General features: G+C 34.1%; 1 protein-coding gene and 1 long non-coding RNA gene across 3 annotated transcripts; both read right to left on the bottom strand.

Moving 5' to 3' along the window:
* Positions 1-29,971: 29,971 nt before the first annotated feature.
* LOC141555231 (uncharacterized) lies at positions 29,972-32,170 on the bottom strand. The gene is made up of 3 exons (XR_012486105.1): positions 32,087-32,170; positions 31,885-31,982; positions 29,972-30,282 (listed from the first exon to the last, which is right to left on the bottom strand). It is a non-coding gene; the product is annotated as an uncharacterized LOC141555231 (long non-coding RNA).
* A 15,402-nt stretch (positions 32,171-47,572) lies between these two features.
* LOC141553326 (gallinacin-9-like) lies at positions 47,573-68,112 on the bottom strand. 2 transcript variants are annotated; one of them, XR_012485400.1, is made up of 4 exons: positions 68,033-68,074; positions 63,784-63,879; positions 54,531-54,613; positions 47,573-47,849 (listed from the first exon to the last, which is right to left on the bottom strand). XR_012485400.1 is itself a non-coding variant. In XM_074285053.1 (4 exons), exons 1-4 carry the CDS (start codon positions 68,071-68,073, stop codon positions 47,716-47,718), a joined length of 324 nt encoding a protein of 107 aa, XP_074141154.1. In that variant the 5' UTR covers positions 68,074-68,112; the 3' UTR covers positions 47,573-47,715. The 2 variants fall into 2 exon arrangements, 1 of the variants encoding a protein (XP_074141154.1); XM_074285053.1 differs by having other exon boundaries at positions 68,063-68,112.
* Positions 68,113-72,089: the final 3,977 nt, after the last annotated feature.

Raw genomic sequence — 72,089 nt, 5'->3', positions numbered from 1 at the left:
CAGGGGATAATATGAAGGCAGGAAATACAGAATTAGGAATTTTAACTGTAAATGTAAATGGGATGAACTCTCCCAATAAGCAGAGGCGAATAGCAGACTGGATCAAAAGTCAGAACCCTACAATATGTTGTTTACAGGAAACACACTTAAAACAAGGAGATACATACAGAGTAAAGGTAAAAGGTTGGAGTAGAATCTATTATGCTTCAGGTAAAGCCTAAAAAGCAGGGGTTGCCATCCTTATCTCAGATCAAGCAAAAGCAGAAATTGATCTAATTAAAAGAGATAAAGAAGGAAACTATAATCTGCTAAAAGGTAGCATAGACGATGAAGCCATATCAATACTAAACATATATACACCAAGCGGTATAGCATCTAACTTCCTAAAGGAAAAGTAAAGAGAATTGCAAGAAGAAATAGACAGAAAAACTGTAATAGTGAGAGATCTCAACCTTGCATTCTCAGAATTAGATAAATCAAACCACAAAACAAATAAGAAAGAAATTAAAAAGGTAAATAGAACATTAGAAAAACTAGGTATGATAGACCTTGGAAAAAACTGAATGGTGATAGAAAGAAATATACTTTCTTCTCTGCAGTTCATAGAACCTAAACAAAAATTGACCATATATTAGGACATAAAGATCTCAAAATTAAATTCAGGAAGGCAGAAATAGTAAATGCCTTCTTCTCAGATCACAGTGCAATAAAAACTACATTGAATAAGAAGTGAGGGGTAAATAGACCAAACAGTAATTGGAAATTGAATAATCTCATCTTAATGACTGGGTGAAACAACAAATTATAGAAACAATTAATAATTTCATCCAAGGGAAAGACAATGATGAGTCATCATACCAAAATTTGTGGGATGCAGCTAAAGTGGTAATAAGGGGAAATTTTATATCTTTAGAGGCTTATTTGAACAAAGTAGAGAAAGAGAAGATTAATGAATTGGGCATGCAACTTAAAAAGCTAGAAAAAGACCAAATTAAAACCCCTCAACCAAAAACTAAACTTGAAATTCTAAAATCAAAAAGAGAAATCAATAATATTGAAAGTAAAAAAAAACACATTGAATTAATAATTAAAACCAAGAGTTGGTTTTATGAAAAAGCCAATAAAATAGATAAACCTTTGGTAAATCTGATCAGAAAAAGGAAAGAGGAAAATCAAATTGTTAGTCTTAAAAATGAAAAGGGGGATCTTTCCACCAATGAAGAGGAAATTAGAGAAATAATGAGTTACTTTGTCCAACTTTATGCCAATAAATTTGATAAATTAAGTGAAATGGATGACTATCTCCAAAAATATAGGCTTCCTAGATTAACAGAGGAGGAGATAAATTGCTTAACTACTCTCATTTCAGAAAAAGAAATAGAACAAACTATTAATCAACTTCCCAGGAAAAAATCTCCAGGACCAGATGGATTTACATGTGAATTCTACCAAACATTTAAAGAACAATTAGCCCCAGTGTTATATAAACTATTTGAAAAAATAGGGGATGAAGGAGTCCTACCAAACTCCTTTTATGACACAGACATGGTAATGATACCTAAACCAGGCAAGTTGAAAACAGAAAGAAAACTATAGACCAATTTCCTTAATGAATATTGATGCTAAAATCTTAAATAAGATATTAGCAAAAAGATTTCAGAAAATCATCCCTAGGATAATACACTATGATCAAGTAGGATTTATACCAGGAATGCAGGGCTGGCTCAATATTAGTAAAACTATTAGTATAATTGATCATATTAATAATCAAATTAACAAAACCATATGATCATCTCAATAGATGCAGAAAAAACATTTGATAAAATACAACATCCATTCCTACCAAAAACACTTGAGAGTATAGGAGTAAATGGACTATTCCTTAAAATAGTTAGGAGCATATATTTGAAACTGTCAGTAAGCATCATATGTAATGGAGATAAACTGGAACCTTTCCCAGTAAAATCAGGAGTGAAACAAGGTTGCCCACTAGCACCATTACTATTCAATATTGTATTAGAAATGATGGCCTCAGCAATATGAGTTGAGAAAGAGATTAAAGGAATAAGTTTAGGTAATGAGGAAATCAAACTATCACTCTTTGCAGATGATATGATTGTATATTTGAGAAACCCAGAGATTCTAATAAAAAGTTATTAGAAATCATTCACAACTTTACCAAACTTGCTGGATATAAAATAAATCCACATAAATTCTCAGCATTTTTATATATCACCAACAAAATGCAACAGCAAGAGATACAAAGAGAAATTCCACTCAAAACAACAGTCGCGAGTATAAAATATTTGGGAATCCATCTACCAAAGAAAAGTCAGGAATTATATGAGCAAAATTACAAAACACTTGCCACAAAAATAATTTAAATTTAAATTAGATTTAAATACTTGGAAAGACATTAAGAGTTCTTGGATAGGCCGAGCGAATATAATAATGATGTCCATACTCCCTCAACAAATCTATTTATTTAGTGCTATACCAATCAGACTCCCAAGAAACTATTTTGATGACCTAGAAAAAATAACAACAAAATTTATATGGAAAATCAAAATGTTGAGAATTTCAAGGGAATTAATGAAAAAAAAAATCAGATGAAGGTGGTCTAGCTGTATTTGATCTAAAGCTATATTATATAGCAGCAGTCACCAAAACCATTTGGTATTGGCTAAGAAATAGAACAGTGGATCAGTGGAACAGATTAGGTTCACAGGACAAAATTGGGTACAACTATAGCAATCTAGTGTTTGACAAACCCAAAGATACCAACTTTTGGGGTAAGAATTCATTATATGAAAAAAACTGTTGGGAAAACTGGAAATTAGTATGGCAGAAATTAGATATGGACCCACACTTAACACCATATACCAAGATAAGATCAAGATGGGTCCATGATTTAGGCATAAAGAATGAGATCATAAATAGATTAGCGGAACATAGGATAGTTTACCTCTCAGACTTGTGAAGGAAGAAGGAATTCTTGACCAGAGCAGAACTAGAGATCATTATTGATCACAAAATAGAGTATTTTAAATATATCAAATTAAAAAGCTTTTGTACAAACAAAACTAATGCAAACAAGATTAGAAGGGAAGTAACAAATTGGGTTCTGATAGAGGCCTCATTTCCAAAATTTATAGAGAACTGACTCTAATTTATAAGAAATCAAACCATTCTCCAATTGATAAATGGTCAAAGGTTATGAATAGACAATTCTCAGATGATGAAATTGAAACTATTTCCACTCATATGAAAGAGTGTTCCAAATAACTACTGATAAGAGAAATACAAATTAAGACAACTCTGAGATACCACTACACTCCTTTCAGATTGGCTAAGATGACAGGAACAAATAATGATGAATGTTGGAGGGGATGTGGGAAAACTGAGACACTGATGCATTGTTGGTGGAGTTGTGAAAGAATCCAGCCATTCTGGAGAGCAATTTGGAACTATGCCCCAAAAGTTATCAAACTGTGCATACCCTTTGACCCAGCAGTGCAACTACTGGGCTTATATCCCAAAGAAATGCTAAAGAAAGGAAAGAGACCTGTTTGTGCCAAAATGTTTGTGGCAACTCTTTTTGTAATGGCTAGAAATTGTAAAATGAATGGATGTCCATCAATTGGAGAATGGTTGGGTAAATTATGGTATATGAATGTTATGGAATATTATTGCTCTGTAAGAAATGACCAGCAGCATGAATACAGAGACTTAGATGAACTGATGCTGAGTGAAATGAGCAGAACCAGGAGATCAATATACCTTTCAATGATGCTGAATGAAGATATAGTCTGATTGAAGTGGATATCTTCAACATAAAGAATATCTAATTCAATTCCAGTTGATCAATGATGAAGAGAAACAGCTACACCCAGAGAAGGAACACTGGGGATTGAGTGTAAACTGTTTGCACTATTGTCTTTCTACCCAGATTACTTATATCTCTGGAATCCAATTCTTACCATGCAACAAGAAATATAGTTTTATACATAAATATTGTATCTAGGTTATACTGTAACACATTTAATATGTATGGGATTGCCTGTCATCTAGGGAAGGGAATAGAGGGAGGGAGGGGAAAATTTGGAAAAATTAATATAAGGGATAAGGGTGTAAAAAAAATTACCCATGCATATGTACTGTCAAAAAATTATAATTATAAAATTAATAAAAACAAAACAAAAAACAAAAAAATAGCCTGTCTCCTAATTGTCTTGACAAATGCTAAACTCTAGTTCAGTGAGTTAAGCAACTCTTGTACAAAGTTGCAAAAGTTCTAACTCCAATTTTGAGGAATAGAAAAATAGAAAATAATTGAAACTGTCCTTTCCTTAAAATTCTTTGAAAGATCAGAATCACAAGAAAAATTGAACTCTGTCCTACCACTCTCATTCTTAGCCTAATTCCCAATATTGCAGAGTGCTCAAAACACTTCTAGGAAGGGATTATCTTTTGCCTAAACTTTTATGGAATTCTTTTTTCATGCGTATCTTATTTTTATTATCAGAACACAGCAAAGGTGGAGGAGGAAGTATATCCTAGAGAATAGGAGGGGAGAATGAAATAGGATAGCAACAGAAAACAAAGACTACAGGCCAGAACTTCTCCAACTGGGAAATAATATAACTCATAAAAGCTGACTGTGAGGGAATGTTATCCTCTGGATAAATATGTCACAATTTCTATTTCTATCTCATTATCATAGTTACAAAAAATGAAATGCCTTTGGCTTTATGTCCAGGGCCACCACAGCCATTTGTTTATTCATTATTCTACTGGGAAGAAAAGATTTTGGAAAGAGAACTATTTTTGGATAGGAGGTTGTAAGGCTCAACAAAAAATAGAAGTTTGAGAATCATTGTTTAACCTTACTAAATTATCTAACATTTTCATTACCCAATAGCTATTTTATATTTTATTTTGCAGTTCATACAGTTCAGGGAAGGCTACTTTTCAGAGCTGTAGCACTGTAGGATACTTTATCTTTGTATAGGGGTCTCCCTTGTTACATATTAAGATACTTTCTGTATTGTGGCAGGTAGCATAATTTTCATTTAACAAGTAGATGTTACTACATGAAAAAGCAGGGGGAAGTTAATTTGTTTTTTAAGGAAAAAAATAAAAGTTTTGGAAAAGAGAAAAGGCAGAGGCAAATAGGAAGATGGGATAGTAATGTTTTCCTAGTTTATGATATGCTCCTTTTCAAGTTAAGTGCCTTTCTTGCACAAAAAGAAAATTTCTCATTCTATCAGAAAAATTTTAAGACCAAATTCCAAACCTCATCATCTCTATTTATTATTCCATTTGACTTTTCCTGACTTTGTAAGACTATAAGTAAATGAAATGAATGCCTATATATTTATAAAATAAGTGGAAAATTATTATATTGTAAAGGAGGCATTGTCAGCTATTGTTCAAGAAGCTATATTGGTCATTTTGTAGAGAGAATCTTCTCTTGTATTTCTTATTCTTTCTGTCTAAAATTCAATAAAAGTTTATTCATTTAAAAGTCAAATACTTCCACTGAATTCATCAAAACCAGTAAAGGACAAATAAATATTTAATTAAATTAAATGCGTCATAGGTCATTTGAGTGATTGAATTAAAATGGATCTCATATATGAATTATCTTCTTAAATGTTGAATGAATCAGATCAGCTATCAGATGATAGCTTAATCTACTAGGGAAAGACTTGTGAAAGAAAATTTCCTTTGAGATAGAAGTGTGGTTCTCCAAAGAGAAATTTAAATCCACCCAATCTCCATTCTTGTTTGCCACCTCCTACAAGTGAGAATCTTATAAATTTGAAACCTCAGAAGACCTGGAGTTCCAATCAGTGCTGGTTTTAGTATCCACAAAGGGATAAAAATTCATCTAGTAACCAGATGCTGTTACATTACTCTTTGGCCAAATTTGGTTTGATTGCACTCTACTTAGAAATTTGAGTGTGCAAGAGGAAGAATGTGCTCCTAGTTTTATGCAGTGTGGGGCAAGATAGGGAGCTGTTTTTTGTTTTTGTTTTTGTTTTAACCATTATTCTTGTTATACATTGCTCAGTACATATGCTTTCTAAAAAACTCTGTATCATTTCTTAAATATCCTTTCTCAAAATTCTTGCTGGGAATTGATTAAAAACTGTTCATTATACTGCTGTCAGCCACCTGACCCAGTCTGGGGGAAAAAAAGAATTTTGGAAGTGTTAGTAAGGGTAATGAGGAGGAGATATTATATTTGTAAGAGATTGGAAGTATAGGAATTGAAGTAATTAAGCTGGAATTCTCAAAAACCCAGGCAAAGTGTGCTTCTTAAATTCAGGATCTGCTGTCTTCACAGATACATCTAGTTTTTTCTTTCATTTCAAGTTTTTTTTTTTTTTTTTAAATCAACTCAGAAAAAAACAAACAAAAAAAAAATCATTTAATTCAACTGTAGCATGGATTGCAATGTATTTCCTTCTAATTATATTTCTTGAATTTGGGCCTTCCACAGCTTAAAATATTCAAATTCTATTCCTCCCCTGTTCATTGATCTTTGGTTCGGTGCTTATTGTCCTTCTTGTGATGTAGAGAATCTGTCTCATCCACTTCAATTTACTCCCCAACACTTTAATTCTAAGTTTCCCTCCCTAGGACCATTCCTTTGCTCTGATTTTTGATTGTCAACCATAGAGGTAGTTAGATGGTGTTCCTGCTCTCAGATCTTGAACAAAATATTTTTATATTTTTGTCACAGGCAACACCTTTGGGTTATCACCCATCAGAGATTTTGAGTTTTCATTCTCACACATAAAATCAATCAAATAGCAAGGTACATTCCACTGTCTTCTAGATTCTAGGAATACAAAGACAAAAATGAAACTTAAGATTCTTATCATAATTTAAAGTTTATTCATAATCTTAAAGAATCAATGGATTAGGGGCGGAGCCAAGATGGCGGAGAAGATACACACGACTCTGTGAGCGCCCTTCTTCCCTCACTACCCTCAAAGCAAAGCAGTGCTGATCATCTCTGAGGCACTTCCAGGGAGGGGGTGGGGAACTCTCTCCCAGAGCTCTCTCTTATCTCAGGCGCAGGAGCCGCTGCATCCATCCGGTCTGGGAGGAAGCTGGTAAAGAAATAAATAAATAATTTCCTACCCCAGGGACAGACCCCAAAAGATTTTTTAAGTATGAATAAAAAGCAAAAAAAGAACCATTGATTCCTTCTACACAGAGAAAGAGTGGGTATCCAACCCCAAGGAAGTTAACATCAGAGAGTCAGCAGATAACAGCCTAAAGGGGAACGATACCTGCCCCCCATCACATAACTCTCTCCTAGAAGAGACTATTAAAAAATTAAGAGAGTTTGAAGAAAAATGGGGAAAGGAAAGGGAAGCTATGAAATTGGAGTTGAAAAAAATAAAGAATTCACAGGTGATTCAGGGAAACAAAATTTGTGAATTAGAAAAGGTTAAAAATCACAGGAAAATAGGATTTCTGAATTGGAAAAGACAAAAAAGTCTCAAGAAAATAGGATTTCTGAATTGGAAAAAGAAAATAATTCTCTAAAAAAATTAGGGAAATGGAAAAAAATTCAATAATGCAAAATAATTCATTTAAAAATGAAATTGGGCATTTACAAAAAGAACTAAAAACTGTGAATGAAGAAAATAACTCCTTAAAATTCAGGATGGAACAAATAGAAATGAATGATTCATTGAGAACCCAAGAATCAGTCAAACAAAACAAAAAAAAAAAATGAAAAGCTGGAGAATAACGTCAAATACTTAATGAGAAAATCTATAGACCTGGAAAATAGATCTAGGAGAGATAATCTGCAGATCATTAGACTTCCTGAAAACTATGACCAAAAAAAGAGCCTAGATTCTATTTTACAGGAAATTATCAAAGAGAACTGTCCAGAGATAATAGAAACAGAAAGGAAAGTAGATGTCGAAAGAATTCATCGAACTCCTTCTGAAATAGACCCTAAAAAAAGAACACCATGCAATATTGTGGCTAAGCTGCAGAATTACCACACAAAGGAGAAAATCTTGCAAGCAGCTAGAAAAAAAAACAATTTAAATACCAAGGTGCCACAATAAGGGTCACCCAAGATCTGGCTGCCTCCACATTAAAAGATAGAAGGGCCTGGAACCTGATATTCCGAAAGGCAAAAGATCAAGGGCTGCAACCAAGAATAAACTACCCAGCTAAGTTTAGCATATTTTTCCATGGAAGAAGATGGTCATTCAAAGAAATAGAGGAATTCCATATGTTTCTAAGAAAAAAACCAGACTTAAACAAAAAATTTGATCTACATCCACAAGACTGAAGAGAAACAGAAAAAGGAGATGACCAGCAGAAGGAGTGCAGGGAGGCTTGGAGAGACTTGCGTCAGCTGGTGCTGGGTAAAATGAGTAGAACCAGAAGATCACTGTACAATTCAATTCTGTATGAGGATATATTCTGATGGAGGTGGATATCTTCAACATAAAGAAGATCCAACTCACTTCCAGTTGATCAATGATGGACAGAAATAACTACACCCAGAGAAAGAACACTGGGAAGTGAATGTAAATTTTTAGCACTACTGTCTATCTACCCAGGTTACTTATACCTTTGGAATCTAATACTTAATGTGCAACAAGAAAATGGTATTTACACACATATATTGTATCTAGGTTTTATTGTAACACATGTAAAATGTATGGGATTGCCTGTCATCGGGGAGAGGGAATGAAGAGGGGGATAATTTGGAAAAATGAATACAAGGGATAATATTATAAAAAAATTTAAAAAAAAGAATCAATGGATTTACAGTTAAAAGAAGCCTTTATTTTACAGGTGAGAAAAACAAAATCCAGAGCTGATAAAATATTGTCTGAAGCCACACAGTAAACAACAGAAGCAGAATTCAAACATGTGTTGATTCAAATCCAAATCTTTTGCCCTAAATCACTAAATAAGTACTTATAAACTATGAAGAACAGTGTCATCTGTCATAAAAATTATGAAATTTTGGATGGCTGGGTGATTTAAAAAAAAAAGTCTAAGCCCACACATTCTTTTGAGACAACAAGGAAAAACGGCCATTGTCCAACGTATTTTGGGGGTTCCAGTCCCCCACAAGCCATCATTTTGTACCAAAACTGCATCAATGGGATTTATTGGTAATAAGATAATTAAAAGCATCAAAATTAAGAAATAGATACTATGAGAGAGATACTGATGGAGTAGGCCCATTATTTCTTTCTTTTTTTTTTTTTTTTGTCTTCAGAAGTGCATTGTATATGGAGAGGAGACATTTAGAAACCATTTGCCAGAAGAAATCTGGGTGATTTTTGCTAAACATGCCTTTTTACTTCTTTTATTTTCTTTCTTTTTCCTTGTCTTAACAACTGACTTTTTCCTAGAAGGGCAAAGAGAAGAATATATTTGTTAGTAAAAGTGATTATAAAGAAATGATATTAATGAAACATTTTAAGTTTTAAAAGTATAAAAAACTGACCAAGAGAGAGAGAGAGAGATTGAGATGCAAAAATATCAACAGAAAAAAAAAGAAGAAGAGAGAAATCAATTAAGAAAAATAAGTGAACATAATATGATGAGAAGATAGAACAATGAGCTATGGACAAAGATGAGAAGATCCAGAGACAAAGAAAGACATAAAGACAGACTAAGAACAATACAGAAAGAAAAACAAGAGAAAAAAATCCAAAAGCAGAGAAGTCGAAGAAATATGATTCAAAATGGAGTTATAAAGAACAGAAATATAGGAATGCCAGAGAAAGAGGAAATGTGACTTTTAGGATAATTATGAAAATGAATATGCAAAAAAAATTGCGTGTGGATTCAAAGTGTGAGACAAATGAAGTGTGCAAAAAGATTACTAAGATGTGAGAGACTCAGAGACAGAGAAATAGAGGGAGACAGATACAGAAAGACAGTGATACACAGAATGAGAGACAGAGAGAAAGAAACACACAGATATAGAGACAGAATGAAAGACACAGAGAGAGACAGACAGAAATAAAATTACAGAGAGACTGAGAGAGGGAGACAGAGACAGCATCAGAGAAACAGCAGAGACACAGAGACAGAGACACATAAAGCTAGAGAGACCCAGAGAAAGAGATACAGAGAAACAGAGCAAGAGACAGAGACAGACAGAGATAGATAGAGATAATTAGAGAGACAGACAGAGAGAGAATTTTTTGGAGATACTGGTGGTTTTAATTATCATATTAAAAACCCCTGGTGAAGAAACTTCCTCTGCAAATGCAGTCTAGTACCTTCTCTCCACTAAACTTCTTAGATAGTTATTTAAGACACTGAGTAATCAAATGATTGGAATGGAGTCACTCAGCTACTTTCTATGAAAGACAATGCTTGAACCTAGAGCTTCCTAACCAAAAGATTAGCTCACTATCCCTCTCACCACAGCTGCAAATGTGACAAAATGTGAAAGGAAAAAATGCCAGGTGAAAGGAAATAGTATGAGACACAGAATATTTAAAACCAATAACTTTTCATTCTTTGCCAGTTCCAAAAAAATGTTCCAGATGGATCAGAGGAACTGCCATAAGCAAAATGCCCATTTCTGAGCGCCATTAGCTATACACAAACAGCATAATGTTAATATTTCCAAAAGGGGAGTCTTGGCATAGAAATCTGTGGGTGAAAAGCTATGGACATCTCCAGATAGGAAGGTTTTAAGGATTTTTCATCTGAGCCAAGCATGATAAGTAATTTTGACATTGAGGGAATTATAGGGACTGATAAATGCAGAAATGGAAAAAAAGTAAGATAATATATGAGTTCAAGCTTAATAAAACTGATCATCACAATGAAGGAGGCATTACAAGAAGTCACAGGCTTATCAGAGTCTAACTCAAGCTCAATTTTCTTAGTTAGCCATTTTCCCAGTTCCATTTTCCATAAATCATAAGTACTGTCATTACAGATAATAATCTAAACAAAGATTTTGTGATTATACCTGATAATTAAAGCTCCAGGAATGAATGCAGTGACTTTGTGAAGACAATGGGAATTAGTAGGAAGATCTCCCTCCATGTACTGGAAACAGGGTATTAATGCTCTTGTTAAAAGCCCAGAGCTTTTTGCATACCTCTTCTGCTGCCATGCCCTTTATTAGAATCTCAGCCTAAGCAAGAAAGTTGACTAGAAGTACTGTGTGATGAAAGATGTATATTGCATTTGGATAGACATAAGTACATCATTAGAAATCATCTGGGTACCTTGGTGAATTCTCATGGCATGACTATTACTGCCAGCTCTACCACTTATTTTCTCTTTAAATAAAAAGTTCACACTAACTTGTTTAGTGACATTAAATAATTCAGTGAAAATATGGTAGAGAAATGTGAATTATTGTTTTTTTATATATATATATTTTATAATATTATCCCTTGTATTCATTTTTCCAAATTACCCCCCTCCCTCTATTCCCTCCCCCCGATGACAGGCAATACCATACATTTTACATGTGTTACAATATAGTCTAGGTACAATACATGTGTGCGAATATCATTTTCTTGTTGCACAATAAACATTAGAATCCGAAGGTACATGCAACCTGGGCAGACAGATATTAGTGCTAACAATTTTCATTCTCCTCCCAGTGTTTCTTCTCTGGGTGTAGCTACCTCTGTCCATCATTGATCAACTGGAAGTGAGTTGGATCTTCTTTATGTTGAAGATTTCCACTTCCATCAGAATACATCCTCATACAGTATTGTTGTTGAAGTGTACAGTGATCTTCTGGTTCTGCTCATTTCACTCAGCATCAGTTGATTTAAGTCTCTCCAACCCTCTCTATATTCCTCCTGCTGGTCATTTCTTACCGAGCAATAATATTCCATAACCTTCATATACCACAATTTACCCAACCATTCTCCAACTGATGGACATCCATTCAGCTTCCAGTTTCTAGCTACAACAAAAAGAGCTGCCACAAACATTTTGGCACATATATGTTTCTTTCCGCTCTTTAGTATTTCTTTGGGATATAATCCCAGTAGTAGCGCTGCTGGGTCAAAGGGTATGCACAGTTTGATAACTTTTTGGGCATAATTCCAGATTGCTCTCCAGAATGGCTGGATTCTTTCACAACTCCACCAGCAATGTATTAGTGTCCCAATTTCCCCACATCCCCTCCAACATTTGTCATTATTTGTTCCTGTCATCTTAGCCAATCTGACAGGTGTGTAGTGGTATCTCAGAGTGGTCTTAATTTGCATTTCTCTGATCAGTAGTGATTTGGAACACTCTTTCATGTGAGTGGATATAGTTTCAATTTCTTCCTCTGAGAATTGTCTGTTCATATCCTTTGACCATTTATCAATTGGAGAATGGTTCGGTTTCTTATAAATTATGGTCAGTTCTCTATATATTTTGGAAATGAGACCTTTGTCAGAACCTTTGTTTTTAAAAATATTTTCCCAATTTGTTACTTCCCTTCTAATCTTGTTTGCATTAGTATTATTTGTACAGAAACTTTTTAGTTTGATGTAATCAAAATCTTCTATTTTGTGATCAATAATGATCTCTAGTTCTCCTCTGGTCATAAATTCCTTCCTCCTCCACAAGTCTGAGAGGTAGATTATCCTCTGTTCCTCTAATCTATTTATTATCTCCCTCTTTATGCCTAAATCATGGACCCATTTTGATCTTATCTTGGTATATGGTGTTAAGTGTGGATCCATATCTAATTTCTGCCATACTAATTTCCAGTTTTCCCAACAGTTTTTTCCGAATAATGAATTTTTATCCCTAATGTTGGAATCTTTGGGTTTGTCAAAGATTAGATTGCTATAGATGTACCCTTTTTTGTCCTTTGTATCTAATCTGTTCCACTGATCTACCGGTCTATTTCTTAGCCAATACCAAATGGTTTTGGTGACTGCTGCTATATAATATAGCTTTAGATCAGGTACACTTAGACCACCTTCCTCTGAGTTTTTTTTCATTAGTTCCCTTGCAATTCTTGACCTTTTATTCTTCCATATGAATTTTGTTGTTATTTTTTCTAGGTCATTAAAATAGTTTCTTGGGAGTCTGATTGGTATAGCACTAAATAAATAGATTAGTTTGGGGAGTATTGTCATCTTTATTATATTCGCTCGGCCTATCCAAGAGCACTGAATGTCTTTCCAATTATTTAAATCTGATTTTATTTTTGTGGCAAGTGTTTTGTAATTTTTCTCATATAATTCCTGACTTTTCTTTGGTAGATGGATTCCCAAATATTTTATACTCTCAACATTTGTTTGGAATGGAATTTCTCTTTGTATCTCTTGCTGTTGCATTTTGTTAGTGATATATAAAAATGCCGAGGATTTATGTGGATTTATTTTGTATCCTGCCACTTTGCTGAAATTTTGAATTATTTCTAGTAGCTTTTTAGCAGAGTCTTTGGGGTTCTCTAAGTATACCATCATGTCATCTGCAAAAAGTGATAGTTTAATTTCCTCATTTCCTACTCTAATTCCTTGAATCTCTTTCTCGGCTCTTATTGCCGAGGCTAGCGTTTCTAGTACTATATTGAATAGTAATGGTGATAGTGGGCAACCTTGTTTCACTCCTGATCTTACTGGGAAAGGTTGCAGTTTATTTCTATTGCATATTATGCTTACTGACAGTCTTAAATATATACTCCTGATTATTCTAAGGAATAATCCATTTATTCCTATACTCTCAAGAGTTTTTAGTAGGAATGGATGTTGGATTTTGTCAAATGCTTTTTCTGCATCTATTGAGATGATCATATGGTTCTTATTAATTTGATTATTAATATGGTCAATTATATTAATAGTTTTCCTAATATTAAACCAGCCCTGCATTCCTGGAATAAATCCTACTTGATCATAGTGTATTATCTTGGAGATGATTTTCTGAAGTCTTTTTGCTAATATCTTATTTAAGATTTTAGCATCAATATTCATTAAGGAGATTGGTCTATAATTTTCTTTCTCAGTTTTCGATCTACCAGGTTTAGGTATCAGTACCATGTCTGTGTCATAAAAGGAATTTGGTAGGACTCCTTCATCCCCTATTTTTTCAAATAATTTATATAACATTGGGGCTAATTGTTCTTTAAATGTTTGGTAGAATTCACATGTGAATCCATCTGGCCCTGGGGATTTTTTCCTGGGGAGTTGATTAATAGCTTGTTCTATTTCTTTTTCTGAAATGGGACTATTTAAGCAATTTATCTCCTCCTCTGTTAATCTAGGGAGCCTATATTTTTGGAGGAAGTCATCCATTTCACTTAAGTTATCAAATTTATTGGCATAAAGTTGGGCAAAGTAACTCCTTATTATTTCTCGAATTTCCTCTTCATTGGTGGAAAGATCCCCCTTTTCATTTGTAAGACTATCAATTTGATTTTCCTCTTGCCTTTTTTTGATCAAATTTACCAAAGGTTTATCTATTTTATTGGCTTTTTCATAAAACCAACTCTTGGTTTTATTTATTAATTCAATAGTTTTTTTACTTTCCATTTTATTGATTTCTCCTTTTAATTTTTGTATTTCGAGTTTAATTTTTGGTTGGGGGTTTATAATTTGGTCTTTTTCTAGCCTTTTAAGTTGTAACCCCAATTCGTTAATCTTCTCTTTCTCAATTTTCTTCAAATAAGCCTCTAAATCTATAAAATTTCCCCTTATTACCGCTTTAGCTGCATCCCAAAGATTTTGATATGATGTCTCATCATTATCATTATCTTGGGTGAAATTGTTAATTGTTTCTATAATTTGCTCTTTCACCCAGTCATTCTTTAAGATGAGATTATTCAGTTTCCAATTACTTTTTGGTCTATTTACCCCTAACTTTTTACTGAATGTAGCTTTTATTGCATTGTGATCTGAGAAGAAGGCATTTATTATTTCTGCCTTCCTACATTTAATTTTGAGATCTTTATGTCCTAGTATATGGTCAATTTTTGTATAGGATCCATGAACTGCTGAGAAGAAAGTATATTCCTTCCTATTGCCATTCAGTTTTCTCCAAAGGTCTATCATACCTAGTTTTTCTAATGTTCTATTTACTTTTTTAATTTCTTTCTTGTTTGTTTTGTGGTTTGATTTGTCTAAATCTGAGAGTGCAAGGTTGAGATCTCCCACTATTATAGTTTTACTGTCTATTTCTTCTTGCAGTTCTCTTAACTTTTCCTTTAGAAAGTTAGATGCTATACCACTTGGTGCATATATGTTTAGTATTGATATGGCTTCATTATTTATGCTACCTTTCAGCAGGATATAGTTTCCTTCCTTATCTTTTTTAACGAGATCTACTTCTGCTTTTGCTTGATCTGAGATAAGGATAGCTACCCCTGCTTTTTTGGCTTTACCTGAAGCATAATAGGCTCTGTTCCAACCTTTTACCTTTACTCTGTATGTATCTCCCTGCTTTAAGTGTGTTTCCTGTAGGCAACATATTGTAGGGTTCTGCTTTTTGATCCAATCTACTATCCGTCTCCGTTTGATGGGATCGTTCATCCCATTTACATTTACAGTTAAAATTACTAATTCTGTATTTCCTGCCATCGTATTATCCCCAGATTATGCTTTTTTCCCTTGACCCCCCTGATCCCCCTCCCCGATATTTAATTTACAGACCCCCCTTGTGATGCGCAACCCTCCCTCTTTTTTTTTTTTTTTTTAGGATCCCTCCCCCCTCCCTCCAAGTCCCTTCACTTATTCTCCTTTTCCTTTTCCCTTTTCCTCTCCCCCCTTTTAATGAGGTGAGAGAAAATTCTCTGAAAAACAAATATGTTAATTATTTACTCTTTGAGCCTCTTCTGATGAGAGTAAGATTCACACAATGATTCTCCCCCTCACTAAGTTCCCTCAGATATGGTGTATTTTCTATGTCTCTTCCTGGGATGTAGTTTCCCTCTTTTTATCACTCCTTCCCCTTTTTCTGAACCGACCTCCTTCCCTTTACTACACCCCGCTTTTTTTCTTTTATATCAGTAAAATCAAATTATCCTTGAGTATTTTTTATATACCCACAACAGAGTTACAGTTCTCAAGGGTTCTGTGTACCTTTTTCTGTTTCTCTTCAGTCTTGTGGATGTAGATCAAATTTTTTGTTTAAGTCTGGTTTTTTTCTTAGAAACATATAGAATTCCTCTGTTTCATTGAATGACCATCTTCTTCCATGGAAAAAGATGCTAAACTTAGCTGGGTAGTTCATTCTTGGTTGCAGTCCTTGATCTTTTGCCTTACGGAATATCAGGTTCCAGGCCCTTCTATCTTTTAATGTGGAGGCAGCCAGATCTTGGGTGACCCTTATTGTGGCACCTTGGTATTTAAATTGTTTTTTTCTAGCTGCTTGCAGGATTTTCTCCTTTGTGTGGTAATTCTGCAGCTTAGCCACAATATTCCGTGGTGTTCTTTTTTTAGGGTCTATTTCAGAAGGAGTTCGATGAATTCTTTCCACATCTACTTTCCCTTCTGTTTCTATTATCTCTGGACAGTTCTCTTTGATAATTTCCTGTAAAATAGAATCTAGGCTCTTTTTTTGGTCATAGTTTTCTGGAAGTCCAATAATCTGCAGATTATCTCTCCTAGATCTATTTTCCAGGTCTATAGATTTTCCCAGTAAGTATTTGACGTTGTTCTCCAGCTTCTCATTTTTTTTTGTTTTGTTTGACTGATTCTTGGGTTCTCTGTGAATCATTCATTTCTATTTGTTCCATCCTGACTTTTAAGGAGTTATTTTCTTCTTTCACAGTTTTTAGTTCTTTTTGTAAATGCCCAATTTCATTTTTAAATGAATTATTTTGCTCTATTGAATTTTTTTCCATTTCCCTAATTTTTTTTTTTTTTGAGAATTATTTTCTTTTTCCAATTCAGAAATTCTATTTTCTTGAGACTTTTTTATCTTTTCCAATTCAGAAATCCTACTTTCCTGTGTTTTTTTAACCTTTTCTAATTCACTAATTTTGTTTCCCTGCATCTCCTGTGAATTCTTTATTTTTTCCAACTCCAATTTCAGGACGTTGTTATTCTCTATCATAACTTCCCTTTCTTTTCCCCATTTTTCTTCGATCTCCCTCAATTTTTTAAGAGCTTCTTCTAGGAGAGAGTTATGTGATGGGGGGCAGGAATCGTTCCCCTTTAGGTTGTTATCTTCTGAATCTTTGCTGTTAACTTCCTCGGGGTTGGATACCCGCTCTTTCTCTGTATAGAAGGAATCTATAGTTTTTCTAGCTTTTTTGCTCATACTTAAAAAATCTTTTGGGGTCTGTCCCTGGGGTAGGAAATTATTTACTTCTTTACCAGCTTCCTCCCAGACTGGATGGATGCAGCGGCCCCTGCGCCGGAGCTAAGATAGAGCTCTGGGAGAGAGTTCCCCACCCCCTCCCTGGAAGTGCCTCAGAGGTGATTAGCACTACTGTGCTTCGAGGGCGTTGAATAGTGAAGACTGCAGGAAGCCCAGCCTATGTGTCCGGGTGGGGAGTGGATGTCTGCAGCAGGTGACGTGAGAAGCCCCTGCGCTCAAACTGGAAGTGTCTGCCAGAAACCGCGGTCCCTAGTTCAAAGGTTCCGCTTCTCTGGGACTTCCTGGAGCTGAGTTCCACTCCCTCCAGCTAAGCTAGGCAGTGTGTGTTGCCTTGGGCCGTATCCACCCACTTGTCAGTCTCTTAACTATTCTCAGGAGGTAGCTGAGGCCACACCCCCTGGTGCCGAGTCTCTGCTGAGTCACCCCCCAGGATCTGGGAAAATCTAATCTGAGTTTTAAAATATTTTGGCTTTCTCTTCTGAACTGCTAAATAATTAGCAGAGAAGAGCTAACAGCCTGTGCCAGATTCCTTTACCTCAGTGGCTTCTCTGATCCCAGAGCCCCTCCCAGCACAATGGGCGCAGTGTGCCCCTACCCCACCGTCTGTGCTGGTCTTTCTTATTCCTCCCCTGGGAACTGACCTCTCCTGTTGAAACTCCAGATTCTCTTCAGCTGGTAAGTCGTGCTTCCAGTCCTTGTGGTATCTATCAGTCCTGAGCTAATTTTGAGACTTAATTTATCTAATTGGTTGTGAGGGAGTGAGGACGTTCACTGAGTCGTGTGTTTCTTCTCCGCCATCTTGGCTCCGCCCCCTATGCCAATAAATTTGATAACTTAAGTGAAATGGATGACTTTCTCTAAAAATATAGGCTCCCTAGATTAACAGAGGAGGAGATAAATTGCTTAAATAGTCCCATTTCAGAAAAAGAAATAGAACAAGCTATTAATCAACTCCCCAGGAAAAAATCCCCAGGGCCAGACGGATTCACATGTGAATTCTACCAAACATTTAAAGAACAATTAGCCCCAATGTTATATAAATTATTTGAAAAAATAGGGGATGAAGAAGTCCTACCAAACTCCTTTTATGACACAGACATGGTACTGATACCTAAACCAGGTAGATCGAAAACTGAGAAAGAAAATTATAGACCAATCTCCTTAATGAATATTGATGCTAAAATCTTAAATAAGATATTAGCAAAAAGACTTCAGAAAATCATCTCCAAGATAATACACTATGATCAAGTAGGATTTATTCCAGGAATGCAGGGCTGGTTTAATATTAGGAAAACTATTAATATAATTGACCATATTAATAATCAAATTAATAAGAACCATATGATCATCTCAATAGATGCAGAAAAAGCATTTGACAAAATCCAACATCCATTCCTACTAAAAACTCTTGAGAGTATAGGAATAAATGGATTATTCCTTAGAATAATCAGGAGTATATATTTAAGACTGTCAGTAAGCATAATATGCAATAGAAATAAACTGCAACCTTTCCCAGTAAGATCAGGAGTGAAACAAGGTTGCCCACTATCACCATTACTATTCAATATAGTACTAGAAACGCTAGCCTCGGCAATAAGAGCCGAGAAAGAGATTCAAGGAATTAGAGTAGGAAATGAGGAAATTAAACTATCACTTTTTGCAGATGACATGATGGTATACTTAGAGAACCCCAAAGACTCTGCTAAAAAGCTACTAGAAATAATTCAAAATTTCAGCAAAGTGGCAGGATACAAAATAAATCCACATAAATCCTCGGCATTTTTATATATCACTAACAAAATGCAACAGCAAGAGATACAAAGAGAAATTCCATTCCAAACAAATGTTGAGAGTATAAAATATTTGGGAATCCATCTACCAAAGAAAAGTCAGGAATTATATGAGAAAAATTACAAAACACTTGCCACAAAAATAAAATCAGATTTAAATAATTGGAAAGACATTCAGTGCTCTTGGATAGGCCGAGCGAATATAATAAAGATGACAATACTCCCCAAACTAATCTATTTATTTAGTGCTATACCAATCAGACTCCCAAGAAACTATTTTAATGACCTAGAAAAAATAACAACAAAATTCATATGGAAGAATAAAAGGTCAAGAATTGCAAGGGAACTAATGAAAAAAAACTCAGAGGAAGGTGGTCTAAGTGTACCTGATCTAAAGCTATATTATATAGCAGCAGTCACCAAAACCATTTGGTATTGGCTAAGAAATAGACCGGTAGATCAGTGGAACAGATTAGATACAAAGGACAAAAAAGGGTACATCTATAGCAATCTAATCTTTGACAAACCCAAAGATTCCAACATTAGGGATAAAAATTCATTATTCGGAAAAAACTGTTGGGAAAACTGGAAATTAGTATGGCAGAAATTAGATATGGATCCACACTTAACACCATATACCAAGATAAGATCAAAATGGGTCCATGATTTAGGCATAAAGAGGGAGATAATAAATAGATTAGAGGAACAGAGGATAATCTACCTCTCAGACTTGTGGAGGAGGAAGGAATTTATGACCAGAGGAGAACTAGAGATCATTATTGATCACAAAATAGAAGATTTTGATTACATCAAACTAAAAAGTTTCTGTACAAATAATACTAATGCAAACAAGATTAGAAGGGAAGTAACAAATTGGGAAAATATTTTTAAAAACAAAGGTTCTGACAAAGGTCTCATTTCCAAAATATATAGAGAACTGACCATAATTTATAAGAAACCGAACCATTCTCCAATTGATAAATGGTCAAAGGATATGAACAGACAATTCTCAGAGGAAGAAATTGAAACTATATCCACTCACATGAAAGAGTGTTCCAAATCACTACTGATCAGAGAAATGCAAATTAAGACCACTCTGAGATACCACTACACACCTGTCAGATTGGCTAAGATGACAGGAACAAATAATGACAAATGTTGGAGGGGATGTGGGGAAATTGGGACACTAATACATTGCTGGTGGAGTTGTGAAAGAATCCAGCCATTCTGGAGAGCAATCTGGAATTATGCCCAAAAAGTTATCAAACTGTGCATACCCTTTGACCCAGCAGCGCTACTACTGGGATTATATCCCAAAGAAATACTAAAGAGCGGAAAGAAACATATATGTGCCAAAATGTTTGTGGCAGCTCTTTTTGTTGTAGCTAGAAACTGGAAGCTGAATGGATGTCCATCAGTTGGAGAATGGTTGGGTAAATTGTGGTATATGAAGGTTATGGAATATTATTGCTCGGTAAGAAATGACCAGCAGGAGGAATATAGAGAGGGTTGGAGAGACTTAAATCAACTGATGCTGAGTGAAATGAGCAGAACCAGAAGATCACTGTACACTTCAACAACAATACTGTATGAGGATGTATTCTGATGGAAGTGGAAATCTTCAACATAAAGAAGATCCAACTCACTTCCAGTTGATCAATGATGGACAGATGTAGCTACACCCAGAGAAGAAACACTGGGAGGGGAATGTAAATTGTTAGCACTAATATCTGTCTGCCCAGGTTGCATGTACCTTCGGATTCTAATGTTTATTGTGCAACAAGAAAATGATATTCACACACATGTATTGTACTTAGATTATATTGTAACACATGTAAAATGTATGGTATTGCCTGTCGTCGGGGGGAGGGAATAGAGGGAGGGGGGGTAATTTGGAAAAATGAATACAAGGGATAATATTATAAAATATATATATATATATAATTTAAAAAAAAAGAAAAAAAATTTATTGGCATAAAGTTGGGCAAAGTAACTCCTTATTATTTCTCTAATTTCCTCTTCATTGGTGGAAAGATCCCCCTTTTCATTTGTAAGACTATCAATTTGATTTTCCTCTTTCTTTTTTTTGATCAAATTTACCAAAGGTTTATCTATTTTATTGGCTTTTTCATAAAACCAACTCTTGGTTTTATTTATTAATTCAATAGTTTTTTTACTTTCAATTTTATTGATTTCTCCTTTTAATTTTTGTATTTCGAGTTTAATTTTTGGTTGGGGGTTTATAATTTGGTCTTTTTCTAGCCTTTTAAGTTGTAACCCCAATTCGTTAATCTTCTCTTTCTCAATTTTCTTCAAATAAGCCTCTAAAGATATAAAATTTCCCCTTATTACTGCTTTAGCTGCATCCCAAAGATTTGGATATGATGTCTCATCATTATCATTATCTTGGGTGAAATTGTTAATTGTTTCTATAATTTGCTCTTTCACCCAGTCATTCTTTAAGATGAGATTATTCAGTTTCCAATTACTTTTTGGTCTATTTACCCCTAACTTTTTACTGAATGTAGCTTTTATTGCATTGTGATCTGAGAAGAAGGCATTTATTATTTCTGCCTTCCTACATTTAATTTTGAGATCTTTATGTCCTAGTATATGGTCAATTTTTGTATAGGATCCATGAACTGCTGAGAAGAAAGTATATTCCTTCCTATTGCCATTCAGTTTTCTCCAAAGGTCTATCATACCTAGTTTTTCTAATGTTCTATTTACTTTTTTAATTTCTTTCTTGTTTGTTTTGTGGTTTGATTTGTCTAAATCTGAGAGTGCAAGGTTGAGATCTCCCACTATTATAGTTTTACTGTCTATTTCTTCTTGCAGTTCTCTTAACTTTTCCTTTAGAAAGTTAGATGCTATACCACTTGGTGCATATATGTTTAGTATTGATATGGCTTCATTATTTATGCTACCTTTCAGCAGGATATAGTTTCCTTCCTTATCTTTTTTAACGAGATCTACTTCTGCTTTTGCTTGATCTGAGATAAGGATAGCTACCCCTGCTTTTTTGGCTTTACCTGAAGCATAATAGGCTCTGTTCCAACCTTTTACCTTTACTCTGTATGTATCTCCCTGCTTTAAGTGTGTTTCCTGTAGGCAACATATTGTAGGGTTCTGCTTTTTGATCCAATCTACTATCCGTCTCCGTTTGATGGGATCGTTCATCCCATTTACATTTACAGTTAAAATTACTAATTCTGTATTTCCTGCCATCGTATTATCCCCAGATTATGCTTTTTTCCCTTGACCCCCCTGATCCCCCTCCCCGATATTTAATTTACAGACCCCCCTTGTGACGCGCAACCCTCCCTCTTTTTTTTTTTTTTTTAGGATCCCTCCCCCCTCCCTCCTAGTCCCTTCACTTATTCTCCTTTTCCTTTTCCCTTTTCCTCTCCCCCCTTTTAATGAGGTGAGAGAAAATTCTCTGAAAAACAAATATGTTAATTATTTACTCTTTGAGCCTCTTCTGATGAGAGTAAGATTCACACAATGATTCTCCCCCTCACTAAGTTCCCTCAGATATGGTGTATTTTCTATGTCTCTTCCTGGGATGTAGTTTCCCTCTTTTTATCACTCCTTCCCCTTTTTCTGAACCGACCTCCTTCCCTTTACTACACCCCGCTTTTTTTCTTTTATATCAGTAAAATCAAATTATCCTTGAGTATTTTTTATATACCCACAACAGAGTTACAGTTCTCAAGGGTTCTGTGTACCTTTTTCTGTTTCTCTTCAGTCTTGTGGATGTAGATCAAATTTTTTGTTTAAGTCTGGTTTTTTTCTTAGAAACATATAGAATTCCTCTGTTTCATTGAATGACCATCTTCTTCCATGGAAAAAGATGCTAAACTTAGCTGGGTAGTTCATTCTTGGTTGCAGTCCTTGATCTTTTGCCTTACGGAATATCAGGTTCCAGGCCCTTCTATCTTTTAATGTGGAGGCAGCCAGATCTTGGGTGACCCTTATTGTGGCACCTTGGTATTTAAATTGTTTTTTTCTAGCTGCTTGCAGGATTTTCTCCTTTGTGTGGTAATTCTGCAGCTTAGCCACAATATTCCGTGGTGTTCTTTTTTTAGGGTCTATTTCAGAAGGAGTTCGATGAATTCTTTCCACATCTACTTTCCCTTCTGTTTCTATTATCTCTGGACAGTTCTCTTTGATAATTTCCTGTAAAATAGAATCTAGGCTCTTTTTTTGGTCATAGTTTTCTGGAAGTCCAATAATCTGCAGATTATCTCTCCTAGATCTATTTTCCAGGTCTATAGATTTTCCCAGTAAGTATTTGACGTTGTTCTCCAGCTTCTCATTTTTTTTTGTTTTGTTTGACTGATTCTTGGGTTCTCTGTGAATCATTCATTTCTATTTGTTCCATCCTGACTTTTAAGGAGTTATTTTCTTCTTTCACAGTTTTTAGTTCTTTTTGTAAATGCCCAATTTCATTTTTAAATGAATTATTTTGCTCTATTGAATTTTTTTCCATTTCCCTAATTTTTTTTTTGAGAATTATTTTCTTTTTCCAATTCAGAAATTCTATTTTCTTGAGACTTTTTTATCTTTTCCAATTCAGAAATCCTACTTTCCTGTGTTTTTTTAACCTTTTCTAATTCACTAATTTTGTTTCCCTGCATCTCCTGTGAATTCTTTATTTTTTCCAACTCCAATTTCAGGACGTTGTTATTCTCTATCATAACTTCCCTTTCCTTTCCCCATTTTTCTTCGATCTCCCTCAATTTTTTAAGAGCTTCTTCTAGGAGAGAGTTATGTGATGGGGGGCAGGAATCGTTCCCCTTTAGGTTGTTGTCTGCTGATTCTCTGCTGTCAACTTCCTCGGGGTTGGATACCCGCTCTTTCTCTGTATAGAAGGAATCTATGGTTTTTCTAGCTTTTTTGCTCATACTTAAAAAAATCTTTTGGGGTCTGTCCCTGGGGTAGGAAATTATTTACTTCTTTACCAGCTTCCTCCCAGACTGGATGGATGCAGCGGCCCCTGTGCCTGAGCTAAGAGAGAGCTCTGGGAGAGAGTTCCCCACCCCCTCCCTGGAAGTGCCTCAGAGGTGATTAGCACTACTGTGCTTCGAGGGCGTTGAATAGTGAAGACAGCAGGAAGCCCAGCCTATGTGTCCGGGTGGGGAGTGGATGTCTGCAGCAGGTGACGTGAGAAGCCCCTGTGCTCAAACTGGAAGTGTCTGCCAGAAACCGCGGTCCCTAGTTCAAAGGTTCCGCTTCTCTGGGACTTCCTGGAGCTGAGTTCCACTCCCTCCAGCTAAGCTAGGCAGTGTGTGTTGCCTTGGGCCGTATCCACCCACTTGTCAATCTCTTAACTATTCTCAGGAGGTAGCTGAGGCCACACCCCCTGGTGCCAAGAGTTCTGCTGAGTCACTCCCAAGATCGGGGAAAATCTAATTTGAGTTTTAAAATATTTTGGCTTTCTCTTCTGAACTGCTAAATAATTAGCAGAGAAGAGCTAACAGCCTGTGCCAGATTCCTTTACCTCAGTGGCTTCTCTGATCCCAGAGCCCTTCCCAGCGCAATGGGCGCAGTGTGCCCCTACCCCACCGTCTGTGCTGGTCTCTCTTATTCCTCCCCTGAGAACTGACCTTTCCTGTTGAAACTCCAGATTCTCTTCAGCTGGTAAGTCATGCTTCCAGTCCTTGTGGTATCTATCAGTCCTGAGCTAATTTTGAGACTTAATTTATCTAATTGGTTGTGAGGGAGTGAGGACGTTCACTGAGTCGTGTGTTTCTTCTCCGCCATCTTCTAGAGCAGGGTCGAAATGTGAATTATTGTTATAGGACAATAATGATTGCCAAATTATTAAATTAAATAATGTTATACACAGGGCTACATTTTTTGAATTATGATGCAGAATACAAAATAGTACTTCTTTTAATATGTCTAAAACCAAAGATTTTTTAATATTGATTTCCTTCTTTTCATTGGTCTCAGTGAAGTAACTGATTCTTTCACATGAGATATAAGGCTTGATGCCCATTCTTTGGCACCATGCATCTGCTGTAACAAAGCCAAGTGGTAATTATACAGATAGGAAGCTAAAAATATACATAGCAAATCATGATGCATCAAAGCTCTGGGGAATGAAAGAGTAAAAGAGTAGAAATGGGAGGAGTTGAAATCCATGGAATATTTATTATGCTTATTTTAGTAAATAAAACCTCATTTAAAAAGTATTCATTCTGAGGCAGAAATAATTCCCAGGTCTTTGTCCATTAGAAGAAATGAAATGTCTATGTCATAAACTGCAATTAAGAATTTACATTCTCTCATTATGGAGGATAGATAGTGTGGCATATTGGATTTAAGTTTCACACTGAGATCACAGAAGACCATGGGTCAATTTCTATTTCTGTTACATATGCTCTGTTAAATCCTGGATAACCCCAACCTTTCTAGACAATAATTTAAGACTTAAAGTTATAGATAAAGTACAAATATGCAATGGTAGAGGGAGTCTTATCACCTGTATTTCTGTATATTGATGAAATCCCAAGTCTGATCCCTATCTGTGTTCATCCAGACCCAGAGTTTCATTGTTGTAAATATTTCCTCTACTGATAGATTACAGGATCTACTTAACTTGGTTCACATTCTTTAAAAGCTGCTCTGATCAAAACAATTTATTTCCTGTAGATTGCTCCTATACCAAGGAACCTCTGAATCTGAAATTCAGCTGATCCAAAGAGGGTCTTTGGGCCCTATCCATCACTGGGCCTATACTCAAAGCCTCAATGTCTTAATAGGAAATTCCAATGATTTGACTCTGTTTACAAAGCTTTCACCATGCAAAGTATTACAATGAGTTATTTTTAAGTCCAAACCAGCTCCCTGGAGGCCTCAGGATCAGCGAGAGCCAGGATAGGTAAAAGACCTTGGTCTTTAGAGGGGAGAAACAGGCAAACTGCCAGGAGTTTTGCTAAAGATCTCTCTTCGATTCTGAAGTCCAGAATCTCCATCTTACTCCTCCTTGTCCTGCCACCAAGTGGGTCTCTGGCCTTTGTCACCCCACCCTCTAATCCTTGCCTACTATTATCTTAACCCCAAACATTGAGCCTGCACCAATGGTGAGAAGAGCCATTTTCCAAGCACATGCTAATAGAGTCATTGTTGAATAGGTAATTAGCCTTAAGTGCTTGGTTGTCTGATTCCAGTGCACCTATTCAGAGTTTCAGCCCTTTATATCTCCTGCTTTCTTTTGTTTTAGAACACAGGTGCTCACACCCTCCCTGACTTCTCAGGAAAGTAGGTGAAAAACACCAAAAGGAAGTGGGGATTGTTAGTGGGTTTCTGGGCTGAAGGGTCTTATTAGAGACAGGCATGCACGAAGCCATCAGCATGGGAAGTATTACACAAACACAGCGCATTTAGGATTAGAGTTAGCAATAACGCACAGGCTATTAGTGATGACTCTCCACACAGTCAGTACAGGCTCAATATGGTATAACAAACATGAATTGTACATGCAAGTAGTGATATAACAAACAATATGGATCAACATAGTCTTATAAAATATTTCCAGAAGTCCTAGAAGGAGGGTATGTAAACATCAGTCACACATAAACCTTCAGCAGCCAAGAGATAGTCCAAAACCAATCTATTGTCCATTGCTTCATGTGTCAGGGAATCTAATGATCCCCACAAGTTTTTGAAGTCCTGTTCACAGTTTTTTTTATATGTCAGGGAATCCAATGATTCCTGCAGACTTTGAAGTCTCATTTCTCAGAAAATCCAATGATTCCTGAAGGTTTTGAAGTCCAACAATTTTTGATGTCCATGAGTCAAACGCCATAACTGCCATGCTCTTTCATTGGTGGGCACAGTCACTGATGGAACAACCTGATGTTTCTTGGGTTTTCTCCTTCGTTTCAAGAGTCTGCTCTGTCTCGTCTCCCCCAAGCAGTTAACCTATCTGGTCCCTTCCATTCACCACTTTCTGGGTCTCTCCACATCACCTGGCAATTATCTAAAGATAGTGGAACTGCTTGTACTGGACATTGCCCTTTCAGTGGGTTATAAAATCTGTCTCCTGGAGCCAGTGCATCTTTGTCAAAGATCAAGAAGTTAATAGTATAAAGAGCTAAATTTAGAAGTTCTCTAGGGTTACCTGTGGCTCCCCCTTTCTTTTGTTTTTGGAGGAACATCTTAATGTCTCTGTTTCTCCTCTCTACTATTGCCTGTCCTCGAGGATTAAAGGATATGCCAGTATTGTGTAAAATCTTATACTGTGCACAAAAGTGTACAAAATGTTTAGAAGTATATGCAAGTCCATTGTCTGTTTTTATTGCTTGTGGCACACCCATAATTGCAAATGCTTGTATAAGGAATTCAGTGTCCACTTGGCTGTCTCTTTTGCTGCTGGTTGTACAAAAGTGAATCCTGAAAAGGTGTCTATTACAACAGACGACCAAAAGATTTATAATATGTCACATCCATTTGCTAAATTTCATTGGATTTCAAACCACAAGGGTTCTTCCCTGAAGGGAGTGTAGGAACATGGAAAGGAAGGCAAGCAGTACAGGCTTTTATGTTCCTAGCTTCTTCTCTTGTTATCCCAAATTCCAAATGTAAAGCTCAAGCAGCCTGATGATATTTAGAATGAGATTCTTGGGCCACTTGAAATAAAGGAGTATTGGCCAAAATGGTTAGAAGGCTATCTGCCTTTGAATTACCATCAAAAATAGGACCTGGAAGTGCACTATGAGAGTGGACATGCATGAAATAAATCTTACCTGGATGCTTTCTTATTTGCTCTTGAAGTTCCTTAAAGAGCTGATATATATACATACATACATACATATATATATATATATATATATATATATATATATATATATATATATATATACCTTTTCTTCAAGAATCTATTGCCAATTATGTAATAGTTTGGTTATCTTTAATGGAGACCTGTGTGTAAAATTTGGAGCTATGGCCAATAAAATTTGCCACTCTGGGATGGTTTCATAGCATACATTAATTTGTGCATTAGTATAAAAGGAGTATATTTTGTCAGGTCTTATCCCAGATAATTATGCTGCTCGCTTAATGGTCTTTAATAAAATTGGGTAAGGAGTAAGGCTTTGATCTGTTAAGTTTGGGCTAGCTCCCTGGAGGTCTCAGGATCAGCCAGAATTAGGATAAATATAAGTCCTTGCTCTTTAGGGGGAGAAGCAGGCAAACTGCCAGAAATTTTGCCAAAGATCTCTTCTTGATTCTAGAGTCCAGAATCTCCACTTTTATCCTCCTCATCCTGATGCCAAATGAGTCTCTGGACTCTGTCACCCCACTGAAAGGACAGCATACAAGTTTATGTAGAAATTTTAAATGATCTTCATAGGTCAAAACCCATATATTTTTTATGCAATTTGTAATTAATTTGATGGATTTCTCTAACATATTCTGGGTTTTTATTAGTTTTCTCTTAAAATGCCAATAATTTCTGTTGACTTATATCCCAATATTTCAATGAACTTATATATCAGTTTAATTTACTTCTTTAAGTTTTTACAAGTTAACAACTATGTCATCTGCCAAAATATAACTCTGTATGTCCTTTGCTTATTTTTATATATCTTAATCATCTTTTTAATCTTACTGTTCAACCTACCACTTCCAGAGCTATATCTCTCAATAATGAGGAGAGAGAAGACATCTTATCTCACCTTACAAATACATGTGCCCTAGGTTCTTAGAGAAAAATCTTCAAGTATTTTCCTATTCCAGAAGAAACCATCTTTTTTTTTGTAGATGTATACTTTTCTCCCCCATATTAAAGTTCTTTCCAAGCTTATGCTTTTAAACATAAATGTAAAATTTTTCACAAAGATCTTTTCTGTGTTTGTTTATAAGACATGTTTTTGTTTTATGATCACATAAATATTGAAATACTCAAAACATGCTCACTTTTTTCTTAATATTTACACATCCTTGAAGTTCCAAGTTAATATAATTTGATTAAAGTGAATTTATTTTTTAATGTTGTAGTCCTTTTGCCAAATTTTATTGAAAATCTTTACTTTGAAATTCGTAAATGAGATTAGTTTGCAGTTCTGGTTATTCATTTTTTCCTACCTGGATTCAATATCAAGCTCTACCTCCTTTTTTGGTCTGATAACTCATTATGATATAAAGGTAACACTGGACGTTGGAGGCTTTTGAGCATAGTGCAAGTTCTGGAATATCACACCACATCACTAATTGTTTGACTTCATCTAGTGATGGACTATGTGATTCCTCTTTTACATTACCCATGTTTAAGATAAAAAATGTACACTGCTATAGGACTAGCTTGCAAGAGGTGGTTTTTGAGTTAGAATATTCTTAAAGACAATAAACATAATTGGGAAGGGAATATAATTGATCAGTGGAAGAAGCATTCTGGAAAATCTGAATCTGATTGAAATGTTGAATAAAATACAGAGAGGGAATTAGCCTGGGATTTCATCAGTATAGGCAACTTCCAGGTGAGGAAATGCTTTCTGCTAACAAGTTGGCAGTTATCTGTGACTTAAAGTCATAGAGTGTTGTCTTTAGCATGGAAAAAGTAATCATTTCTCTGGTATTTCACTTCTACTATGTATCAGAGATGGGGCTTCAGATGTTTCATCGCTTCATTGTGAATCCTCTATCCACACTCTCCATAAAAGGAATATATATATATATATATATATATATATATATATATATATATATATATATATATATATATATATATATATACTATATATATATATATATATACTATATATATATATATATAGTATATATATATATATATATATATATTATATATATATATATATATATATATATATATATATATATATATATATTTTATTATGGCTTTTTTGTAGATATTTTATTTCATCAAATGAACAAAAATCCAGGAATCATTTTTCTTTTAAATATGATTTTAAAATGGGATTCTCTTTGATAAAATAATTATACTCTATATTCCATGAATTTCATCCAGTCTTCTAACTTTTTACATTTTCATTCCCCAAAACCTTCACACACCAAGGTTTTTCTCTTTACTTGCAGCATAAGTGTTTCCAATTAGCACAAGTACCAATGGTTAATCGAGAATCTTTACAAGGTCCAACAACACAGACACCTTTTTGAATAATACAGTTGTAAGTGTCAGCACTTCGCTTCACCCCTGTGGGGGAAGAAACATTATTTCAGAATTATTGTTTAGAAATAGTGTAACACAATGTAGAGAACTGAGCAATTGATAATAGAACTGGTTTCAAATTGTCTCCCATTTTTTCAAGAGGGAAGGGGAGAGGGGGGAAATTTGGAACTCAAATCTAGTAAAAATAAATAGTAAAACATTTCTTGATACAATTGGAGAAAAAATAAATATTATTTAAAAACATTTGTTTATGGAATGAAAAGATTATCTTTAATATTGACACTTACTTTTATATCATGACATTTAAGAAGCATCAGGAAATATTTCTTTATGTTCCTCCTATTCATTTCTTCAAAACAAAAAATAAAATGCCTTCCATGTCTATGGCAATGATTCTACTGTTTTCATTTCTTCTAAATGTAATCCACATCAACTAGACTTCTTTTTTAAAACAGAGTGCTTTTTGACTAGTAAGGTCCTCAGAGAATGTTTCTACCAGCTCAAGGACCAATGCTACCCCCTTCTCTCCTCTATAAGAGTAATCTAGGCTTAGGGGGAAAATATATAAAATAGAACCCTAATCCCATAGTGCCAAGTGAGTTTGGATAGAAGACCCAGAATGGGAAGAAAGAATGGAACAAATGGCATAAATACTGAAATTTCAGCCTAGAAAAGTTTAATTTGAACATGAATCTTACTACTCATTATCTTACTTACCATGGACAAGAAAATAACAGATGCCATGGACTGTGAGTTCTGCCATCACAATAGTTAGGTTACAAGGTTAGTTGAGTCTAAATCTTATATAAAATTTTTTTAATCCTTTGTCTAGGGACAAGCATATTCATCATAACTATAACTCATGGTCAATTTTCCTTGCAGGTTACAAGATATTAGCATTAATAACTTCATTTTTACAAGTAACAAGGCTGAAATTCACAGTATTTAAATAATTAAGTGGAACAATAAGCCAAGTGTTCTCAAGGTTCAGGGTTTTCCTTTACAAAAATAGGCCTTCCTTTATGCTTTTCCTAGATTCTAAACCACACCTTATAATTTTTTCTCTTTGCTTTAGACAAGTCTTCTTTTTAACTTCATAATGCTCTTTGGAATTGATCAGTGCATTAAGAAATCGAAGTCCAGGGAGGTTCATTGACTTACTTAGGATCATCCAACTAGTTGGTGTGACTTTTTCATTCAGAGTGTTAGTAGGTACTAGAGCTAACTTTCCAATTCTGGACTTTTGACTTCTAAATCAAAGTCATCTTATTAGAGTTGACACTAATGAAACACTCATTTTATGATATTGGAACCACATTAGAGATATCTCATTCTTCATTGACTTCTCTTCCCATGCTGTTTTAAAATTTTTTAAAAAGTGTAATTACAATCATCCCTATACTCCATATCCTTCCACCTGATGGATACAAAGGCAGCATTTGGTTATCTGAGTGAATACTGTTTTACTAAACAACCCCTTAGAATATTGGAAGATGACTTTATTCTTAACCTAATTAAGGTTAAGGAAGACCCAGGACTGGTCAAAGTTCTAGTTTAAAAAAAAATAAAATTGAGAGCTCAACAAGACCCATCTTCCACTTATCATTTTGTCAATCTTCTACTTACCTGTTTCAGCAGGAAAGAAAATAACAAAAAGCACCATAAACATAAGGTAGAGATTTCTCATCATGAATTGACTCATCAAGAATTGACTCATGGTGAACCTGGGAATTATAGCAAACATGATGAAAGGACAGTTCAGCAGAAGATAGAAGAAGGTAAGACAATTAAGACTAGTCTAGAATAGACCAAACAATATGAAAGTTACCTGAATTCAGTAAAAATTAGCTTCGAATTACCCCAAATTCATTGAAAGAACCTTCTCAGGAGCCTGGAATATCCTTTTATTTATTGGCCATAGATATTGACCAACAGAGTATTAAAATTTGATAAGCAAGTGTTGCAATCCACAATAAGATTCTAAATCAAGCCAAATTAAATAACTAATGTTATTTAAGCTGAGGAGTGTCCAAATCATGCAGCTTTATCTCTGGTTGTAAATCAAGTGCTCTGGGGAGGACCAAGGTGAATGTTTTGATAAAGCAATTCCTTCTTGCAAAGATGGCTCAAGGCCAGAATTTCTCCTCCCAGAATTGTCTCAGTCAGGGTTTCTGGAGAGCCCATAAAGAATCTCATCCATCCACAAACTGATAGTCAAATATATTATAAGTCTGATTTAAAAAAACAATAGGTTGGTTCTCAACCAGTTTAGGTAATCACAAAGTGGACAGTAATACCAAATAAGAGCATAAAATGACTTCAAATGGACCTTGTTTTCCAATATTCAGCTTACATTCAATTAGTAACCAGCAATAATCAATATCAGCATTCTGTGCTGAATTAGAGTAGATAACTACTGAAAAAGACAGGAAAGCCCATTAAAGAAAGAGGAGGAAAAGGCTTCTAGAGGAACATTTGGCTTGTAGGTGCCAGTATCTGTCATCAGAATGAGAAAACCCTTCCTTTTCAAAGCTAGCAAAGAAAAGGAGGTAAAGGAATATTTTTAGAATTGCTAAAGAAGTCTCTTTGATCAAAGATAGAGAGATTGAGGTAATCAGTTATAGAGTGTGGCAAGTGTCTTTTTTTATCAATTCATAATAAAAATCTTTAGAGCAGTGGAAAAGATCATCATCTTTTCTATGTGCTTGGAATGTTTTTTTATGTTTATTTCTCTACTTTTTATAGTAATTTTATCTCCTTCCATTTTCAATATGTGTAAGAATTCAATGAGCTACATTTCATGTTTTCCTCTGTAAGAGGGCTAGAGATCATCACATATTATCTTCCTATATTTCTTCCATTCTCTCCTGGATGAATCAAATCTTGACTTACTTTATTAAGAAACTAAGTTTCAATAAAACTTTATGAAATTCTAAATCATAACTATTAAATTGTAATTTTCACCTCCAAAAGTCCTTCTTCTAAAGCAATTTTTCCCTCTACAATCATTGTCAATTTGGGAATCCTTTTCTCTTTGCTTCCTTTCTTGCCAGCCTTTCTGTTTTGCCTGGTTGCCAAACTGTTTCCAAAGTACAGTAATAATAGGGAGACAGATAGAAAGAACACTCTCTGGATCCAAGGGTTCCAATTTTCCCTTCCAACTATTTGCCTGATATTTGCACATCCCTTCGCCCCTTTGGCCTTTTCTATTCTCTACTATAAAATGAAAATTTAGAGCTAAAGAATTATTCATTCAACAATCTGTAGATAAATATTTAATTTTTCATATACCAGGTAAATTATGTTTGGAATTATTTTTTATTGTTTTATTTTTTCTCATTATATATGTCCATTAACTTTTAAATACATATTTTTATGAGTAATGTTGGGAGAAGAAAATCAGAACAAGAGGAGAAAAAAGTAAACATAGCATGTGTTGATTTATATTCAATCTCCATTCGATCTCTTAGATCTTCTTTTTCTGGAAACAGATGACCTTTTTTATGCAAAGTTTAACGGGATTGCCTTAGATCACAACCACTTAGAAGAAACAAATCTTTCATGGTTAATCATTGAATAATCTTGCTGTTATTGTGTACAATGTCTTCCTTGTTCTGCTTATTTTGCTCAGCATCAGTTTATGTAAATCTTTTCAGACTTTCTAAAATCAGATTGTTCATCATTTTTTGTAGAACTACAATATTCCATTATATTCATATAACATAACATATTCAACCATTTCCCAATTGATAGATTTCTACTCAGTTTCCAATTTTTGGTTACCACAAAATAGCTGCTACTAACATTTTTCCACATGTGGGTCCTTTTATATTTTCCTTCGGATATAGACATAGTAAGGGTATTTTGGGGTCAAAGGGTATGTAAGATTATATAGTCTTTTGGGCATAGATCTATATTGCTCTCCAGAATGGTTAGATCATTTCACAAATCCATTAACAACGCATTAATGTCCTAGTTTTCCCATACCTCCTCCAACACATATCATTAACTTTTCTTGTCATTTAACCAATCTAAGAAGTATGAAGTGGTATCTCAGAGTTGTTTTAATTTGGATTTCTCTAATCAATAGTGATTTGGTACATTTTTTTTCATATGAATATAGATGGCTTTAATTTCATCACCTGAATATTTTCTGTTCATATCCTTTAACCATTTGTCATTTGGGATGATTTGTCCTTTTACAAATTTGACACAACTCTTTATGAATTTTAGAAATGAGGTCTTTCTATTTCCAATGGTCATATGATAACAAGAGCTATCTATACCCAGGGAGGACTGGGGAAACTGAGTGTGGATCACTAGATAATATTTTCACTTTTTTCTGATGTTCGCTTATATTTTGTTTTCCCCCCCTTTTTTTTTCCTTTTTGATTTGAGTTTTCTTGTGCAACATGATAATTGTGGAAAGTAGAAAAATAGCAAATTTTTTTTGAGGGCTGGGGTTAAGTGACTTCCTCAGGGTCATACAGCTAGGAAGTTTTAAGTGTCTGAGACCAGATTTGAACTCCAATCCTCCTGAATTCAGGGCTGGTGCTCTATCCACTGTGCCACCTAGCTGCCCCTAGATTTGCAAATTTTCAACATACATTGGATTATTTGCTCTCTAGGAGAGAGGGTGGTGAGAACAGAAGAAGAAAAAGATTTGGAACAGAAGGTTTTTTTAAGGGAAAAATGGTAAAAATTATCAATGAATATGTTTTGAAAATAAAGAGTTTTATGATGCTAAAATCCTAAATAAAATATTAGCAGAAAGGCTACAGAAAATCATCCCCAGGATAATACAACATGACTAAGTAGGATTTATACCAGGAATGCAGGGCTGGTCCAATATTAGGAAAACTATTAGTATAATCAACCATATTAATGAGCAAAGTTACAAAAATCATATGATCATCTCAACAGATGCAGAAAAAAGCATTTGAAAAGATTCAACATCAATTCCTATTAAAAACACTTGTGAGTATACGAATAAATGGACTTTTCCTTAAAAAAATCAATGGTATCTATTTAAAACCATTAGTAAGCATCATATGCAACGGGGATAAACTGGAACCATTCCCAATAAGATCAGGGTTGAAACAAGGTTGCCCCCTATCACCATTAGTATTCAATATTGTATTAGAAATTGCAGATTCAGAAATTCAGAAAGAGTTCAGAAAATATTAAAGGAATTTGAGTAGGTAATGAGGAAACCAAATTATCACTTTTTGCTGATGATATGATGATATATTTAGAGAACCTCAAAGATTCTACTAAAAAGCCATTAAAAATAATCCACACTGTGAGCCAAGTTGCTAGATACAAAATTAACCCACATAAATCATCAGCAATCTTATATGCCACTAACAAAATCCAAGAGTAAGATTTACAAAGAGAAATTCCAATTAAAGTAACTACTGATAGCATAAAATATTTGGGAATCTATCTGCCAAGGCAAAATCAAGAACAACTACAAAACACTTTCTTTTTTTTTATTAATTTTATAATTACTAAATTTTTTGACAGTACATATGCATGAGTAATTTTTATAACATTATCCCTTGTATCCATTTTTCCAAATTTTCCTCTGCCTCCCTTTATTCCCTCCCCTAGATGACAGCAAATCCTATACATATTAAATGTGTTACAGTATAACCTAGATACAATATAAGTGTGTAAATCCACTTTTCTTGTTGCATGCTAAGAATTGGATTCCGAAGGTATAAGTAACCTGGGTAGAAAGACAGTAGTGCTAACAGTTTACATTCAATTCCCAGTGTTCCTTCTCTGGGGATAGATGTTTCTTTCCATCATTGATCAACTGGAAGTGAGTTGAATCTTCTTTATGTTGAAGATATCCCCTTCCATCAGAATATATCTTCATACAGTATTGTTGTTGAAGTGTATAGTGATCTTCTGGTTCTGCTCATTTCACTCAGCATCAGTTCATGTAAATCTCTCCAAACTTCTCTGTATTCATCCTGCTGGTCATTTCTTACAGAGCAATAATATTCCATAACATTCATATACTATAATTTACCCAACCATTCTCCAATTGATGGACATCCATTCATTTTCCAGTTTCTAGCCACTACAAAAAGAGCTGCCACAAACATGTTGGCACATACAGATCCCTTTCTCATCTTTAGTATTTCTTTGGGATATAAGCCCAGTAGTTGCACTGCTGGGTCAAAGGGTATGCACAGTTTGATAACTTTTGGGGCATAACTCCAGATTGCTCTCCAGAATGGCTCGATTCTTTCACAACTCCATCAACAATGTATTAGTGTCCCAGTTTTCCCCTCCAACATTCATCATTATTTGTTCCTGTCATCTTAGCCAATCTGACAGGTGTGTAGTGGTATCTCAGAGTTGTCTTAATTTGCATTTCTCTGATCAATAGTGATTTGGAACACTCTTTCATATGAGTGGATATAGTTTCAATTTCATCATCTGAAAATCGTCTGTTCATATCCTTTGACCATTTATCAGTTGGAGAATGGTTTGATTTCTTGTAAATTAGGGTGAGTTCTCTATAGATTTTGGAAATGAGGCCTTTATCAGAACCTTTAACTGTAAAAATATTTTCCCAATTTGTTACTTCCCTTCTAATCTTGTTTGCATTAGTTTTGTTTGTACAAAAGCTTTTTAATATGATGTAATCAAAATCTTTTATTTTGTGATCAATAATGATCTCTAGTTCTCCTCTAGTCATAAATTCCTTCCTCCTCCACAGGTCTGAGAGGTAGACTATCCTCTGTTCCTCTAATCTATTTCTGATCTCATTCTTTATGCCTAAATCATGGACCCATTTTGATCTTATCTTGGGATATGGTGTTAAGTGTGGGTCCATATCTAATTTTTGCCATAATAATTTCCAGTTTTAACCAAAAGTTTTTTTTTCCAAATAATGAATTCTTATCCCAAACGTTGGTATCTTTGGGTTTGTCAAACATTAGATAGCTATAGTTGTACCCTATTTTGTCCTGCGTACCTAATCTGTTCCACAGATCGACTAGTCTATTTCTTAGCCAATACCAAATGGTTTTGGTGACTGCTGCTTTATAATATAGCTTTAGATCAGGTACAGCTATACCACCTTCATCTGATTTTTTTTTTCATTAATTCCCTTGAAATTCTCTACCTTTTATTCTTTCATATGAATTTTGTTGTTATTTTTTCTAGATCATCAAAATAATTTCTTGGGAGTCTGATTGGTATAGCACTAAATAATAGATTAGTTTGAGGAGTATTGTCATCTTTATTATATTTGCTCAGCATATCCAGGAGCACTGAATGTCTTTCCAATTATTTAAATCTGACTTTATTTTTGTGGCAAGTGTTTTGTAATTTTGCTCATATAATTCCTGACTTTTCTTTGGTAGATTGATTCCCAGATATTTTATACTCTCCACATTTCTTTAGAATGGAATTTCTGTTTGTATCTCTTGCTGTTGCATTTTGTTGGTGATGTATAAAAATGCTGAGGATTTATGTGGATTTATTTTGTATCCAGCAACATTGCTAAAGTTGTGAATTATTTCTAATAAATTATTATTAGAATCTCTGGGGTTCTCTAAGTATACCATCATATCATCTGCAAAGAGTGACAGTTTGATTTCCTCATTACCTACTCTTATGCCTTTAATCTCTTTCTCGACTCTTATTGCCAAGGCTAGCATTTCTAATACAATATTGAATTGTAATGGTGATAATGGCCAACCTTGTTTCACTCTTGATCTTACTGGGAAAGGTTCCAGTTTGTTTCCATCACATATTATGCTTACTGATGGTCTTAAATATATGCTCCTGACTATTTTGAGGAATAGTCCATTTACTCCTATACTCTCAAGTGTTTTTGGTAGGAATGGATGTTGTATTTTATCAAATGTTTTTTCTGCATCTATTGAGATGATCATATGGTTTTTATTAATTTGATTATTAATATGGTCAATTATACTAATAGTTTTCCTAATATTAAACCAGCCCTGCATTCCTGGTATAAATCCTACTTGATCATAGTGTATAAATCCTACTTAGATCATAGTGGTATTATCCTGGGGGATGATTTTCTGAAGTATTTTAAATGTTTGGTAGAATTCATTTGTAAATCCATCTGGTCCTAAGGATTTTTTTCCTGGGGAGTTGATTAATAGCTTGTTCTTTTTCTTTTTCTGAAATGGGACTATTTAAGCAGTTTACCTCCTCCTCTGTTAATCTAGGAAGCCTGTCTTTTTGGAGGTAGTCATCCATTTCACTTAAGTTATCAAATTTATTGGCATAAAGTTGGGCAAAGTAACTCCTTATTATTGCTCTAATTTCCTCTTCATTGGTGGAAATATCCCCTTTTTCATTTTTAAGACTAACAATTTCATTTTCCTCTTTCCTTTTTCTGATCAGATTTACCCAAGGTTTATCTATTTTATTGGCTTTTTCATAAAATGAACTCTTAGTTTCATTTATTAATTGAATAGTTTTTTTTTTACTTTCAATTTTATTGATTTCTCCTTTTAATTATAGAATTTCAAGTTTAATTTTAGGTTGGGAGGTTTAATTTGGTCTTTTTCTAGCTTTTTAAGTTGCACATTAATCTTCTCTTTCTCTATTTTATTCAAGTAAGCCTCTAAAGATATAAAATTTCCCCTTATTACCACTCTAGCTGCATCCCACAAATTTTGGTATGTTGTCTCATCCTTGTCATTATCTTGGGTGAAATTATTAATTGTTTTTATAATTTGCTGTTCCACCCAGTCATTCTTTACAATGAGATTATCTAGTTACCAATTACTTTTTGGTCTATTTACCCTTCACTTCTTATTGAATGTAGTTCTTATTGCATTGTGGTCTGAGAAGAAGGCATTTACTATTTCTGCCTTCTTGCATTTAATCTTGAGATCTTTATGTCCCAATATATGGTCAATTTTTGTATAGGTTCTATGAACTGCTGAGAAAAAAGTATACTCCTTTCTATTACCATTCAGTTTTCTCCAAAGATCTATCATACCTAGTTTTTCTAATGTTCTATTTACCTCTTTAATTTCTTTCTTATTTGTTTTGTGGTTTGATTTATCTAATTCTGAGAGTGCAAGGTTGAGATCTCCCACTATTATAGTTTTTCTATTTCTTCTTGCAACTCTCTTAACTTTTCCTTTAGGAAGTTAGATGCTATACCGCTTGATGCATATATGTTTAGTATTGATATGGCTCCATTGTCTATGCTTCCCTTTAGCAGGATATAGTTTCCTTCCTTATCTCTTTTAATTTACAAAACACTTTCCACACAAATAAAGTCAGATGTAACCAATTGGAAAAATACTAAATGCTCTTGGATAGGGCGAGCAAATATAAAAAAGATGACAATACTACCTAAATAATCTGTTTGTTTAGAGCTATAACAATCAGACTCCCAAAAGATTATTTTAATGACCTAGAAAAAATAACAACAAAGTTCAAATGGAAAAATAAAAGGTCAAGAAATTCAAGGGAACTAATGAAAAAAAATCAAATGAAGGTGGCCTAGCTGTACCAGATCTAAAATTATAATATAAAATTGGGGTTACTAAAACCATTTGGTATTGGCTAAGAAATATATCAGTTCAAAAGTTCTGATAAAGGCCTCATTTCCAAAATACATATAGAATTGACTCTAATTTATAAGAAATCAAGCCATTCTCCAAATGATAAATGTTCAAAAGATATGAACAGACAATTCTTAGATGAAAAAATTGAAAGTATTTGTAGCCATATGAAAAGATTCTCCAAGTCATTATTAATCAGAGAAATGCAAATTAGGACACCTCTGAGATACCACTACACACATGTCAGATTGGCTAGAATGACAGGGAAAGATAATGCAGAATGTTGGAGGGGATGTGAGAAAACTGGGATACTGATACATTGTTGGTGGAATTGTGAATACATCCAGCCATTCTGGAGAACAATTTGGAACTATGCTCAAAAAGTTATCAAACTGTGCATACCTTTTGACCTAGCAGTGTTACTACTGGGTTTATATTCCAAAGAGATATTAAAGAAGGGTGCAAGAATGTTTGTGGCAGCCCTCTTTGTAGTGGCCAGAAACTAGAAACTAAGTTGGTGCCCATCAATACAAGAATGACTGAATAAATTGTGGTATATGAATATTATAAAATATTATTGTTCTGTAACAAATGGCAAGCAGGATGATTTCAGAAAGGCCTGGAGACACTTACATGAACTGATGCTGAGTGAAATGATCAGGACCAAAAGATCATTATATACTCCAACAACAATACTATATGATGACCAATTCTGATCGATGTGGCCCTCTTTAACAATGAGATGAACCAAATCAGTTCAAATAGAGCAGCTACATCCAGCAAAAGAACTCTGGGAAATGAGTATCAACCACTACATAGAATTCCCAATCCCTCTATTTTTGTTTGCTTGCATTTTTCATTTCCTTCAGAGGTTAATTGTATACTATTTCAAAGTCCAATTCTTATTGTACAGCAAAATAACTGTATGGGCATGTATACATATATTTTATTTAACATATACTTTAACATATTTAACATGTATTGGTCAACCTGCCATCTGGGGGAGTGTGTGGGGGGGAAGGAGGGGAAAATTCAAACAAAAGGTTTTGCAATTCTCAATGCTGAAAAAATTTTTTTAAAAAAGACAATAAAGAGCTTTAATAAATAAAAATCTAAAAATTCAAATAAAAATAGACCTTTATTAGAAATACTGGCTGTAAATATTACCCCCCAGCTTAGTTCTTCCCTTTTAATCTTGTTTATATTGGTTTTGTTTGTGCAAAACCTTTTAAAATTTGATGTTGTAAAGTTGTCTATTTTGCTGTTCATAATGTTCTTTAGTTTTTCTTTGATCATAAATTCCTCCCATTTTCAAAGATCAGATTGATATAGTATAGTATCTCTTGGTCTCTTAATTTGCTTATAGTATGACTGTTTATGCCCAAACCAAGGACCCATTTTGATCTTGTTTTTGTATGGGATATGAGATATAGACTATGCAAAGTTTCTGACATTATTTTGTAGTTTCCCCATCAATTTCTGTGAAATAATGAATTCTTACACCAGAAGCTGGAGTTTGGACGTTTATCAAAAACTAGACTACTATTGTAATTTATTATTGAGTCACCTATATCCACCCTATTTCATTGATCCAGTACTCTTTCTCAACCAGCATCAAACAGTTTTGATAACTGCTTGTGTATAATAGTGTTTTAGGTCTGATACTGCTAAGCCACCATCCTTTGTAATTTTTTTCATCAATTCCCTTGATATTTTTGTCCTTTTGTTCTTCTACGTGAGTTTTGTTATAATTTTTTTCTAGGTCCATAAAATATTTTTTGACAGTTTGATTGGTATGACACTGAACAAGTAGATCAAGAATTGCCATTTTTATGATATAAACATGGGCTATCCATGAGCAACTGACATATTTCCACTTGTTTAGATCTTACTTTATTTATGTTAGCAGTGTTTTGTAATGTTCATATAGTTACTAGTTTGGGTTTAGCAGGTAGGCACTTAAATATTTTATTTTATCTATTGTTTTTTTAAGTGGGTTTTCTCTTTCAACCTCTTACTGCTTGGCTTTTTCCATAACATATAGAAATGCTAGTGATTTGTGTGGGTTTATTTTATATCATACAACTTTGTGAAAGATGTAATTGTTTCAAGTAGATATTCTCTAAATATATCATCATAATATATCATGATAGTTTATCTCCTCATTGAGTATATTCATTCTGTTAATTTCATTTTCTTTTCTTATTGATAAAGCCAACAATTCTAGTACAATATGGAATATTAATGGTGATAATGGGTATCTTTAATTTACATAGTATTGGAATTAATTGTTCTTTAAATGTTTGGTAGAATACAGTTGTAAATGCATTGGGCCTGAAGATTTTTTTCTTACAGTTTATTATTGGCTTGTTCAATTTCTTTTTCTAAAATGGGACTATTTGTATAATTTATTTCCTCTTCTGTTAATCTGGACAATTTATATTTTTGTAAATATACATCCATTTTGATTAGATTATCAGACTTTCTGGCATACAGTTGGGCAAAATAGCTCCTAATTATTGCTGTAATTTCTTTTTCATTCATATAAGTTCACCTTTTTCATTTTTTATTTTGGTCAGTTGCTTTATTTTTCTTTCCTTTTTCAAAATTAACCAAAGGTTTATCTATTTTTTGGTTTTGTTTTTATTTTTTTCATAAAACCAACTCTTGATTTTATTAATTAGTTCAATAGTTTTCTTAGATTCAATTTACTTTTCAGGATTTCAAATTTGGTATTTAATTGGGGTTTAATTTGACCACTTAAGAGAAAACCCTTAGATAAATGTGTGACATATTAGAAAGGAGTTCCAGGACAAAAACACTGAATTAGGACTATAATGCTGACTATATTATATCACTGTCCATCAGCTCACACACAAACACACACACACACATATATATATATATATATATATATATATATATATATATATATATATATGTTTTCAGGCTTTCACTTGTTTCTGATAGTTGGAAAAATATAATTCCAAGAAGGAATTGGGAACTTGGGAAAATCACACACTGATTATGTTAAACCTGATAGTGCTAGATATTCACAGATATTTAATGTGACAGAATTAGGTAGATTTAACAAGACTTACTTTAACCTTATTTGACAGTTTAGTAGTTACACAGAGAACTTGATACAAAACATTTGAAGCTAAGTTAAAAGCATATGGAAAAAAAATGAGAAAACATCTTCCATCTGAAGACAGTGACAAAGAGAGGGGGCATTAAAAATAGCCCAGCAGATATTCTTCTAAAAAAGAAGAGCAGGTGCTCAGGACTGAAACAAGCTACATTCTGGACCAGTGCCAGTTCTGAAGCTACTTTAAGAGAAGAGTTCTGGGATTGCTGAGAACTCCTTGAGAAAGCAGATTCCTTTTCATGGAAGAGTTTGAGAAGTTCTTATTACTCTCCAGTACCATCTAAGTGACAAAACTAAGTACAGACAAGCCTCCTCATCTATGTAGATGCTGTTTTAATTGGATGAGAGTTATACAACTTCTAGTTAGTTACTAGACAAAGTAGAATTCTACTTTCTCTTGTGATAAGAATTGTCAGGACTTTGTTGCATTGCCTGGAGAACAGATCTGTTGAGTTCTGCAATTCTTAAGCTTAAGCTTAATTCAAAATCTTAATTCAAATCTTAAGCTTGATTGATAATCAATATCAAGAATGATATTGAAACAACTCTGATTCAAGGTTAAATCAAGGCAACAGGCATGAGAAGCTGCCCACTTCAACCTTTGGGTTCATTTTTCATTAGTGAAAGTAATTCTCCTTTTTTACGTAAAAAAAAAAAAAAACTGCTTTTATAGCCCATTTGTAATATAGAAAGTTCTTGCTCTGTAGGAAACTGGAAAATATTAGAGAGGGTACAGGAGATAGGAGAGAATGGTTCCTACAAGAGACCCTTGACATGTGGGCAGTTTAGTCACAAGTTCTTCTAGAAACCTGGGTTTCTATTCTCGTGAGCCTTATAACAAGTTATCTGTGTTTGCTCACTTCCCCTATCCCCACAAAATGTGTTTGTATTAATGGGGATATATGTTCTTGTTCAGTCTTTTTGACTCCTATCTGACTGTTAGTGAAGGTATTTAGGGTTTTCCTGGCAAATTTTTTAAGTATTTTCAATTTATTTCCCTTTAATCTCATTGTGCTGATGAGGAATTTGAAGTAAACAGGGAGAAGTTATTTGCCCAGTGTCATGAGGATAGTCTGAGATCAGATTTGAACACAAGAAGAGCAGTCTTTCTGATTCTAGATATGGCACTTTATTCCCTGTGGCAACTACCTACTGAAGAGAAGTTTGATCCATTGGTATAGGTGGGCTGTTACATGATGGTGTTTTTTTTATTAATTCTAGTGGCTTTTTATTTCAATTGAGTCAATATTGGGTTGATTTTGAAATAATCATTTTATCATCAGGACTTGATACTGTCAGTGAGACCTTTGCATAAATGAGAAGTATATCAAAGAGAAATTAAGAGCTAGTCTGGTGAATAATAGAGAATAATCCTTCTCATTGTCCTAACACTTTACATACACCAGAGTGTAAAACCAAAGTGCTCTTGCCATATTGTCCTTCGGAAATTTTGGGAATGTGTATCTGTTCTCAATTGATGGTGTCCTTGGCTACCTATCTCTCTGCTCAGCAAAATCATCTTAGCAAGAATGTTTATGTAGCTATTTCAAGGTTTAAGAATATTTCCTTTGGTGCTCTCAATAATCCTATTTGATAGGTATTCTTGTGAATCCCCATTTTACAAATCTAGAAATGAGTCTCAGAGAAGACAAATAAAGTTTTTAATGACATACAAGTGTAAGTTCAGCAGATGGATAGCCCAGCAGATAGAACACCCAACATGGGATCAAGAAGACCTGGCCTTAGATACTTCCTTTTATTGTAACTTTGCACAGCTCATTTAATTTTTTTCTGTATTAGTTCCCTCTATTGTAAAACAGAGAAATTGAGAGTATGTATCTTCCAGGATTGCTCTAAGGCTAAAGTGAAATAATATATATTATAAAATGTTTTACAAAATTCAGAGGTCTCCCTATAATTATCTCTTATGTTTCCTATCTAAGGTAAGCTTTGATCCCATGTTTTTCCTAAGTCAAAAACACTTTACCATAGAGTGGTCAGAATAGGGCTTTAATATTGTAAAGTATATGAGGTATGTCTTTCAAAGTCTATTATTCTTAAATATTCTCCATATTTCTGTTCTTGCTTCTAGAACAGTACCCGTCCATTCTGAATGGCTTTCTTCATTTTGTACACACATGACATTTTGTCTCTGAACTCCATGTTTTTCCTCTGATTTTTCCTCAAACATGGAATCCTCATGTACATCTCCGTGAAAATCCCTCAAAACTGAACTCGTATTCCTCCTTCACTTTGCATGTATTGTATCTGAATTTTCCTGTGTGAGGACCTTATATTCACCCTACACTGATCTTGTGAGTAAATTGTTATTTGCCTATTTTCTTCCGCCCCCATTAGAATGAGAGGTCATAGAGGACAGGGACTACTTTTTGTCTTTACATCTCTGATGTATAACTAAAGACCAAAGACATAGTAAAACCTTAACTATTGCCTGTCTTGTGTCAGTAGATTTAATACCTTTTTATATACTCAACTTCATAGCATCTTTTTTTCATAGCATATTTTTAAAGAAGCCATTACCTTTGCAAACTCAAAATTAATTTAGGAACAAAATCACATGCACTCTCTTCTCTTATTCTTTCTTTCTTTATATGCAGTTACCTTCTTTTACTGTTAATGTGAATATCTTTCATTTTGTGTGTATTTTTATCAAATCAAGAAACATGATTCAAGTGTTATACCCTCTAAAATATTTGTGGCATCCCTTTTCATAGGGGCTACAAACTGGAAATTGAATGGACGCCCATCAATTGGAGAATGGCTGAGTAAATTGTGGTATGTGAATGCTATGGAATGTAAGTATTCTGTAAGAAAGGACCAGCAGGATGAATACAGAGAAGCTTGGGGAGACTTACATAAAATGATCCTAAGTGAAATGAGCAGAATATTTTTGGCAGCTGTGAGAAGGATCCGTACTGGAGTGTAGTAAGACATACTTGTAGGTTATTTCCAGTATATAAATATGAGATATTGAGAACATGCATCTAGCAGTTCTTGACTCTTTGGTTGGTATAGCACTTAACCTTGAAGTTTATTTAAGTAATACTTTCATTTTCACCACACTCAAAGGAGGCATCTCTTGTCCTTTATTATAGAATTCACTGTATAATAGCTTATTTTGTAAGTGATTCATTCTGAAAGGATATCATACAAGTTTATGTAGAAATCTTGAATGATCCCTCCTAGGTCAAAACCCAGATATTTTTATGCATTTTGTAATTAATTTGATGGATTTCTCTCACTTATTCTGGTTTTTTTTTTTTACCAGATTTATATTGAAATGCCAACGATTTTTGTTGATTTATTTTATCTCCCAATATTTCAGTGAACTTATATATCAGTTTAATTTACTTTTTAAGTTTTCCAAATTAACAACTGTTTCCTTCCAAAATATAACTTTGTATGTCCTTTGCTTATTTTTATATATCTTAATCATCTTTTTAATCTTAGTGTTTTACTTACCACTTCCAGAGCTATAACACTCAATAATGAGGAGAGAGAAGACATCTTCCACTATCTTAGAATATATGTGCCCTAAATTCTTAGAGGAAAATCTTTAAGTGTTTTATTATTCCAGAAGAAACCATCTTTTGTTGTAGATGTATACTTTCCCCCTGATATTAAAAGCCTTTCCAAGATTATGCTTTTAAACAAAAATATAAAATTTTCATAAAGATCTTTTCTGTGTTTATTTGTAAGACATGTTTTAATTGTTTTATGATCACTTAAATATTGAAATACTCAAAACATGCTTACTTTTTTCTTGATATTGAAATATCTTTGAAGTCCTAAGTTAATACAATTTGATTAGTGAATATTTTTTTTAAATGTTGTAGTCATTTTGCCAACTTTTGTTGAAAATTTTTACTTTGAAACTCATAAATGAGATTAGTTTACATTTCTGTTTCTTCATTTTTTCCTACCTAGATTCAATATCAAGCTCTACCTCCTTTTTTGCTATGATAACTCATTATGATATAAAGGTGACACTGAACTTTGGAGGGTTTTGAGTAGAGTGCAAGTCGTGTAACATCACACCACATCACTAATTCTTTAAATACATCTAGTGATGGACTATGTAATTCCCCTTTTGCATTACCCATGTTTAAGATAAAGATGTATGCTGCTATAGGACTAGCTTGCAAAAGTTGATTTTTTGGTTAGAATATTATTAAAGACAATATACATAATTTGGAAGGAAATATAACTTATCAGTGGAAGAAGAATTCTGGAAAATCTGAATCTGATTGAAATGTTGAGTAAAATATAAAGAGGGAATTAGCCTGGGATTTCTTCAGTATAGGCAGCTTCCAAGTGAGGAAATGCATTCTGCTAATGAGTTGCCAGTTATCTGTAATGTAAAGTCATAGATGTTGTCTTTAACATGGATAAAGTTATCATTCTGTGGGATTTTACTTCTATGTGTCAGAGATGGGAATTCACATTTTCTTGGCTTCATTGTAGATTTGCTATCCATACTCTTCCTCTATACTAAGGAATATACATTTTATTATGTCTTTTTTAATAGACATTTTATCTCATCAAATGAACAAAAATCAAGGAATCATTTTTGTTTCAAGTATGATTTTAAAATGGAATTCTCTTTGATAAAATAAGAATACTCAATATTCCATGAATTTCATCCAGTCTTCTACGTTTTTATATTTCCATTCTCCAAATCCTCCACTCACCAGGTTTTTCTCTTTATATTCAATACTTGCAGCATAAGCGTCTCCCACCAAAGCAGGTACCAAGTGTTGTTTTATCAGTATTACAAGGATAAGGACTGCAGGTACCCCCTCTATTAGTCACACAAGATACGGTGTCTCGATGTGACCACATATCTGTGAAAAACAGAATTGCTATTTTAGAATTATTGTTTAGCAATAGTGTAATACAATGGAGAGAACTGAGCAATTGATAATAGAACTGGTTTCCAATTCCAACATTAAGACTTCTTAGCTTTCTTAGCTCATGAAAATTATCTCAAATCTTTGAGTCAATTTCCTTTTTCAAAAAACTATAATCATCCTACCTGAATTTAAAACAACCCAAGATTGTTGTGAGAATCACATTGGGATAGTGACTGGACTTATTTCTTCATTGGCACAGTATATGCATTATCATGTCTCTCTCCTAGTCAGAAAACTTCCCTGGCTTCAAAGATCAAAACCAGATTCTTCTCTTTGATCTTTAAATTCTCCACTACCTCTTATGAAGATATCTTTCCCCCTTAAGTACATAATTCATTTTTTATTTATTTTTTAGTAATTTCTTCACCTTGATCTCTCAGAAATGCTAATTTTATTTCAGGATTCACAAAATTCAAGATTCAAGTACCATCTATGTGCAACCTATACTAATTCCTCAACATTCTAGTTCCCTTTTCAACTGCCATTACCTTTGGATTTATTTTGTCATACATATATACATACACACACATACATACATACATACATATACAGATATATGTAATGCATGCCCACATTGCCATCCCCAATAGAATGTCATATTTCACAATTTCCTTTGTATTCAATATCACTGGAAAGGAGAAGACAGATAAATATACCTCAGCATGAATTGAGGATTAAGGAACTATTTGCTTGATTGTAGGGACCTATGCATGAAAAAATAAGCCTTATTCTTTCTAGAGAAAGATGTTGCGGCGGAGCCAAGATGGCGGAGAAGAAACACACGACTCAGTGAACGTCCTCACTCCCTCACAACCAATTAGATAAATTAAGTCTCAGAATTAGCTCAGGACTGATAGATACCACAAGGACTGGAAGCACGACTTACCAGCTGAAGAGAATCTGGAGTTTCAACAGGAAAGGTCAGTTCTCAGGGGAGGAATAAGAAAGACCAGCACAGACGGTGGGGTAGGGGCACACTGCGCCCATTGCGCTGGGAAGGGCTCTGGGATCAGAGAAGCCACTGAGGTAAAGGAATCTGGCACAGGCTGTTAGCTCTTCTCTGCTAATTATTTAGCAGTTCAGAGGAGAAAGCCAAAATATTTTAAAACTCAAATTGGATTTTCCCCGATCCTGGGGGTGACTCGGCAGACTCGGCACCAGGGGGTGTGGCCTCAGCTACCACCTGAGAATAGTTAAGAGATTGACAAGTGGGTGGATAGGGCCCAAGGCAACACACACTGCCTAGCTTAGCTGGAGGGAGTGGAACTCAGCTCCAGGAAGTCCCAGAGAAGCGGAACCTTTGAACTAGGGATCGCGGTTTCTGGCAGACACTTCCAGTTTGAGCGCAGGGGCTTCTCACGTCACCTGCTGCAGACATCCACTCCCCACCCGGACACATAGGCTGGGCTTCGTGCTGTCTTTACTATTCTATGCCCTCGAAGCACAGTAGTGCTAATCACCTCTGAGGCACCTCCAGGGAGGGGGTGGGGAACTCTCTCCCAGAGCTCTCTCTTAGCTCAGGCGCAGGGGCCGCTGCATCCATCCAGTCTGGGAGGAAGCTGGTAAAGAAGTAAATAATTTCCTACCCCAGGGACAGACCCCAAAACATTTTTTTTAAATATGAGCAAAAAAGCTAGAAAAACTATAGATTCCTTCTATACAGAGAAAGAGCGGGTATTCAACCCCGAGGAAGTTGACAGCAGAGAATCAACAGATAACAACCTAAAGGGGAATGATTCCTGCCCCCCATCACATAACTCTCTCCTAGAAGAAGCTCTTAAAAAATTGAGGGAGATCGAAGAAAAATGGGGAAAGGAAAGGGAAGTTATGATAGAGAATAACAATGTTCTGAAATTGGAGTTGGAAAAAATAAAGAATTCACAGGAGATGCAGGGAAACAAAATTAGTGAATTAGAAAAGGTTAAAAAAACACAGGAAAGTAGGATTTCTGAATTGGAAAAGATAAAAAAGTCTCAAGAAAATAGAATTTCTGAATTGGAAAAAGAAAATAATTCTCAAAAAAAAAAATTAGGGAAATGGAAAAAAATTCAATAGAGCAAAATAATTCATTTAAAAACGAAATTGGGCATTTACAAAAAGAACTAAAAACTGTGAAAGAAGAAAATAACTCCTTAAAAGTCAGGATGGAACAAATAGAAATGAATGATTCACAGAGAACCCAAGAATCAGTCAAACAAAACAAAAAAAATGAGAAGCTGGAGAACAACGTCAAATACTTACTGGGAAAATCTATAGACCTGGAAAATAGATCTAGGAGAGATAATCTGCGGATTATTGGACTTCCAGAAAACTATGACCAAAAAAAGAGCCTAGATTCTATTTTACAGGAAATTATCAAAGAGAACTGTCCAGAGATAATAGAAACAGAAGGGAAAGTAGATGTGGAAAGAATTCATCGAACTCCTTCTGAAATAGACCCTAAAAAAAGAACACCACGGAATATTGTGGCTAAGCTGCAGAATTGCCACACAAAGGAGAAAATCCTGCAAGCAGCTAGAAAAAAACAATTTAAATACCAAGGTGCCACAATAAGGGTCACCCAAGATCTGGCTGCCTCCACATTAAAAGATAGAAGGGCCTGGAACCTGATATTCCGTAAGGCAAAAGATCAAGGACTGCAACCAAGAATGAACTACCCAGCTAAGTTTAGCATCTTTTTCCATGGAAGAAGATGGTCATTCAATGAAACAGAGGAATTCTATATGTTTCTAAGAAAAAAACCAGACTTAAACAAAAAATTTGATCTACATCCACAAGACTGAAGAGAAACAGAAAAAGGTACACAGAACCCTTGAGAACTGTAACTCTGTTGTGGGTATATAAAAAATACTCAAGGATAATTTGATTTTACTGATATAAAAGAAAAAAAGGGGGGTGTAGTAAAGGGAAGGAGGTCGGTTCAGAAAAAGGGGAAGGAATGATAAAAAGAGGGAAACTACATCCCAGGAAGAGACATAGAAAATACACCATATCTGAGGGAACTTAGTGAGGGGGAGAATCATTGTGTGAATCTTACTCTCATCAGAAGAGGCTCAAAGAGTAAATAATTAACATATTTGTTTTTCAGAGAATTTTCTCTCACCTCATTAAAAGGGGGGAGAGGAAAAGGGAAAAGGAAAAGGAGAATAAGTGAAGGGACTAGGAGGGAGGGGGGAGGGATCCTAAAAAAAAAAAAAAAAGAGGGAGGGTTGCGCGTCACAAGGGGGGTCTGTAAATTAAATATCGGGGAGGGGGATCAGGGGGGTCAAGGGAAAAAAGCATAATCTGGGGATAATACGATGGCAGGAAATACAGAATTAGTAATTTTAACTGTAAATGTAAATGGGATGAACGATCCCATCAAACGGAGACGGATAGCAGATTGGATCAAAAAGCAGAACCCTACAATATGTTGCCTACAGGAAACACACTTAAAGCAGGGAGATACATACAGAGTAAAGATAAAAGGTTGGAACAGAGCCTATTATGCTTCAGGTAAAGCCAAAAAAGCAGGGGTAGCTATCCTTATCTCAGATCAAGCAAAAGCAGAAGTAGATCTTGTTAAAAAAGATAAGGAAGGAAACTATATCCTGCTGAAAGGTAGCATAAATAATGAAGCCATATCAATATTAAACATATATGCACCAAGTGGTATAGCATCTAACTTTCTAAAGGAAAAGTTAAGAGAACTGCAAGAAGAAATAGACAGTAAAACTATAATAGTGGGAGATCTCAACCTTGCACTCTCAGATTTAGACAAATTAAACCACAAAACAAACAAGAAAGAAATTAAAAAAGTAAATAGAACATTAGAAAAACTAGGTATGATAGACCTTTGGAGAAAACTGAATGGCAATAGGAAGGAATACACTTTCTTCTCAGCAGTTCATGGATCCTATACAAAAATTGACCATATATTAGGACATAAAGATCTCAAAATTAAATGTAGGAAGGCAGAAATAATAAATGCCTTCTTCTCAGATCACAATGCAATAAAAGCTACATTCAGTAAAAAGTTAGGGGTAAATAGACCAAAAAGTAATTGGAAATTGAATAATCTCATCTTAAAGAATGACTGGGTGAAAGAGCAAATTATAGAAACAATTAACAATTTCACCCAAGATAATGATAATGATGAGACATCATATCAAAATCTTTGGGATGCAGCTAAAGCAGTAATAAGGGGAAATTTTATATCTTTAGAGGCTTATTTGAAGAAAATTGAGAAAGAGAAGATTAACGAATTGGGCTTACAACTTAAAAGGCTAGAAAAAGTCCAAATTATAAACCCCCAAACAAAAATTAAACTCGAAATACAAAAATTAAAAGGAGAAATCAATAAAATTGAAAGTAAAAAAACTATTGAATTAATAAATAAAACCAAGAGTTGGTTTTATGAAAAAGCCAATAAAATAGAGAAAGATGTTGCAATTTGGTGAGGAAAATAAGACATAAAGACAAATGATTGGAAACAAACAAAAAAAAACATGTCTAAAAAAATAGAATCCCAAAAATTCATTATATAAAAAAATCACTTCTGACTTGATCAGGAAAGTTCCTGGAAAAAAGTCTTCTTAGAGAAGGTACAGGGAAGGTAAATATGTGACCTGATATTTGATTTAGTAACATGAAGAGATACAGGGAACTACAAAGTGGAATAGTGGAAAGAATTTTATCCTAGAATCTCAGTGGCCTGGATTCCAAATCTACTTACAAAGGAAAAAATTTCTTCTTTTCAAAATTAATTTTGCATCTGCATGGCAATTGGAATTCAGTGACTTTCCCAGGATCGTACAGCTACTGTTAAGTGTCTGAGGACAGATTAGAAGTCAGGCATTCCTGACTCCCGTACCAGTGTTTTCTTTACTACTGCCCAAGGAAAATACTGTCTTTATCCTGATAAAGATGCAATGGACTCTGAATTCTGATTGAAGCACTTTTTTCCACTTATTTTATTCTCTATTTTTTCCCCATTTGATCTGTTTCTTCTTTCACAACTGTGAGTTACCTGGAAACATGTTCTATGTGATATCACGTGTATAAATTAAGTCAAATTATCTACCACATTTGCAAGAGGGAAGGGGAGAGAGGGAGGAAGATTTAGAAATCAAAATCTTGTAAAAATAAATGGCAAAAAAAATTCTTGATACAATTGGGGAAAGATAAAATACTGTTTAAAAACATTTGTTTATTGAATGAAAAGTCTATCTTTGATATTGACACTGACTTCTATACCATGAGATTTAAGAAGCATTAGGAAATGGTTCTTCACCTTCCTCCTACTCATTTATTCAAAACCAAAAAAAAAGCCTTCCATGTCTGAGGCAATGATACTATTGTTTTTATTTCTCCTAAATGCAACTATCATCTACTAGAGTTCTTTTAAAATAGAATGCTTTTGGACTAATAAGCTTCTTAGAGAAGATTTCTACCAGCTCAAGGACCAATGCTGCTCCGTTCTCTCCAACTATAAGAATCTAGGCTTAGGGGGGAAAATAACATAAAATAGTGCCCTAATTCCATAGTATCAAATGAGTTTAGCTAAAAGACCCAGAATGGGACAATGAATGGAATAAATGGCCCAGATTCTGAAATTTGGGACTAGAAAATTTTAATTTGTACCTGAATCTTACTACTTGTTGTCTGATTTACCTTAGATAAGAAAATAACAGGTGCCAAGGAATGTGAGATCTATCATCACAGTAGCTGGGTTACAAAACTAGTTGAGTCTAAATCTTATGAATAAAAAAATCTTTTTCTTCATATCTTGGTCTATAGACAAGCATATTGATTATAACTATAACGCATAGTCAATTGTCATTCCAGGTAACAAGACATTAGTATTATTAACTTCATTTTAACAGGTAACAAGGCTGAAACTCATAGTATTTAAATAATTGGTCAAGTGGAAGAGCCAGTAAATACTAGAGAAAGACAATACACCAAGTGTTCTCAACATTCAAGGTTTTTCTTTACAAAAAACAGGCCTTCCTTCGTGTTCTTCCTAGATTCTAAACCAAATCTTATAGTTTTTTTTTTTTTTATTTTTCCTTTAGACAAGTCCTCTTTTGATCTTCATAATGCTCTTTGTAATTGATCAGTGAAATAAGAAATCGAAGGCCAGGGAGGTTCATTGACTTACCTAGGCTTATCCAACTAGTTGGTGTGACCTTTTCTTTCAGTGTTAATAGGTGTTAGAGCTGACTTTCCAATTCTGGACTTTTGACTTCAAAGTCAATGCTTGAGTCATCTTATCAGAGTTGACACTAATGAAACAATCTTTGTATGATATTGGAACCAGATTAAAGATATCTCATTCTTCCTTGACTTCTCTTCCCATGCTGTTTTAAAATTCCTTTAAATATGTAATTGCAATCTCCCCTATACTTCCTATCCTTCTACCTGCTGGATACAAAGGCATCATTTGGTTATCTGGATAAATACTGCTTTACTAAACAGCCCCTAGAATATTGGAAGGAAGGTGACTTTATTCTTAATCTAATTTAAGGTTAAGGAAGACCCAGGACTAGTCCAAGTCATAGTTATTAAAAAAAAATGGAGGGCCCAGCAGGACCCATCTTCCACTTATCTTTTTGTCAATCTTCTCCTTACCTGTTTCAGCAGAAGGGAAAATATCAAAAAGCACCATAAACACAAGGTAGAGATTTCTCATCATGAATTGACTCATTGTGAACCTGGGAATTATAGGATACATGATGAAAGATCAGTTCAGCAGAAGATAGGATAAGATAAGACAAGTAAGACCAGTCCAGGAAAAAAAAACAAAAACAAAAAACAAAAACAAAAAACAGATGATATACCTAAATCATTGAGAGAATCTTCCCAGGAGCCAGGAGTATTCTTTTATTTATTGTCCATAGATATTGACAAACAGAGTATTAAAATTTAATATCCAACTGTTGCAATTCACAGTAAGATTCTTAAACAAGACAAATCAAATAACTAATGTTATTTGAACTGAGGAGTGTCCAAGTCATTTAGCTCTATCTGTCTGTAATCTAGTGCTATGGGGAGCCAAGGTGAACATTTTGATAAAACAATTCCTTCTCGCAAAGAGGCTCTAGTCCAGATTGGCTAGACCATAATGAATCTCATCCATCCACAAACTGATAGTCAAATATTTTAAAAGTCTGATTTAAAAAATAGTAGGTTGATTCTCAACCAGTTTAGGAAATCACAATCTGGACAGTAATCCTCAATAAGAGCATAAAATAACTTCAAATGGACCTTGTCTCCTAATATTCAGCTTCCATTCAATTAAGCAGCAATAATCAATAAGCAGCATTCTGTGACGAATTAGAATAGATAAGTAACATCATTTATTGAAAATGACAGGAAAGCCCAATAGAGGAAGAGGAGGAAAAGGCTTCTAGAGGAACGTTTGTCTTGTAGGTGCTAGGATTTGTCATCAGAATGAGAAAACACTTCCTTTTCAAAAGTAGCAAAGCAAAGGAGGTATAGGATTATTTCTAGAATTGCTGAAGAACTCTCTTTGATCAGAGAAAAGGGTTGAGGTAATCATTAATAGTGTGGCAAATGTCTTTTTCATAAATTCATAAATAAAAGTACACAGCAGTTGAAAAGGCCATCAGATTTATTTTGTGCTCGGAATGTTTTTTTATGTTTATTTCTCCATAAAAATAATTTTATCTCCTCCAATTTTCAATATCTGTAAGAAGTCAATGATCTCCATTTCATGTTTTCCTCTGTAAGAGGGCTAGAGATCATCACATATGATCTTCCTATATCTCCTCCATTCCCTCCTGCATGAATCAAATCTTGACTTACTTTATTAAGAAGCACTAGTTAGTTTCAATAAAATATTATGCAATTCTAAGTTAGAACTATTAAGTTATAATTTTCACCTCCAAAAGTCCTTCTTCTAGACCAATTCTTCTTCTAAAATCATTCTCAATTTGGGAATCCTCTTCTCTTTGCTTCCTCTCTTGCCAGCCTTTCTGTTTTACCTGGTTGCCAAACTGTTTCCAAAGTACAGTAATACTAAGGAAGACAGATGGAAAGACCATGCTCTGGGTCTAGGGCTGCAAGTTTTCCCCTCCAACTATTTGCATGGTATTTGCACATTCATTCTCCTCTTTGGCCTTTTCTATTCTCTACTATAAAGTGAAAATTTAGAGCTAAAGAATGATTTATTCAAGAATCTATAGATAAATACTTAATTATTCACATAGCATTATATATGGTATTAGTTTTTTATTGTTTTATTTTTCTGTTATACATGTACAATGACTTTTTAATACACATTTCTTTATGAATAAGGTTGGAACACAAAAATCAGAACAAAAGAAAAAAATCAATGAGAGCAAAAAAAAAAAAAAAAAAAAGTGAACATAGCAAGTGTTCATTTGTATTGAATCTCCGTAGTTCTGTTTCTGGAAGCAGGTGACTTTTTTTTATACAAAGTTTATTGGCATTGCCTTAGATCACTGAACCACTTAGAAGAACCAATCTTTCATGGTTAATCATTGAACAATCTTGCTGTTATTATGTACAATGTATTCCTCGCTCTGTTTATTTTTCTCAGCATCAGTTTATGTGAATCTTTCCAGACCTTTCTAAAATCAGCTTGTTCATTGTTTTTTATAGAATTATAATATTCCATTACATTCATGTACCCTAATTTATTCAAATATTTCCCAATTGATAGGTATCTATTCATTTTCAAAATTTTAGTTACCACCAAAAGAGCTGCTACAAACATTTTTGCATATGTGGGTCCTTTTACCTTTTCTTTGGAATACAGACATAGCAAGGTTCTTTCTGGGTCAAAGGTATGAAAGGTTATATAGTCTTTTGGGCATAATTCTATAGTGCTCTCCAGAATGGTTAGATCATTACCCAAATTCACTAACAATCCAGTTTTCCCACACCTCCTCCAATACATATCATTACCTTTTCTTGCTATTTAACCAATTTGAGAGATATGAAGTGGTATCTCAGAATTGTTTTAATTTGCATTTCTCTAATCAATAGTGATTTACAACATTTTTTCATATGACTATAGATGGCTTTAATTTTGTCATCTGAAAATTGTCTGTTCATATCCTTTAACCATTTGTCAACTGGGGAATGACTTGTCCTTTTATAATTTTGACATGATTCTTTATGAATTTTAGGAATGAGGTCTTTCCAGTTCCAATGGTCATATGATGACAAGAGCTATCTATACCCAGAGAGAAGACTTGGGGGACTGAGTGTGGATCACAAGCTAATATTTTTACTGTTTGCTGTAGTTTGCTTATATTTTATTTTCTTTCTCATTTTTTTCCTTTTTGATTTGAGTTTTCTTGTGCAGCATGATAATTATGGAAATATGAATAGCAGAATTGCATATTTTTAAAATACATTGGATTACTTGCTCTGTAGGGGAGAGGATGGTGAGAACAGAAGGAGAAAAAGATTTGGAACACAAGGTTTTGCAAGGGGAAAAGGTGAAAATTATCAATGAATATGCTTGGAAAATAAAGAGCTTTAATAAATAAAAATTTAAAAATTCAAATAAAAATAGACTTTTATTAGAAATACCAGCTGTAAAAATTATCCCTCAGCTTTTGTCTCTTTTAATCTTGTTTATGTTGATTTTGTTTGTGCCAAACCTTTTAAAATGTAATGTCGTAAAGTTGTCTATTTTGCTCTTCATAATGTTTTTTAGTTTTTCTTTGATCATAAATTCCTCCCTTTTCTAAAGGTCTGATAGATATAGTATCTCTTTGTCTCCTAATTTACTTATGATATGACTGTTTATGCCCAAACCATTGAGCCATTTTGATCTTATTTAGTATGTGATATGAGATGTAGATCTATGCTAAGTTTCTGACATTATTTTATAGTTTTCCCAGAAATTTCTGTGAAATGAGTTCTTATACCAGAAGCTTGAATTTAGATGTTCATCAAAAGCTAGACTACTATTGTAATTTATTATTGAGTTACCTCTATCTACCCTATTCCACTGATCCAGCACTCTTTTTCTCAACCAATATCAAATAGTTTTGATAACTGATGATTTGTAATAGAGTTTTAGGTCTGATACTGCTAAGCTATCTTTGTAATTTTTTTCATCAATTCCCTTGGTATTCTTGTCCTTTTGTTTTTCTACATGAGTAGTTATTATTTTTTCTATTTCCATAAAATAATTTTTGGCAGTTTGGTTGGTATGGCACTGAACAAGTAGAGCAAGAATTGCCATTTTTATGATATAAACATGGGATATCCATGAGCAATTGACATATTTCCAGTTGTTTAGAACTTACTTTATTTATGTGAGAAGTGTTTTGTAGTTATGTTTAGATAGCTATTGGGTTTGTTTTAGCAGGTAGGCACTTAAATATTTTATTTTCTCTTCTATTAATCTGGACAATTTATATTTTTGTAAATATACATCCATTTTGATTAGATTATCAGACTTGCTGGCATACATTTGGGCAAAATAGCTCCTAATTATTGCTTTAATTTATTTTTTATTCATAAAAGTTCACCTTTTTCATTTTTGATTCTGGTCAGTTGCTTTATTTTTCTTTCCTTTTTCTAATCAAATTAACCAAAGGTTTATCTATTTTGTTTTTTTTTTTTGTTTTCATAAAACCAATTTTTGATTTTATTAATTAGTTCAATAGTTTTCTTAGTTTCAATTGCATTTTCAAAATTTCAAATTTTGTATTTAATTAGGGGTCTTTAATTTGTTCTTTTTGTAGCTCTTTTAGGTCCATTGATCTCCTTTTTCTCTATTTTGTTCTTTTAGCTATTTGGATATATGAAATTTTCCCTATAAATTGCTTTGGCTGCATCCCATTATTTTTGTTTGACCCACTCATTCTTTAGAATTAAATTTGAGTTTAGATTAAAGTATTCTTCATTCCTACATGAGTAAAGAACTCCATGAATTAGTTATCTATCTATAGAAAGATATCACTTTTCCAACTAAATATTACTGCCATGATGAAGCCATATAGCAAAAGGAAAATAAAATTATTTAACCAAGCAGAGCAAACAGAAATCAAAGAAAGAAAACATATGGGATGATATACTAAATAATATCCAACATAATTGAGCCCTCTTTTCAAGAGCATAGTAACTTTGCTCAGCCAAGTCTCATTTCTTACCCAAGAGAAAATTCTTCAGTCTTTAGTGTAGAAAATTGGGAATAGGAACATAAAAATTCTACATCTAGACTTCTTTCTAGAACATTTCCCCTTCATGAACCAGAAGGAATGGTGGAATCTCGAACTTTCTTTCTTAAGATGTCTAAAAGCCAGGCTTTTAGGTAAGTTTTTGCCCAGGTTTCACCAATGGTACATGTCTCTCACAACAGGAAGAATTGATTTATAATAAATATGCACTTATGAGTAGAATACCAATGGAAACCTTATGGCAAGAGTTATATTAGAATTCCTTTGTTAGTTGGGATGACAAATACTAATTTCAAACTAAAACAAAGATCTTTTCTATGAAATCCTTTACATGCACCCAACTATGCTGAATCTTATACTTTCAATGATGTTATACTCTTGGATAGATTGTTTCCACATCTTAAATCTGAATTTCCTCATTTGTGAAATAAGAGTAAATAATCTATAAAGGCTCTCCTAATGCTTAACTCTGTGATCTTAGACAACACAAAGTAATGAAGAGTTTTTGGCAAAGTGACCCAAGGCAGAGGTGGAAAAAAAAAACTGACAAAATTTTGCTCAAGGCAAGGAGGTTTCTGGTGGAGACATGGCTAAAAGGAACAGGTCCCTATCCTTCAGACAAGGCTCTAGAATGTCCAAGGAAGCTCCAGATGGAAGATCTGAGAGAGGCTATGTTTTTATTTTTTGATCTTTTCTGGGTGTTAAGTAGTCCCAATTCTTCATTGAACTAACAACCCCAAATCTGGGAAACTGCAGATAGAGGTTTTCCTATATGAGGCAAGCAGGAGAGATTAGGTACTGAAATATATGATAACCCGAGATAGATATATCAAAGAACAAAATAAACTAGGAGTGGAATGCATACATTATCTTGTCATCTCCCATCTCTTTGGTTACATCTGAGACCAAGAAACACAATGTTCGGAACTTTCCTATCTGTGAGATGTCTACAAGTTTTATATTCACAAATTTCTTTACCAGGAATGCACCCTCTGTAAAAATAATCATTGTGCTCTGTGAGGATGTTATTGTTTGTCAGAAATAAAGGACTGGACATGTTGCTTGTGGCCATTTCTGTTGATCAGAGTAAAGCATCTTTCTGAATGGCACAAAATAAATGGTGATTCATTGATTTTAAAAAGCCTATATTGATTTCCCTTCTGTCCTTTGCTTCTCATATCTGAAATGGACAGAGAGCTGTGTTCAGGGACAGAAAACTCTGGGTTGAAGTACTATCTCTGATACAAACTTCTTGGTTGACTCCTGTCAAATCATCTTCATTCTCTGTGCCCCAGGCAGCTCAATATGTCCAAACGTCACCATTTTCCACCAAACTCTTCTCTACCTTCTACATTCTCTGTTAGTAGAAAAGACATCCTTGTAGTCTCTTGATCAACCTCAATCTCACCCTGGACTCCTTGCTATTTCTTTTCACCCACATTGAATGTGTTGTCATTGCCTATGAATTTCACCTGTGAAACATCCTCCATTCTATGCCCAGCCCTTGTGCCAGGGATATTGGCCTTCTTGTTGTTAGACAAATATTACATTTTCTCTGGTGGTCCTCCATACCTAATACAGTTTCTCTCCTCCATTTTGCCTACTGATCTCCTTATCTTCTTTTAAGTCTCAAATAAAATTTCTTCCTTTTATGAAAGACTTCTCTGGTCACTTTTAATTTGTTATTTTTATAAACATCATTCAGTGTTTTAATTATTTTGTATGTATCCTGTATCTAGTTTACTCTATGTATGTATGTATGTATGCATGTATGTATGTATATATATATATATATATTTCTTTGCATGTGGTCTTCCCCTATTAGATAAGACACTTTGTGGTGAGGGACTGTATTTTACCTCTTTTTTGTATGGTCAGTATGATACTTACTGAATTTTAATAAATAATTTATTACAGCCACAAAAATAACAATTCCTCATATTAAACTCTAATAAGTCATTATATCCTCCAGGTACAGGTTCTCTCCTCTTCTATTGAGTCCTGATCATTGAGATTAAGGAATCCAACACAGGCTTAGACAGAGGACAAGCAAAACTTTCATGGCAATATTCTGAGCATTCTTCCTGGAAGAAAGTCAGGAGAAGAATAATAGTGGGATGGGAATAATATTGAGTGGCTCTTTCAGTGGCTATTGTTCATCATCTTACCCCTTCCTGCCCCTTGCCAAGACTGAATATCTCCCCCATTTTATTTGAATGCATTTTATATTTATTACCTATTTGAAAACCCACATCCTAGTATTTCATTGATACAGGAAACCCCTGGTGAGGAAATTTTCAGCTATTGTTAATATACATTCCGTAACTTATAGCCTATACAATGACTGGGAGGAATAGACTTGTAGATTTCTTCAAATTTCAGAGTTAGAACATTACTCAGGACTTCTGACTGCAATTCATTATCTTTATCTGGGATTCCGGATTATATTTTTCACAGGATCAAACTAAATATAAGTTTGTATAGCTTTGTATGTCTAAATATTGCATCCAAATTAATAGAACAAAAGCCCTTTAAAACTGAGGCTGTTTAATATTTTTCTCCAATATCTAGCTCATTGCCTGCCACTAAATTAGTGTTTGTTGATATGTGTAAAGAGCAATCTTTCAACATAATTGTTTAGAGAAGATATAGACAAGAAGGAATACTTATGCTCAATATACTCAAACTTGTTCAGCCATTCCCAAATTGACGAGCATCCCTTCAATTACCAATTCTTTTCCACCACTCCAAAAACAAAACAAAAACCTGATATTTTTGTACATATTGCTCCTTCTGCCTTTTTCTTTGACCTTTTTGGGATACAGACCTAATAGTGGCATTGCTTGATGATAGAATATATAGTTTCATAGCTCTTTGGGCATTGTTCTCCAAAATGTTTAAACCAGTTCACTATTCTACTGGCACTTCATTAATATACTCTTTCCCCTTTATCTCTCTGGAATTTTCTTCATTTCTGATAGATGTGAGATGGTACCTCAGTTTTCTTTTAATTTGCCTTTCTCTTATAAATAGCAATATGGAACATTTATATTTGAATATACATAGTTTTGAATGTATTCCCCTGAAAAGTGCCTTTTAATAAACTTTGACCACTTATTTCACGCTTTTATAAATTTGATTCAGTTCCTTATATATTTGAGAAAGGAAGCCTTTATCAAAGAAATCAGCTGTTTTGATATTATTTCTTTGTCTTTGGTACCTTTAAGAAAACTATCTTTCTCTGATTATCTTATTCAATTAGGTCTATTTTTGCTTTTTATTTGTCTGAGAGTAAGATTGCCACTCCTACCCTCTTTCCATCAACTGAAGTTTCATTGAATCTGTTCTAACCATCCATTTTCAACTCTATATGTCTGTTTTAAGTATGTCTCCATGTATAATATATTATTAGATTTTAGTTTTCAATCCATTATTCCATCTGCTTTCATTGGCGGATGGGGAGGTTAATTTCCTTTGTATCACAGGTATGAATATTTGCCTCTTTCCTATTTTCCTGTTGATCTTCTTTTTTAAAATTTTGTTCCTCCTCAAAAGTCTGTGTTTTTCCTGACCACTGTCTCTTTCAAATAATATATTTTTCTTATGCAGCAACAATGTTGTACTATAATAAATTAAATGCTTTATTCTAGAATATATTTGCAATCCACAGATAAGTGTTCCTTCATATCTACCTATCTGTACCTACCACATTTTTAATCCGCTTTTCCTCCTATATCCCTAATATATGACATAGATCTCTATACCCAACTGAGTAAAAAATGAAAATATATATCTGTAAATAAAAACTGGCATCATATGTAATAAGAAAGAATTTGCAGCTTTTCTTCTTAGCACACAGAGCAAATTTCTTCCCTAATGTATATTATATTTATAAGAGTGCTTTTTCAGCAAAAATATATACAAGATAATTGGAGTTTATAAGCAATGGCAGAAGATTGAATTTTTCGCTGTTTGTATAGCAGTGGGTAACTTAGAGAACAGTGGGTAAATAATAAAGGAAATAATTGACATAAGAGAACTTTTTGTGAATGCCTATCAAGTCCCAGGCACTCTGCTAGACATTTCACAAATAGTAAAGTGATAGATTATCTCAGAGTCAATGTGAAGGGGAAAGAAGAAAAGGCTTCCTATAGAAACTGAGATTAGAGCTGATTCTTAAAACAATCCAGGAGACAGAAGTGAGAAGAGGGGTGAACATTTCAGGGATGTGTAAGAAGTAATAGAAAATGGATGGTATCCAAGGATAATGTTTCATTTAAAATAGTTCTGGTAATTTGGGAGCAAACCAATTCAGGCAAATGATTAGGTTGGAATAAATATGACAGAAGATTTGAAGAGAGTGAGAGGAGAGAAAATGGATGCACCTAACTCAATGATTGCAAAAGTGATATTTAAATACTTTAAATGTTTCTTGATTGATTGACTGATTGATCTTTCTTGGGCTCAGATCATGTACCCTCAGCAACTTCTTATTCTTTCTGATGGCGCAAAGATTCACCTCTTGCAACCAAACATTTTCTTAGGTAGTGATCATTTTATTTATTATACAAAGCACTACGTAAGGAGACTCTCTTCCTTTGAAAAGTTTTAAATGTGGTAATTCTATGTGTGCTAAGGTCATAATAGTGGCTCCCAATGACCTTATCTATTTATGATCATTAGATCATGTTCCTTACCTCACTGGAGGTCCTTCAGATTGGATTCTTCCCTTGCAAAAAAAATGTTGTTGAGACAATAAGGAACGCTTCTCCTCTGGGAACTGCAAATTTACTCTAGAACAAAGCATATTCATTACTATAGTATAATATTGTTGCTGCATGAAAAAAATATATACTAGTGTGTATACATATTTACATATATATATATATATACACAAGTGTTTGTGTTGTGTTTTTTTCTTAATAATCTTACTAATAGCATTCATGCTTCAGGGTCTCCTCTCTCCAATCCATCTTCTTAAGAGCTGTGAAGGAATATTCTGAAACATGGATGACCATATCCATTCTCTGCTGAAAAACCTTTAGGGATTCTCCACATATGGACTCATACTTAAGTTCCTTTGCCTGGCATTTAAGGTCTTCCATTACTAGGCTCCTAAAGATTTTTCAATCTTTTTTTACCCAACTTTACTACATGAATTCTACAAGAATCCAGTAACCTAGATGACTATTTCTTAAAATTAGTTCTCTACCATCCCTCTTTATGCATTCACATAGGAGGTTTCTCATGTCTAGAACAAACTATCCCGTACCTCTTACCTTTACATGTCACAATCTTTTAGCTCAAAGGCATCTACTCTATTGTATCTTCCTTTTGTTGCCCAGTTATTAATTTTCCAATTTAGAAAAAAGAGCATTAGTCTTGGGAACTTGAATTGAAGTCTCTCCCCTGACACATAATTGCTAGCTAAGTCAAGAAACTCTAAATTCTGAAAAAGCTCCTCACTAAAACTTGCACACTGAGGCAATTAGAGGTTCTGTCCATATATAATATATAAATATTGATACATATGTACCCATTAGATTGTACTTTTCTATCTCCTTTGTGTGGATTTCTATCCAGACAAATCACCCAAAAGTAGATTTCCCTCAGTACTCTATCCTGAGCCTTTTTATCTTCTTATTCTATACTATTTCAAGTGATAATCTCATCAGGTCCCATTTATTTAATTCTTGATTCTTTGTTGATCATTCCAAAATCGACCTATTTGGTCCTAGCCCTTCTTTTGCCCTCCAGTATCCCATCTTGATCTATTATAGAAACATCTTAACCTGGATATCCAGTAGACATCTCAAATTCAATAAGGGTAAATTCAGTCTCTCTCCATCTCCCCAACCCAACTTTATTATTGCAGAGATTATCCCTATCATTCCAATGTCCTCAGTTCCCTCCTATATCTCATAACCCCATATTCAATGTGTGGGGAAGACATGGATTTTTACCTTTTCAACATGTCTAAGATTCATTCTAGACATCATCTTTTTGATACTGCTACTGTGCTGTTTCAGACACTTATCACCTAATAATTTCACCATCATCTAATGGGTCTGCCAGTTTCCTCAAGTGTTTCCCTATTCCAATCCTTCAGTCAAATATCAAATTGATTTTGTTAAAGCATAGTTCTGACCATATCACTGCCTTCATCAGTGAATGCTAATAATCATGATCACATCCCCAATCAAATATAATTTTGTCTTTTTGTTGTTCAAAACCCTTTAAAATTTTCTTTCTCTCTCCTACTTTTCCAGTTTCTTAATATCTTGATACTTTTTGATCCAGTGAAGCTAGTCTCCTTGCTATCCAGTGATAAAACACTCCATCTCTCCTTTCTAAGCATTTTCTCCCATTTGTGGAGTATTCTTCTTCCTGATCTCTGCCTTCTGGATTTCAAGGTTTCTTTGATATGTAAATTAAAATTCTGTCTTCTATAAGTAACTTTTTCCAACTTCTCTTAATGCTAGTGACTTCTTTTTGTTAATTTCTATTTATTCTTCATATAATTTGGATTTATATTGTTTTCTGTATTATTCTATGAGGTCCTTGAGGGAATAGATGATGTTTTGCTTAATTTTTATATCAGCAATGGTTAGCAAAGTGTCTGCCACATGGTAGATGCTGAAGAGATGACTCTTCATAGACAAACACACAAATATCTTATTATATATTCTTCATGTACATGCGTACCTCAAGTATCTCAAAGGCAGGGACCAGTTAATGATTGCTTTATTATCCGTAACACTTCAAACAGTACCTGATATTTGGGAGGCACTGAATAATTATTATTGAAATGAATTAATACAAAAATATAAGAAAATATGAAGAGACAGAAAAATAAAGAAAATGGAATTAAACACTGCAATAAAAACAAAAATAATAAAAACAATACTTGAAAAAACCAAAGGACAATTAGAATAGAGGTACATAAAAACTAATTATATCTATTATCATTTAAAGGAATTTTCCCTTTAATAAATAGTTGCTTTCTTGTCTAACAGGGGCAGAAAAAAGGAGTTTCCTGTGGAAAAAACAACTTAAACTTGACAACTTAAGAGAAACTCCCTCAGATAAATGTGTTGATATGTTAGAAAGGAATTCCAAGACAAAAACAGTGAATAAGACTATAATGCTGCCTATATTATATCATTGTCCATCAGCTCACACACACACAAACACACAAACACAAACACATACCTACATGTTCCTTTTTTACCTAAAAAGCATAACACTTTTGTAGCCAAATTGTAAGATATAAGAGTCTTGCTGCTGTAGGAGACTGGAAAGTATTAGAGAGGGTACAGAGATGGGAGAGAACGGTTCCTTCAACAGACCCTTGACATGTGGGAAGTTTAGTCACAATTTCCTCTAGAAACCTGAGTTTCTATACTCATGAGCCTTATAACGAATTATCCATGTGTGCTCACTTCCCCTATCCCCACAGAATTTGTTTGTATTCATAGGGATATATGTTCTTGTTCAGGCTTTTTCACTGCTATCTAACTTGTACAAGATCACTATATAAATATGTATACTTAAATGTATTTAACATATACTTTAACATTTTTAGCATGTATGGGACTACCCTACATCTAAAGGAAGGGGTGGAGGAAAGGAGGGGGAAAGTTGAAACAGAAGTGTTTGCAAGGATAAGTATTGAAAAGTTACCCTAGCATATGTTTTGTCAACAAAAAGCAATAATAAAAATAGTATTCCGCACCCTGTACTATGCTGGGGATAGAAAAATAGCTAGAGAAAAGTGCTTGTATTCAAAGAGCTCAAAATATACTGAGAGAAGCAACTTTGTATGTAAGAAACATGCAAGATAATGTCTGTCAGATTGTCTCAGACCCAGCGTTAGAGATAACGGCATAGAGTTGTGCAAGTTGTCATTTAGAAAGTAGGATCTCTGCTCTGTCTTGTAAGACGTTGTGGAGACAAGTTGAAGGTGAAGAAAGAGAGTATTACAGGCATGGAATACAAGTGAAAAGTCAGAGACAGAACAGAGAGTATTGTGTATGAGAAACATCAAAAAGAGTGAATTGTAGAATGTGTAGAGAGTAGAAAAGTATAAGAAATACACAAAAATCAGTTTTAAGAAGATTTGAAGGACAAAGAGAGGATTTTATAGTTGACATAAAATTCTAGAGATAATAGAGAGACAGGAATTTATTAATTTATGGAATGACATGGTCATTGTATTTAAGACCTGTCTTTTAGAAAGATCTTTGTGGCAGCTGAGAGAAGGATATACTGGAGTGCAGTAAAAAATACTTTTAGGAGGGGCGGAGCCAAGGTGAATTTTTCATTCACAGTGTTAGTAAGTGATAGAGCTGACTTTCCAATTCTGGATTTTTGACTTCAAAGTCAATGCTTGAGTCATCTTATCAGAGTTGACACTAATGAAACACTTATTGTATGATATTGGAACCACATTAGAGATATCTCATTCTTCCTTGACCTCTCTTCTCATGCTGCTTTAAAATTCCTTTAAATATATAATTACAATCACCCCTGTACTCCCTATCCTTCTACCTGCTGGATACAAAGGCAGCATTTGGTTATCTGAGTGAATACTATTTTACTACACATCCCCTTACAATATTGGAAGGTGACATTATTCTCAATCTAATTTAAGGGTAAGGAAGACCTAGGATTACTCCAAGTTCCAGTTGTTTAAAAAAAATTTTGAGGGCCCAACAGGACCCATCTTCCACTTATCTTTTTGTCAATCTTCTCCTTACCTATTTCAGCAGAAAAGAAAATAGCAAAAAACACCATAAACACAAGGTAGAGATTTCTCATCATGAATTGACTCATCATGAACCTGGGAATTATAGGAATCATGATGAAAGAACAGTTCAGCAGAAGACAGGAGATGCTAAGACAATTAAGACCAGTCCAGAATAAATCGAACAATATGAAAGTTACCTGAGTTCAGTAATATTAGCTTCTGATTACCTGAAATTCATTGGGAGAATCTTTCCAGGTGTTTAGAATATCCTTTTATTTATTGGCCATAGATATTGACCAACAAAGTATTCAAATTTAATAGGCAAGTGTTGCAATCAATAGTAAGATTCTAAGTAAAGCCAAATTAAATAACTAAAGTTATTTAACCTGAGAAGTGTCCAAGTCATGTAGCTCTATCTCTAACTATAAATCGAGTGCTATGGGGAGGACCAAGGTGAATATTTTGATAAAATAAATGCTTCTTGCAAAGATGGCACTAGGCCAGAATTTCTCCTCCCAGAATTGTCTCAGCCAGGATTTCTGGAGAGCCCATAAAGAATCTCATCCATCCACAAACTGATAGTCAAATATCTTAAAAGTCTGATTTAAAAAAAAATTTAAAAACTGGTTTCTCAACCAGTTTAGGAAATCAAAAGCTGGACAGTAATCCCCAATAAGAGCATAAAATTACTTCAAATGGACCTTGTTCCCCAATATTCAGCTTCCATTCAATTAGTAAGCAGCAATAATCAATAAGCAGCATTCAGTGACGAATTAGAGTAGATAAGTAACATTATTTATTGAAAATGACAGGAAAGCCCAATAGAGGAAGAGGAGGAAAAGGCTTCTAGAGGAACGTTTGTCTTGTAGGTGCTAGGATTTGTCATCAGAATGAGAAAACACTTCCTTTTCAAAAGTAGCAAAGCAAAGGAGGTATAGGATTATTTCTAGAATTGCTGAAGAACTCTCTTTGATCAGAGAAAAGGGTTGAGGTAAGCATTAATAGTGTGGTAAGTGTCTTTTTCATAAATTCATAATAAAAGTACTTACAGCAGTTGAAAAGGCCATCAGATTTATTTTGTGCTCGGAATGTTTTTTTTTATGTTTATTTCTCCATAAAAATAATTTTATCTCCTCCTATTTTCAATATCTGTAAGAAGTCAATGATCTCCATTTCATGTTTTCCTCTGTAAGAGGGCTAGAGATCATCACATATGATCTTCCTATATCTCCTCCATTCCCTCCTGCATGAATCAAATCTTGACTTACTTTATTAAGAATCACTAGTTAGTTTCAATAAAATATTATGCAATTCTAAGTTAGAACTATTAAGTTATAATTTTCACCTCCAAAAGTCCTTCTTCTAGACCCTCAAAAATCATTGTCAATTTGGGAATCCTTTTGTCTTTGATTCCTCTTTTGCCAGCCTTTCTGTTTTACCTGGTTGCCAAACTATGTCTAAAATACAGTAATACCAAGGAAGACAGGTGAAAAGATAACCCTCTGGGTCCATGGTTTTCAATTTTCCCCTCCAACTATTTGAGTGGTAATATTTGCACATCCCTTCGCCTCTTTGGCCTTTTCTATTCTCTATTATAAAGTGAAAATTTAGAGCTAAAGAATTATTCATTCAAGAATATGTAGAAAAAGGCTAAATTATTCACATAGCAGGTAAACATTATATATGGAATTATTTTTTATTGTTATATTTTTTCTGGTTATACATATACATTGATATTTTTAATACACATTTCTTTATGAATAATGTTAGGAGAGAAAAATCAGAACAAATGAAAAAAAATGACAGGAAAAAAAGTTTACATAGCATGTGTTGATTTATATTCAATCTCCATACTTCTTTTTCTGGATGCAGATGACATTTTTTATACAAAGTTTATTGGAATTGCCTTAGATCACTGAACCATTTAGAAGAACCAAGTCTTTCATCATTAATCATTGAACAGACTTGCTGTTATTGTGTATAATATATTCCTCATTCTGCTTATTTTTCCCAGCATTAGTTTATGTAAATCTTTCCAGACCTTTCTAAAATCAGCTTATTCATCATTTTTTGTAAAACTATTATATTCCATTACATTCATATACTTTAACTTATTCAAGGATTTCCCAATTGATAGGTTTCTATGCATTTTCCAATTTTTGGTTACCACAAAAAGAGCTGCCACTAACATTTTTGCACATGTGGGTATTTTTCCCTCCTTTATGTTTTCCCTTGGATACAGACATCATAAGGGCATTTCTGCGTCAAAGGGTAGGCAAAATTTTATAGTCTTTCAGGCATAGTTCTAAATTGTTCTCCAGAATGGTTAGATCATTTCATAAATCCAGTAACAATGCATTAATGAACCAGTTTTCCCACTTCTCCTCCAACACATATCATTAACTTTTCTTGTTATTTAACCAATCTGAGAGTTATGAAATGGTATCTCAGAGTTGTTTTAATTTGCATTTCTCTAATCAATAGTGATTTAGAACATTTTTTCATATGAGTATAGATGGTTTTAATTTCATCATCTGAAAATTGTCTGTTCATATCCTTTAACCATTTGTCAATTGGGGAATGACTTGTATTTTTATAAATTTGACACAATTCTTTATGAATTTTAGAAATGAGATCTTTCCAGATCCAATGGTCATGTGATGACAATAGCTATCTATACCCAGAGAGAGAACTGAGGGTATTGAGTAGGGATCACAAGCTAATATTTTCACTTTTTTGGCTGTTGTTTGCTTACATTTTGTATTCTTTCTCTTTTTTTCCCTTTTTGATTTGAGTTTTCTTGTGCAACATGGTAATTGTGGAAATATGAATAGAAGAATTACATGTTTTTAACATATATTGGATTACTTGCAGTCTAGGGGAGAGGATGGTGAGAATAGAAGGAGAAAAAGATTTGGAACACAAGGTTTTGCAAGGGAAAATGGTGAAAATTATTAATGAATATGTTTTGAAAATAAAGAGCTTTAATAAATAAAAATTTAATAACTCAAATAAAAAATAGACCTTTATTAGAAATACTGGCTGTAAAAATTATCTCCCGGCTTTGTTCCTCCCTTTTAATCTTGTTTATTTTGGTTTTGTTTGTGCAAAACCTTTTAAAATTTAATGTTGTAAAGTTGTCTATTTTGCTGTTTATAATGTTCTTTAGTTTTTCTTTGGTCATAAATTCCTCCCTTTTCCAAAGATTTGATAAATATAGTATCCCTTGCTCTACTAACTTGCTTATGGTATGACTATTTATGCCCAAATCATAGACCCATTTTGATCTTATTTTGGCATGGGATATGAGATATAGACAATGCCAAGTTTCTGACATTATTTTGTAGTTTTCCCAGCAATTTTTTGGAAATAATGAGTTCTTATACCAGGAGATAGAGTTTGGATGTTCATCAAAAACTAGACTATTGTAATTTATTATTGAGTCACCTCTATCTACGCTATTTCATTGATCCAGCACTCTTTTTTTCAACCAGTGACAAATAGTTTTCATAACTGCTGCTGTGTAATAGTGTTTTAGGTCTGATAATGCTAGGCCACCTTCTTTTGTATTTTTTTTCATCAATTCCCTTGATATTCTTGTCCTTTTGTTCTTCTAGATGATTTTGTTATTATATTTTCTAGGTCCATAAAATAATTTTTGGCAGTTTGATTGGTATGGCACTGAACAAGTAGACCAAGAATTGGTATTTTTATGATATAAATGTGTGCTACCCATGAGCATCTGACATATTTCCAATTGTTTAGATCTTACTTTGAAATGGACAAAAGACTGGCCCCCTCATCCCTGGGTCAAGGGGACTCAGGCTTATAGGAAAATGTTGCTTAAACTAAATTAAGGAAGTGTTATGTTCAGACTGGGCCCCATCTCCTGGTTCATGAGACCCTGGACTTTCCAAGAAGTAGGTGTCTACATTGCAAAAAGGTTCCGTTGTGTACTCACTCTCGTCCAGACACTTCCCCATTGAAATAGCTGTGTCAGCGATTCCCCAAATTTGTAACCACAAGGCTGTACCCGGATGTGGCAAACAGGCTTAAAAATGTACCTCACTAAAGTTTCGGGGCTGATCTCTACAAGCCTGTTTAGTGGGGTCAGTCACCGGCCGGCTATAAATGATGCTTTAAATTTAATAATCTGGTCAGAGTTGTCTATCTCATGTCTGTCCATTTCATTGGAGGTTCCACCGAGATAAGTCTTTGGCTCAATCTGACAGTCAGTCCCTCTCCCTGGAGAGT

Source organism: Sminthopsis crassicaudata, chromosome 2, assembly GCF_048593235.1.
Source record: "Sminthopsis crassicaudata isolate SCR6 chromosome 2, ASM4859323v1, whole genome shotgun sequence".
Classification (NCBI taxonomy): Eukaryota; Metazoa; Chordata; class Mammalia; order Dasyuromorphia; family Dasyuridae; genus Sminthopsis; species Sminthopsis crassicaudata.
Note: the sequence above shows the minus strand (reverse complement) of the source record. Positions and strands in the feature narration are given on the sequence as shown.

Excerpts from the sequence above, each read along its gene's own strand:
- LOC141553326 (XM_074285053.1), bottom strand. Across the intron at positions 54,614-63,783 it reads TCTGAAGGACCTCCAGTGAG|GTTCACAATGAGTCAATTCA; the intron begins GTAAGGAACATG and ends TATAATTCCCAG. Across the intron at positions 47,850-54,530 it reads TTTCCCTTCTGCTGAAACAG|ATATGTGGTCACATCGAGAC; the intron begins GTAAGGAGAAGA and ends TGTTTTTCACAG.